Source organism: Muscardinus avellanarius, assembly GCF_963383645.1.
Source record: "Muscardinus avellanarius genome assembly, chromosome: 19".
In the NCBI taxonomy this organism is placed as follows: domain Eukaryota; kingdom Metazoa; phylum Chordata; class Mammalia; order Rodentia; family Gliridae; genus Muscardinus; species Muscardinus avellanarius.
Genome location: NC_137805.1, coordinates 30,852,693 through 30,913,640, shown reverse-complemented (window position 1 = coordinate 30,913,640; position 60,948 = coordinate 30,852,693). Strand labels below are relative to the sequence as shown.

Genomic DNA, 60,948 nt, shown 5'->3' with positions numbered 1-60,948 from the left:
GAGAAAAAGCCTCTTTCCAGGCCGCGCAGGAGGCTGGAAGCCCGGCCGCCGCTCCGCCGCGGGGGCACGTGCTGGCCCCGCCCCGTCTCGCCCCGCCCAGGGGCGTGGGCACCTCTCGGGCCCGCCCCGCCCTCGCGCGTGCGCGGACGCCGCCGGGCCCCGCCCCCTCGGGCTCTCCTTCCCGGCGGGCGCTGCGCGGCGCCGAGCGGCGCAAGATGGCGGCTCAGCAGCCCCCCTCTGAGGGCGTTACGCAGCCGGCCGGGCCCGCGGCGGAGGCCGACCCCCTGGGCCGCTTCACGTGTCCCGTGTGCCTAGAGGTGTACGAGAAGCCGGTGCAGGTGCCCTGCGGACACGTGTAAGCGGGGGCTCCGGGCCGGGGGCGGGCGGCGGGCGGCCTCCCCTCCCCTCCCCTCCCCCCGGCTCGCTCTGCTGCGGGGGCCGGGGGCGTCCGCGCTCGCCCCGAGAGCCAGGTGGCCTTGAGTAGCCCGCCCGTCGCCCGACAGTGTTGGACCTTCGCCTTCCCGAGTCCGGCGCTGCCCGGGCGTCCGCGCGCGCACGTCGGAAGAACGCTGAGCTGGGCAGAAAGGAGAGGGAAGTCTGCCCACCGCCCTGGCTGGACAGCAGCCCTCAGCGCTTCCCCCTGTATTGAGTTTGTTTTGTTTTTTTAATGTGTGGTGCTGGGGATTGATATTCTACCTCAGTTATGCTCCCAGCCCCATTTTATTTGTTTGTTTTGGGTACTGAGGATGGAACTCGGGCATTCTGCCCCCGAACTACACCCCCAGCCCTGTTTTTTTTTTTTTTTTAACTCTTTATTTTGAAACAGGGGCTCACTGAATTGCAGAGGGCCTCACTAAGCAGCTGAGGCTGTCGGCGAACCCGGATCCTTCTGTCTCGGCCTCCCAAATGCTGAGATTACAAGCGTGCATTACCATGCCTGGGCCATCTCATTTTATTTTTGAACTGTCTCTCTCGGTTGGTGAGTCTCGCTGCTTGATGACGCTGTCCTCGAACCTGCGCTACTCCTGTCTTAGCCTCCCAGATGCTGGGATCACTTACTGGTGTGCACCATCGGCGCCCATTCGGGTCCCCCCCCCCTTCGGTTCTGAGGATGGAACCCAGGCCCATTCTACCTCTGAGCTACGTCCCCAACCCTAGTTTTTATTCTTTATTTTGAAACAGGGCCTCACTGAATTGCAAAGGGCTTCAGTAGCTTAGGCTATCTGCGAATAGCAATTCTCCTTTCTCAGCCTCCCAAATGCAGGGATTACAAGCCTACCCACCACACTGGGCTTTGGTTTTAGTTAAGCTATCACAGCCTGAATACTGTTAGGATATAAACTGGTAATGATAGCTAAAGGGGATGGTGTGTGAAGATGTCCAGTGGGCTGTCCCGGGAGCTTTGAGGGTGAAGGGATTTGAATCAAAGCCTTTCCATCATATGTATAAGCACATCTAAGCTGAAAAAAATTATAGAGAAAACGTGGCCAGCTGCTGCTTTTCCATTTCCTCTGTGGCCTTTGATGCTTATGGTGGGCATCCCCTCGGCACTGGTCTTAGGGCATCAGCAGGCACCAGAGGCACCGGTGAGGACTCGGGCATTATTCCTACAGCTAGCCTTGCAGGGTGTGGGGAAGGGATAGTGGTAATCTTTTACAGTGAATAAATTTTGGAGACTGAGGCTCTCAGGTCACGTTCACCAGTGTGTAACTATCTTCACGTGCACTGCCGGTGTCTTTTGCTAACCCACAGAACACTTCTTGGCACCTGGCAAGGACTCCCTAGCTGCACTGGCTGCCGTTGCTGTTCCTCTTTGCAGTTCGGTTAAACTAGACCTCTTGATGTAGTCACATCTTCCCACCATTATCCCCAAGTCCTCCTCAGGCTTCAAGTCCCAGTTTAAATTACCTTCTCAACGTCTCTCCTGGGACTTCCTTTCTTTTTCCTTGCGAAAAGCAACACTTAAGGGATCCTGAGGTCAGGGACCAGATCTTTGCCCCCTCACTGTATGTGCCCAGTGCCCAGAAAAGGGCCTGAGCACCCATATTCCAAGCCTGCAGTCGGCTCACTGAAGTATTGGTGTGCCCTCTATTTGCCAGACCTGCAGGGGAGAGGAAGAATGTGATTTCTGCCTTTAGGATTTACCATTGAGCGAGTTGATTATAAATAAGTCACAGTGAATGTTCAAACTAGTGTGCAAAGAGGGGTTAAAGGAATCAAGCCTCTGTGTGGTTGGGTCTTTGTAACATTTGTAAAGTGTTTTAATTTGTTAATCAACTAAAAACAAACTACATTTGAGGTTTCCTTGGGCTGGCCAAACGTTTCCCAGGTAAGAGGCAAGGAGCACTCCTGGGACTCAAGCCCGCCCTTCTCACCAGCTCCGTGTGGTGCAATCTAGTGTTGATTGAAGACAGACGGATGCTCCTTGGCGAGGGCAGGAAGCCTTCCTCGCTCCGGCCAAGTGCTTTAACTTGTGCATGAAAACTTGGGCACCGTTGCAGCTATTGCATTGGATTTTTATAAACTTTTAAGCAGAATGACTACTTTTTAGTGAATTTACATATAAGAGAAGGGATTCCCCCCAAACCCCAGTAGCATTCAACCTTTGAGCTACACTCCCCAGCCCTATTTTTTGTTCTTTATCTTGAAACAGTTGCAGAGGGCCTCACTCAGTACGTGAGGCTGGCCACGAACCCAGATCCTCCTGTCTCAGCCTCTCAAATGCTGGGATTACAAGCATCCACCACCACACCCTGCAAAAAGGGAATTTTTACAAAGTATTGTGACAGAAAGGTTAGAGCATTTGGAAGGCTGAGCTAAAGGCCCATTAATAAGAAATAGAAACTGAAAGCTTGCCCAAGAGAGGCAGTTTAAAAGCAGGCTTGTTAGCCACGTGTGGTGGCGCACACTTGTAATTCTCCCACTTAAGAGGCTGAGACAGGAGTATCGCACAAGTTCGAGGCCAGCCTTAGCTACTTAGCCTCTCAGAAATTTAGTGAGACCCTGTTTCCAAATAAAATATAAAATAGGGCTGGGCATGGTGGCGCACGCTTGTAATCCCAGCGCTTGGGAGGCTGAGACAGGAGGATCGCACAGGTTCGAAGCCAGCCTCAGCTACTTAGTGAGGCTCTCAGCAACTTAGTGAGACCCTGTTTCCAAAAAATAAAAATAAAAAATACAATAAAATATAAAATATGTCTGGGAGTATAGCTTGGAGGTAGAAAGTCTCTTGAGTTTCACCCCCAGTACCACCAAAAAAAGGGGGGGCATGCTTGTTTGGGTATAACTTGGGCATAAACGGGCTTGGGACGTTTGATAAATGAGCTCTGCCTCTGTGTTTTAGGGTAGACTGAGCTGCTTCTACTTGCCAGGTTCTGCCACCCTCTGCCCACTTGGATTACCCTTGTGATCCGCCTTGAAGAGCCAGTGCAGTGAGGACCATGAAGTCCTCTTTCTCTCCTACCTCATTGCTTGTCTTTCTCTCTGTTCTAGCACATTACAGCCCCAAGGCCTGCTCTGCTCTTCTTCAGACACACCTTTGCACTTGGTGTCATCTCTGGGTGGAGCTCTGCATTCACACCCCTGAGTCTTCATTGTCAGGTCGGAGCACATATGTCGCCTCCTCTAAGAAGCCTATGATCACCCCAGCCTATTTCTTTGCCAGCCCTATTTTAATATTTATTTATTTATTTATTTATTTATTGTGGTACTGGGGATGGAACTCAGGGGCATTCTACCCCTGAGCTATACCCCCAGCCCTATTTTTTATTCTTTGAAACAGTCTCACTGAGTTGCAAAGGGCCTCACAAAGTAGTAGCTGAGGCTATCTTCGGACCATGATTCTTCTGTCTCAGCCTCCCAAATGCTGGGATTACAAGCGTGCACCACCATACCCAGCTTAATCCTGCTTTAAAATCTAGCAAATTGGTAAGCATAGTGATGAATACCTATAGTCCCACCTCTTTAGGAGGCTTAGACAGAGGAATCACTTATATTCTTCAGTCTGAGACCAGCCTGGGCTACATAGGAAGACTCCATGTCAAAAAAAAGTTTTGACCCTGGCGCAGTGGCACACACTTGTAATCCCAGCATTTGGGAGGCTGAGACAGGGTCCCTGTTCGAGGTCAGCCTCAGCTACTTAGATTGTTGCAACTCAGACTCTTTCAAAATAAAGAATAAAAAAGCCGGGCGTGGTGGCGCACACTTGTAATCCCCGCGCTTGGGAGTCAGAGACAGGAGGATCACGCAGGTTCAAAGCCAGCCTCACTGGCTTAAGAGGCCCTGTTTCCAAATAAAAATATAAAATAGGTCTGGGAGTGTAGCCTGGAGGTAGAAGGGTTTCCAGGAACCCCGGTACCACCACCAAAAAAGAAAAAGAAGAATACAAAGTATGGCTGTGGGTGTAGCTCAGAGGTAGAATGCCCTTGCGTTCCATCCCCAGTTCCGGGGGAGAAAAAAAAAGAAAATATTGAAGCTGGGCATGGTGGCCAACGCTTGTAATCCTAGTACTCGGAAAGCTGAGACAGGAGGCTCCCAGCTTTGCCGCCAGCCTCGCCTACTTAGGCCCTCTGCAACTTAGTGAGATCCTGTTTCAAAATAAGGGATAAAAAATAGGGCTGGAAGTGTAGCTCGGAGGTAGAATGCACCTGGGTTCAATCTCCATTACTGCAAGAAAGAGAGAGAGAGAGGGAGAGAAATATGTTGAAAATTTGTCAGAATGAGTGGCCCAGGGCATTTTCTGGCCTCGTTGCCCATTTCTGTTTATGGTATTTGACCATCACCGCCTGCCCAGGCTTCAGGGTAGAACTCTCCCATCTTTGACGACTTCTTCAGATGTTGTAGTAAGTTACCAGATCATGTCGCCTCTGCCTCTACCTCATATCCTGAACTCACACTCTGCAGTCAGGCCTCACAGCCCCTGGGCTTTAATCACCTATTAGATTTGTGCATTTGTGCTTTATCTCTTCTCATCTCACCTAAAAAAGTAAAGGCTCTATTTTCCATGGTGCACTACAATTAATTTTTCTGAAACTTTGGTCTCTGAGACGTTGCCTTAAACCTTCAGCTCCCTGCTTATGTAGAAGTCTGTTAGATTTTTATTTTCTCGAGTGAATAGTCTTCCCTTCCTCTGCCAGCTGAGCTCTCTTGTAGAGGCTGCCTCTGAAGTCTTCACGGTCCTGTTGGGCTGCAACTGGTCACTCTTGGCTTTATGCTCCTATAGTGCTTTGTCTTCACCTCCGATGGCAGCAGTTCCCATCAGTTGTGCATTTCTTATGTGCTTAAACACTATATTAAGGAAGTGCTGTACATATCCTCCCAACAGTCCTAGAGGCAGGTACCCTTCACAGGGGAGAAAAATGAGTTTAAGAAAACTCCACCAAAATTCCTCAGTGGAGCCAGGAGTGGTGATACGTGCCTGTCATCCCAGTACTTGGGAGGCTGAGATAGGAGGATTGAAGGTTTGAGACCAGCCTCAGCAACTAGGTGAGGCCCTTTGAAACTTAGCGAGACCCTGTTTAAAAATAAAATCAGGCTGAGGTTGTAGCTCAGAGGTAGAATGCCCCGGGTTCAATCCCCAGAAAAACACAGTACGCACACATACCCATCACCACCCTCTTCAGTGGGTGCTAAAAATTGAAGCCTCAACCATAATGCCTTTCTCCGTGTATCATGGTAGTTTGCGTCTGTTTCTGTTACTGGGCATGTGTGTTCTTCACGATATCCTCAACCACGCTTTTTTTCTTCTAGATAAACGTAATATTTGAAGTGAGAGTAAGGAAGAAGTTGTTTTTAGCCCATTATTCATTGATGTCTTAACACTTGTCCCTTGTCTCCACATGCATGACGGAGGTTCTCTGTGTGTCTTGTTCTAGCTTTTGCTCTGCATGCCTGCAGGAATGTCTGAAGCCGAAGAAACCTGTCTGTGGGGTGTGTCGCAGCACCCTGGCACCCGGCCTCCCAGCTGTGGAGCTCGAGCGGCAGATCGAGAGCACAGAGACTTCGTGCCATGGCTGCCGTAAGAATGTATGTGGAAGGAGCAGGAGTGCCAGTGTCTGTGTGGCGAGATGGTAAAGCCCGCGTGGAGCTATGGCCACGTGGTTTCTGAAGTCCGCATGCCCAGTGGCTAACAGCACGTGCATGGCAGCTGTGCTGAGGGCTGCGCGCTTGCGCTTTCCTAACCTGCTGGCTCTGTTTGCTCGTGAGTTGATTTGGTAATATGTATTTTAGCTTTAAAAGCCATGGCAATCATTTGCCCCAGCTTTTTCCTATGAGGCCCATTTTCCAAAGCCTTCTACATGATTTTAGTTGGAATATAATGAGATATTTTGTGATTATTCATTTATTTATTTTTGGGTACTGGGACTGGAACCCAATGACATTCTACCTCCCCGCTCTATTTTTTATTTTGAAACAGAGATTCACTAAATTGTGGAGGGCCTCACTAAGTAGCTGAGGGTGGCCTTGAACCTGCAATCTCTTGTCTCAGCCTCCCAAATATTGGGATTACAAGCATGCACCACCACAGCGTTCTACATCTGAGGTACACTCCATCCCTTTTATTATTTATTTATTTATTTATCGGTGGTACTGGGAGTAGAACCCAGGGCTACATTCCTAGGCCTATTTTATACTGTATTTGGAAACAGGGTCTCACTAAGTTGCTGAGAGCCTCACTAAGTAGCTGAGGCTGGCTTCAAACCTGTGCAATCCTCCTGTCTCCCAAGCGCTGGAATTACAAGCGCGTGCCACCACGCCCCCCCCCCACTATTCTTTATTTTTTTTATGTTTTTTTTTTTGTGTGTGTGTGGTACTGGGGATGGAACCCAGGGGCATTCTACCTCCGAACTACACCCCCAGCCCTATTTTTACTCTTTATTTTGAAACAGGGTCTCACTGAGTTGCAAAGGGCCTCACTAAGTAGATGAGATGGCCCATGAACTGTGATTCTCCTGTCTCAGCCTCCCAAATGCTGGGATTACAAGCATGGGCCGCCACGCCTGGCTTTTTTTCCTCGGGTCTGGGGGTGGAACCCAGGGGCATTCGACCTCCAAGCTACACCTCCTGCCCTATTTTTTATTCTTTATTTTGAAACAGGGTCTCACTGAGTTAAAGAGGGCCTCTCACTAAGTAGCTGAGGCTATGGCATACAGTCTCAGCCTCCTGAATGCTAGGATTACAAGCCTGCGCCACCACACCCGGCTTCACGCCCCACTTTTTATCTTTATTTTGAAACAGGTCTAAGTTGCAGAAGGTCTAAGCAGCTGAGGCTGTCCTTGAACCTATGGTCCTCCTGTCTCAGCCTCCCAAGTACTGGGATTACAAGTGTGCACAACCAACTTTTAAAAACTTTTTTAAAAAGTTCAAGCCAGGCATGCACGCTTGTAATCCCAGCATTTGGGAGGCTGAGACAGGAGGATCACGGTTCGTGGACAGCCTCAGCGACTTAGTGAGGCCCTCCGCAACTCAGACCCTGTTTCAAAATAAAGAATAAAAAATAGGGCAGGGGGTGTAGCTTGGAGGTCAAATACCCCAGGGTTCCATCCCCTGACCCTCCAAAAAAAACCCCAAAACTCAGCTATGAACTTTCTTAAAATACAAAATGAAAGCTGGGTGTGGTGGTGCATACCTGTAATCCCACTACCTGGGAGGCTTAGACAAGAGGATTGCAGGTTTGCAGCCAGCTTCAGCAATTTAGGCCCTCTGCAACTTAGACCCTGTTTCCAAATAAAAATAATGGTGCTGGGGGCGTAGCTCAGAGAAAGAATGCCCCTGGATTCAATCCCCAGCACCACAAAAATAAATAAAATTATTACAATTTTAGCCAGGCGTGGTGGTACACTCTTCAAATCTCAGTACTTGGGAGGCTGAAACAGGATTATCACAAGTTCAAGGCCAGTCTCAATTTAGCAAGACCTTTTAAAGTAAAAAGATTGTGCTGGGTGTGGTGGCACATGCCTGTAATCCCAGCATTTGGGAAGCTTGAAATAGGAGGGTCGCTGTTTGCAGACAGCTTCAGCTGCTACTTAGTGAGACTCTTTGAAACTCAGACACTGTTTCAAAATAAGAAATAAAAAATAGGGCTGGAGGTGGCCCTGGGTTTCATCCCCAGTACAGCAAAAAAGGCCGGGGGAGTGGTAGAACACTATTGGGTTCAACCCCCCTGGAACCGCCTTGAAAGTAAATAACTATAATTTTAATTTCTTTTTTTTTTTTTTTTTTTTTTTTTTTGCCGTACTGAGAGTGGGACCCAGGGGCTTTCTACCTCCGGGCTATACTCCCAGACCTATTTTGGTTTTTTTGTTTGTTTGCTTGTTTTGTGGGTCTGGGGATGGAACCCCGGGGGCATTCAACCTCTGAGCTACACCCCCTCCCCTAGTTTTTATTCTTTAATTTGAAACTGGGTCTCACTAAGTTGCGGAGGGCCTCACTAAGTAGCTGAGGCTGGCTGCAAACCGCGATCCTCTGGACTCAGCCTCCCGATTGCTGGGATTACAAGCCTGCGGCACCATGCCCGGCTCTATTTTGTGTTTTATTTGGAAACAGGGTCTCACTAAGTTGCTGAGAGCCTCACTAAGTAGCTGAGGCTGGCTTCGAACCTGCAAGATCCTCCTGGCCTCAGCCTCCCAAGTACTGGGATTACAAGTGTGTGCCACCATGCCCGGTTTATAATTTTAATTTCAAACAGTACAAAATTATAAAATCCTATAGGCTTATTCCTTAGCTCAGAGCTACCTTTTGAAAAGTGGTTCAATTTAGAAGGTTTTCTCTCTAACATTTTCTATCGTTTGGCAAACATGGGTATAGTATTTACTTGGCAGTACTGGGATTGGACCCAGGAGCATTTTACCCTGAGTTACTCCCAGCCCTTTTAATGTTTGTTTTGAAACAGGAGCTTTCTAGTTTGCTGAGGCTGGTCTTGAACCTACAATCTTTTTTTCTCAGCCTCCTAAGTATTGGGATTAGAGAAATGTGTCACCAAGCCCAAATTAATTTCATTTTTTTCCTTTTCTTTGTGTGTGTGTATTATTGTGGATGGAACTCAGGGGCTTTCTACCCCCGGGCTACCCTCCCAGACCTCTTTTCTATTTTATTTGGAAATGGTCTCACCAGGTTGCTGAGAGCCTCACTGAGTAACTGAGACTGTCTTCAAACCTGCGCAATCCTCCTGTCAGCCTCCCAAGAGCTGGGATTACAAGTGTGCACCACCACGCCCGGCTGGATGTAGTTTTATATAGACAACAGATGTAAGAATTTTATTCTACTAATGGAATCATATTAATTTTTTTTCACTTTTGGAAATTTGGTTTTGCTTATTTTTTTTGTGGGAATTGAACCCAGGGGCATTCTACTTTTGTTTTTTGGTGGTACTGGGGTTCCTGGAAGCCCTTCTACATCCAGGCTACACTCCCAGACCTATTTTATATTTTTATTTGGAAACAGGGTCTCTTAAGCCAGCACGGCTGGCTTCGAACCTGCGTGATCCTCCTGTCTCCGTCTCCCAAGCGCAGGGATTACAAGCGTGCGCCACCACGCCCGGCAGGGCATTCTACTTTTGAGCTACAATTCTAGCCTTTTTTTAAATTTTGAAATAGGATCTCATTGAAGCTGGACCTGGTGGCTCATGCCTATAATCCCAGTACTTGGGAGGCTCAGTACTTGGGAGGCTCAGACAGGAGGATCTCAATTTTGTTTTTCTGTTTTTTTTTTTTTTGTTGTTTGTTTGTTTTTTTTCTGGTACTGGAGATTGAACCCAGGGACAGTTTACCTCCAAGCTATACCCCTAGCCCTATTTTTTTATTTTGAAACAGGGTCTCACTGAGTTGCAGAGGGCCTAAGTAGCTGAGGCTGTCTGCAAACCACAATCCTCCTGTCTTAAGCCTCCCAAATGCTGGGATTACAAGCATGCACCACCATGCCCAGCAGGATTGCAGTTTTGAGGAAAGCCTCAGTAACTTAGTGAGACCCTGTTTCCAAATAAAAATAAAATGGGGTTAGGGGTCTAGCTCAGAGGTAGAATGACCCTGGTTTCAATTCCAGTACCAAACATATATATCTATGGTTTAATTAAGTTGCTAAGGCTGGCTGTGAACCTGCAATCCTCTCATCAGGATTGATGAGACAGGAGGATCACAGGTTCGTAGCCAGCCTCAGCTACTTAGTGAGGCCCTCAACAACTTAGACCTTGTTTCAAAATAAAAGAATAAGCCAGGTGTGATGGTGCATGCTTATAATCCCTGTATTTGGGAGGCTAAGACAGGAAGATCGCAGGTTTGAAGCCAGCTTCCGCTACTTAGGCCTTTTCCAACTTAGGCCCTGTTTCCAAATAAAGAATAAAAAATAAGGCTGGATGTGTAGCTTGGAGGTAGGATGCCCCTTAGTTCAATCCCCAGTACAAAAACAAAGAATGAAAAAATAGGGCTGGTGGTGTGGCTCAGAGGTAGAATGCCCCAGAGTTCCATCCCCACTTCCATCCCCACTACCACCCCCCCAATGTGGTTTTGGCAAAGTTGCCCGAGGTGGTACAGCCAGGCAGAGGTGTGGCAGTAGTTAGTACTGACCAGCAGCAGCAGCAGCTTCTTGGGCATAGCAGCTGAGACGATGCCAGTGCCTCTGGAGCGAGATGAGGCACATGAGCACAGAACCGCAGCGGCCTGTCCTTGTGAGAGACAGTGTGGCTTGTCGGTCTCGTTCCCAGTAGCCTCTCCTCCCTGGAACAATGGAGTGCGTGGCCAGGATGGTGGCCCCTCACATGGTAGTGGCTACCTCCATGGGGCATGTGACACCAGGGCACCGTGACATCATCCCCAGTAGACACATGCCTTGAGCCTGGCCAGCACAGGCCTACTTCTGTGAAGGCCTGAGCTTCAAAACCTTATTTCTGAGTGATGCTCCCAGGAAAGTCAGTAGACCCTGATGGGTGGGAGGAGAGCGAGATCTTTATGTCCTTGACCAGGTGACCCAGCTTGTGACAAGAATCCACTCCTGTCCTCAGCCTTCTCCTGCGACACTGCCACCCTGGAGGCCACTGCTGAAGCCTCCAGGAAAGCTGCTGCCGCCCCTCATGCTGGTGCCTGGGCGGCCTCCGGGCTCCCACAGCTCTGCATTGTCTGCCAGTTGGTGTTTTCCGAGAGAAGCAGCTTTTTTTTTTTTTTTTTTTTTTTTTTTTTTGGTACTGGGAGTTTAACTCGGGCATTATACCTCTGAGCTATACCCCCAGCCCTATTTTTATGTTTTATCTAAAAACAGGCTCACTAAATTGCAGAAGGCCTCACAAGGTTGCTGAGGCTAGTACTGGGATTACAAATGTGTGCCTGGCTTTAATTTTATTTATTTATATTTTTATTTTATTTGCCATACTGAGAATGGAACCCAAGGGCATTCTACCTCCAAGCTACACCCCCAGTCCAATTTTTTATTTTGTATTTTGAAACAGTGTCTCACAGAGTTGCAAAGGGTCTCATTAAGTAGCTGAGGCTATCTGTGAACTCTGATCCTCCTGTCTCAGCCTCCCAAATGCTGGGATTAAGAGCATGAGCCACCATGCCTGGCTGTAATTTTATTATTATTTTGGGGTACTGGGGATGGAACCTAGGGACATTCTGCCTACGAGCTACTACACCCCCAGCCCTAGTTTTTATTTATTTCGAAACTGGGTCTCACTGACTTGCAAAGGGCCTCATTAAGTAGTAGCTGAGGCTGTCCGCAAACCGCAATCTTCCGGTCTCAGCCTCCCAAACACTGGGATTACAGGCATGCGTCACCACGCCCGGCTTGAATTTTATTTTATTTTATTTTATTTTTATTTATTTTATTTATTTTTTTATTTTTTGGTGGTGGTGGTACTGGGGGTGGAACCAAGAGGCTTTCTACCTCCAGGCTATACTCCCAGACCTATTTTATATTTTATTTGGAAGCAGGGTCTCACTAAGTTGCTGAGAGCCTCACTAAGTAGCTGAGGCTGGCTTCGAACCCGCGCGATCCTCCTGTCTCAGCCTCCCAAGCACGGGGATTACAAGCTCGCGCCACCACGCCCGGCTTAATTTTATGACTTTTAACACCTAAGTTTGGGTGGTCAGAGTATGAACATAACCTAACCATCCACCTCCTTCCTTTCAGAGTAATCTAAAATTAGTGTCTGTATAGGGCTAGCTCCCGTTCCTTTTAGGTGGGAGCTCATTTAGAGCATCAGGTCCTTGAGCTGGAGGTAAAACAATCATCCTGGTTACCTGGAGCTCGGGTAATGGAACTTTTTTCCCCCTCATAGTTCCTTTAATAAACACAGCCGGGCGTGGTGGCGCACGCTTGTAATCTCAGCATTTGGGAGGCTGAGACTGGAGGATTGCAGTTTGTGGATATCCTCAGCTACTTAATGAGACCCTGTTTCAAAAACAGTAAATGCTTATAATCCCCACGCTTGGGAGGCTGAGACAGGAGGATCGCGCAGGTTCGAAGCCAGCCTCAGCTACTTAGTGAGGCTCTCGGCAACTTAGTGAGACCCTGTTTCCAAATTAAGTATAAAATAGGTCTGGGAGTATAGCCCAGAGGTAGAAAAGCCCCTGGGTTCCACCCCCAAGTACCACCAAAAAAGAAAGAAAAAAAGGTAGGAGGTGTAGGTCGGAGGTTGAATGCCCCTGGGTTCCATCCCCAGACCCACAAAAAAATAAATTCACGATACTGAAATAATGTTTCCCATTACCTTCGTCTTCATGTATGCATGTATTTTGTTTTTCCTTTTGTGATACTAGGAATTGAACCCCTTAGGGGCTTTCTTCCTCCGAACTATACCCCCAAACTTATTTTTTTTGTGTGTGTGTTACTGGAGATGGAACCCCAGGGGCATTTTACCTCCAAGCTACACCCCCAGCCCTATTTATTTTTTATTTATTTATTTATTTTTTGGTGGTACTGGCTTCGAACCACTAAAAAAAAAAAATAATAAGGAATATGATTTTTAAGATCAAATGATTTAGTAAACAGTTTCATTCCTTGGCACAAGTAGCACAATAAAAAATTAATAAAAAAATAAAAATAAAGAATAAAAAATAGGGCTGGGGGTGTAGATCAGAGGTAGAATGACCCTGGGTTCCATCTCCAGTACTCTAAATTAAAAAAAAAAAAAAAAATGAGACGAGTTAAAATATGAGTGTAGAAAACCTTAAACATTCCTGGGCTTGGAGCCCATCAGTAAACAGAGCATAGCGTGAGTTAAAGCCAACCTCTAGGATGGAGGCAGGTGTTATGATGTGGTCCAGGAACGTGTCAGCTGTGGTGCTGATGAAAACCTGCAGTCGCCAGGTTCCACCCCACTGCTTGCCTCGGTGATGGCGTTGGAGCTTTCATCCTGCCTTGGCTTGGGAACCATGTTTGCTGGTACCAGGTCCTCACTAACTCGTGGGTTCTGATTCTTTGTGTTCAAGTTCTTCCTGTCTAAGATTCGGGCCCACGTGGCTACCTGCTCCAAATATCAGAATTACATCATGGAAGGCGTGAAGGCCACCACGAGGGATGCTTCCCTGCAGCCAAGGTACGTGGCAGCCACCTTGAGCTGGAGCTCTGCGCACAGGTCCTGGCCCGTTCGTGCTCTGGGGTTTAAGTGAATGGATGGGGAAAGTGGAGGCCGTAATTGTGAGTGCTGCTTAAAATCAGTGCAAGGGTGTTTCGGGGAAGGCCTCTCTGATACTCACTTTGATATCAGCCATACTGCTGTTATTTTCAAAACACACAACCAGTTCTGAGCTAATAACCAGAATCGTGGCACACGGGGCCAGTCAACTTTGCTTCTTTTTGAAGGGCACAGTGGTGGAAGATGAGTGGAAAAGTATTTAGAGGTCTTTCTTTTACCTTTTATCTTGCAGGAATGTCCCAAATCGTTACACCTTTCCTTGTCCTTACTGCCCTGAGAAGAACTTTGATCAGGAAGGACTTGTGGAGCACTGCAAGTTGTCTCATAGCACAGACACCAAGTCTGTGGTAAGAGGAGCCTTTTTTCTCGATACTGTAGATTGAATCCAGGTCGTTCTCAGTTGATGAGAGTTTTGTTAAGTGGCTGAGGCTGGCCTTGAACCTGAGATCCTCCTGTCTCAGCCTTAGCCTCCAAAGTACTGGGATTAACAGACAGGTGTGCATCACCACACTGGCAAAATAGAGTTTTTTTTCTTCTTTTTTGGCAGTGCTGGCAGTTGAACCCAGGGCCCCTTGCATATGCCAGAAAAACATGATAGACAAGTGTACCTTGTACACCTTTTTTTTTGGTGTGTGTGGTATTGGGGGTTTAACCGTTTAACCCAGAGGACAGTCTACCTCCAAGCTACAGCCCCAGCCCTATTATTTATTCTTGTTTGTGTGGGTTTTTTTTTTGGGGGGGGTACTGAGGTTGGAACCTAGGGGCATTCTACCTTCTACATCTGGGCTACACCCCCAGCCCTATTTTTTATTCCTTATTGAAACATGGTCTCACTGAGTTGCAAAGAGCCTCACTAAGTAGCTGAGGCTGTCCGCGAACCGCAATCCTCCCGTCTCAGCCTCCTAAATGCTGGGATTACAAGGGCCCAGCTTAGAATTACCACGCCCAGCTTATTCTTGATTTTGAAACAGGGTCTCACTGAGTTGCAGAGGGCCTAAGTAGCTAAAGCTGGCCCCAAACCTGTGATCCTCCTGTCTCAGCCTCCTAAGTAATGAGATTACAAGCGTGCACTACCACACCCAGCTACATCTTTGTGTGTGTGTGTGTGTGTGTGTGTGGTACTAGGGATGGAACCCAGGGGGCATTCTACCTCTGAACAACACCTCCACCCCTATTTTTTAATCCTTTAGTTTTTGAAACAGGGTCTCACTAAGTTGCAGAGGGCCTCACTAAGTAGCTGAGGCTGTATGTGAACCGCGGTCCTCCTGTCTCAGTCTCCCAATTGCTGGGATTACAAGTGTGCGCCACCACATTCATCTTCCCAGCCCTATTTTTTATTCTTTATCTTGAAATAGGGTCTCACTAAGTTGTGGAAGACTTTACTAAGTAGCTGAGGCTGGTCTCAAACCTGCAATCCTCCTGTCTCAGCCTCCCAAGTATTGGGATTACGAGCATGCACTATCATCCCCAGCTCTTGTTTTTGGTTTTGGTTTTGGGGATTGAATGGAGCACTTTACCTCTGAGCTACACTTCCAGCCCTCTTTTATTTTTATTTTTATTTTTATTTTGAAACAAGGTCACATTAGGTGGATGAACGTCTCACTACTTAGGCTATCCTGGAACCTGTGATTCTCCTGTCTCAGCCTCCCAAGCACTGGGATGACAAGCGTGCACCACAATGCCCAGTCAAGGATGATTATTGAAACTTCCGTGTGCAGGTGCCAGTCTAACTTGGTCACTGTAGGCCAGGCATGGTGATGCACACTTGTAATCCGAGCATTTGAGAGGCTGAGACCGGAGGATCGCAGTTCAGGGACAGCCTCAGCTATTTAGTGAGGCCCTCTGCAACTTAGTGAGACCCCATTTCAAAAAATAAAGAATAAAAAAATAGGGTAGGGAGTGTAGCTCCAAGGTCAAATGCCCCCGGGTTCCATCCCCAGACCCGCAAAAAAATATATAAATAAATAAATTGGTCACTGCGTCTGCTCTTTTGCTTTTCTTATGATTGTGAAACAATTGTTTGGTCCATGTTTTCAGGCTGCACGAGGTAGGATAAAGAGAGTGTTCTGAGCGGGTGCAGTGGCCCTTGCTTCCACAGTCCCAGCCCTTCCCGTTGGGAGCCATCTTTTGGCCCGTCTCCGTGCTGACCTGCATTCTAGACACACAGCTGCCTTGCCTGCCGGGCTCCGCCAGACCCTTGTCAGCATCACTTGCCCTGCTTCAAGAAGCCCAGGCCTCTTCCTCTTCTCATGTTTTCTTTCCTCACAGCCAGGCTGTCTGCTGTGGTGCTGTCACCTCCCAGCCTGGTCTTTTTTTTTTTTTTGTACTGAGCTTCCTGGGAACCCTTCTACCTCCGGGCTACACTCCCAGACCCATCTTTATATTTTTATTTGAAAACAGGGTCTCTTAAGCCAGCACAGCTGGCTTCGAACCTGCGCGATCCTCCTGTCTCCTCCCAAGCGCAAGGATTACAAGCGTGCGCCACCGTGCCTGGCCCAGCCTGGTCTCTCGCTGCTCCGTCTTCTAACACTGTCTGCTCTGCCCCTCCATGTTCTCCCAGTCTTCAGAGCCCGGGTTGCCTTTGCATGAGCTTTTTCACCCAATCCCTGCCATCGAGCACTTGCCCTCTCAGACGCACATAAGGCTGTGCTATACTCCTTGGGCCGCCGCTCATCTGATGGCTGGTTCTTACATCTGGGATCATCGTGTGTGCTGGGTCTGGCCCTTGCAGGGCCAGCCCTCTCTGGTTGCAGTACAGGTTCAGGAAGAGTGATGTCATGACTTGGCCCTTGACACAGTCCCACGTGTCTTTTTTTTTTTTTTGGTGGTGGTACTGGGGGTGGAACTCAGAGGCTTTCTACCTCCGGGCTATACTCCCAGACCTTTTTTATATTTTATTTGGAAACAGGGTCTCACTAAGTTGCTGAGAGCCTCACTAAGTAGCTGAGGCTGGCTTTGAACCTGTGCGATCCTCCTGTCTCAGCCTCCCAAGTGCGGGGATTACAAGCGTGCGCCACCACGCCCGGCAGCCACGTGTCATCTTGACTTGTTTGCTGATATGCTCAGGAAGGAGTGACCAGGCCCGGGACTGGGCTGTCGGGAAGGCTGTCTTGGACGAAAGGGGGTCAGACTTGGGCCATGGAGGCCTGCAGTCCACCCGGAGTCCGGTGCCTGAGACCTTGCTTCTCTTTGAAAGGTTTGTCCAATATGTGCCTCGATGCCCTGGGGAGACCCCAGCTACCGCAGCGCCAACTTCATGGAGCACATCCAGCGCCGCCACCAGTTCTCCTACGATACGTTTGTGGTGAGTCTCGTCTTCCTGAGAGGACCTGGGCTTGTGTGGCTCAGCCGTCACTGATGTTGTGGGCTCCTCCTCCCTGGCTCGGAGGCCCCGCAGTGTCACACAGGGAGGCTTGCTCCTTCCTCTCTGCACCAGTTTTTCCTGCTTGCCTTTGGTATGTATGATTTCTGCCTCTCTAGACTGGGTTTGGGAACCTCCAGCTCAGATGCCCCTGAGGGCCAGGCAAGTGAGGGAAGTGGTCCTCTCTAAGGACTTGCCAGTGGACAGGGTGCAGCCCGTGCCCTGCTGTAATCGAATGGAAATGCAGGGACAGGGCTGGGTCTGTGGCTCAGTGGTAGATCAGGGCCCATCATGCATGAGGCCCACACACAAAATACAGGCACAGCATTGCTAAGCAACCCTACCCCGCCCCCAGTGGGAAGTACAGAACTTCAAATGAAGTACTACAGATTTTATTTTTATTTTATTTGTGTAGTACTGGAGATTAAACCCAGAGGTAGAATGCCTCTGGGTTATATCCTCAGCCCTACTTTATGTTTTAAATTTTGAAACAGGGTCTTAGTTATAGGAGGACTTCAGTAAGTAACTGAGGCCAGCTGATTTTTTTTTTTTTTTTTTTTTTTGGTACTGGGGGTGGAACCCAAGGATATTCTACCTCTGAGGGACACCCCCAGCTCTTATTTTTTTTTAATCCATTTTTGCTGGATTAGAGATTGAACCCAGGGGCATTCTACCTCTGAGATTATACCCCAGCCCTATTTTTTTTTTTTTTTTTTGGTGGTGCTGAGGTTCCTGGAAGCCCTTCTGCCTCCGGGCTACACTCCCAGACCTCTTTTTACATTTTATATTTGGAAACAGGGTCTCCTAAGCCAGCGCGCGCGGCTGGCTTCGAACCTGCGCGATCCTCCTGTCTCTGCCTCCCAAGCGCGGGGATTTCAAGCGTGCGCCACCATGCCCGGCTATTTTTTATTCTTTATTTTGAAACAGAGTCTAAGTTACAGAGGGCCTCACTAAGTAGCTGAGGCTGGCTGTGAACCTATACTTCTCTGGTCTCAGCCTCCCAAATGCTGGGATTACAAGTGTGTGACACCACCCCCGGCTTACCCAGCCCTATTTCTTATTTTGAAATAAGGTCTCACTAAGTTTGTAAGGGTCTCACTGAGCAGCTGAGGCTGGCCATGAAACCTTAATCCTCCTATCTCTCCCTCCCAAATACTGAGATTACAAACTTGCACAACCACACCCAGCTTTCCTGGTTGATTTTATTTTTTTTTGATACTGGGAATTTAACCCAGGGGCATTCTACCTCTGAGCTACACCCCCAGCCCTATTTTTTATTTTTTATTTTGAAACAGGATCTCACTGAGTTGCAAAGGGCCTCGCTAAGTAGCTGAGGCTGTCCCCAAACTGCAATCCTCCTGTCTCAGCCTCCCAAATGCTGGAATTACAAGCGTGCACCATCACACGTGGCTTTTATTTTATTTTATTTTTTATTTTTATTTTTTGGTACTGGGGGTGGAACCCAAAGGCTTTCTACCTCTGGGCTATACTCCCAGACCTATTTATATTTTTTTAATTTGGAAACAGGGTCTCACTAAGTTGCTGAGAGCCTCACTAAGTAGCTGCAGCTGGCTTCGAACCTGTGTGATCCTCCTGTCTCAGCCTCCCAAGCGCGGGGATTACAAATGTGTGCCACCATGCCCGGCTCTTTTATTTTTTGAAATAGGGTCTTTCTGAATTGTGGAGAGCCTCATTAAGTAGCTGAGGTTGAACCATGATCCTCCTGTCTGAGCCCCCTAAATGCTGGGATTTCAAGCATGCCCCACCACTCTCAGCTTCCCAACCCTATTTTTTATTCTTTATTTTGAAACAGAGTCTCATTAAGTTGCAGAGGGCCTCACTATGCAGCTGAGGCTGACTGTAAACCTGTGATCCTCATGTCTCAGCCTCCCAAGTATTGGGATTAAAAGGGCATGGTGGCACACACTTGTAATCCCACGCTTGGGAGGCGGAGACAGGAGAATCACGCAGATTCGAAGTCAGCCGCGCTGGCTTAAGAGACCGTGTTTCCAAATAAAAAGTATAAAGTAGGTCTGGGAGTGTAGCCGGGAGGTAAAAGGGCTTCTAGGAACCCCAGTACCACCAAAAAAAAAAAAAAGGGCCACCAGGGCCAGCTTTAACTTTTTTTTTTTTTTTTTTTTTTTTTTTAATTTTTTGCGGGTCTGGGGATGGAACCCAAGGGCATTCGACCTCTGAGCTATATACCCCCTGCCCTATTTTTTTTATTCTTTATTTTGAAACAGGGTCTCACTAAGTTGTCAAGGGCCTCACTAAGTAGTAGACCCAGCTGGAGTATTCTTAAAAATAATTAAGAGCTGGGCATGGTGGCGCACGTTTGTAATCCCAGCATTTGAGAGGCTGAGACTGGAGGATTGCGGTTCGCAGACAGCCTCAGCTACTTAGTGAGGCCCTTTGCAACTCAGTGAGACCCTGTTTCAAAATAGAAAATAGGGCAGGGGGTGTAGCTTGGAGGTAGAATGTCCCTGGGTTTCATCCCCAGTACTACAAAAAGAATACTTCAAATTAGTCATGGTGGTGCACATAATCCCAGTACTTGGGAGGCTGAGACAGTAGGATCTCGGGTTGTTTTATTTTTTTATTTTATTTTTAACTTTTTTGCGGGTCTTAAGTAGCTGAGGCTGGCTGTGAACCAAATCCTCTGGTCTCAGCCTCCTGAATGCTGGGATTACAAGCGTGCACCACCATGCTCGGCAGGATCTTTGAAATCAGCAGGATCTTTGAAATCGGCAGGTTTGAAATCAGCCTTCGCAACTTAGACCCTATTTCCAAATAAAAACAAAATAGTCCCAGAGATAGACTGCACCTGAGTTCAATCCCAAGTACCAAAAAAAAATTTGTGCTCGGTCTTACAATGTCTAAAACCTAGACTGACCTTTTCATTAGTGCTATAAAATGAATTCCTAAAAATCCCTAAGGAGATAAATTTGCCTCATTAAAGAAAGCTAGTTTCACCACATTTCTGCTGTACCGTGTGGCCCCAAAAACCCTGTTCTTTGCTGGGCATCGGAGCAATGCGCTGCGCACCAGGCCTGTGCCATCCTCCGGCAATGCTGGGCCTCGCAGGCAGTTTCCAGCCCCGGAGGAGGCAGTGTGGACAGCGGAAGCGATCTCCTCGGGTAGTCAGCTCCTTAGAGGATGAGCGGCTGGGGTTCCTGGCAGTCCTCTCCAGGTCCATTGTCCTACTGAAAGTGAGTCTTTGCACCTGCAGTTGCTGAGATCATGTCTCCCTTGTCCTCAGGATTATGATGTTGATGAAGAGGACATGATGAACCAGGTGTTGCAGCGCTCCATCATCGACCAGTGAGCAAGGTCCTCGCCGTCCTCCTCGTGCTCCGGAGCTTCCTCCACGTGTTAAACTGAAACCTTCCGCTCTCCACCTTAGCTTACAGCAGGCCCGCGAAGGAGCGTGGCATTGGCACCGGTCACTTTTGACAGGTCCCTAGGTCAGGGCCTCCTTTCCTTTGGGCTCTTCCAAAGCTGTCTTCCCCTTTAGTAACCTTGTCACACGGTTTAGTCTTATTGGTCCTCAGCTAATTCCTGGAGCGTCTGCCTCCTCTGAAGAGTCCAGCTTCTCCACCACGACACGTTCTTGTTTTACATCGCTCCCGTCCAGTGTTCACCCCTCAGGTCCTTGAGCCAGCCAGGACCTTCTGTGGTCACAAATAGCACAATGCATCTCTGTCCTCCCCCTGAGACGCTGTTGTCTGCGCAGGGCGGCTGGCCCGGCCGAGGCTCGTGTGCTGTCTGCGGGCTGTGGGCATCAGCGGGCAGCACCTCGAGAGCCCTCGGGTGGACCACCAGGTTTTTCATGATCTGATGCTGGAAGTTCTGTTAGCGATTCTTTGCTATGCCTCCTGTTCATCCTTAGAATTCACTGGTTCGGTCTTAAATGCCTGCATGGTGCCTTTTTAGGGTAAGGTATAACCACATATTTTTAGTGGAAGTGTTTCTAGGTTAGGAGAGCTAAAATATATTTGTCCGTAAGTGGGGGTCAGCGAGGAGCGGTGGGAGGGCCGTACCTTTTGGGTTGATTTTCAGGGTAGTAAAGCATGTGGGGTGGCAGGGTCACGTTCACCTTTCTCTTTGGGAGCCTGCTTCTTGTCCTGACCCGGTGTTGCGCGTTGCTCTTCCAGTGAGACACCGAGGGGCTTATGACGAGCTGTCTGCTAGGAACTGGCTGCTTCTCGTGTCATCTCTAGGAAGTGACTTCTGACCAACCTTCAGGCACCCTCTAGTCCGGGTGTGGCAGGTGTTCTCTGGCCGGTGACCGAGTAGTGCCTGGTGGCAGGCTCTGGGCCAGCGCTCTGCCGCGAGCCTCCCGCCGCCAGCAGAGCCAGCTGCAGGGGCCAGGCAGCAGCAGAGCCGAGGCCCATCGGGAGCAGAGCAGTCTTGATGTATTCGGGAGCAGAGCAGTCTTGATGTATTATTACTTGGGAGGACCCAAAAGTTAAGGTCAGCTTCTTTACTGTAGTTTCTGGGAAAAGTTTACTCAGACCTCACTGAATTGCGACCAGCTCAGTGGAAGTTTGGCGGGAAGTTGGTGAAACCTTGGTCTCTGGGAGCGAGGAGAGCGCGTCCATCGCGCTGGTGGAACAAGAGACCGTTCCTGCATTAAGTGCACTTCCTGCATTTCTAATAAGACTTTCCAGAGAGTGAAATTTGTTATGTTCTGGCTTTTAAAAGGTGATATATAAATAAATTTCATAATTTATCCAACTGGTGAGCTGTAGTGCCTGTTTTTATTAAACACCATTTTGAAGTCTGGGTTCTGCCTCAAAAGATTACAGTTCTCGGGAGAGGTCTTTTCTATCCCCTAGTCCAGCCTGACTTCTCGTCACAGCTGATTTGCCGGCCAGCTCTGAAACACACCCGGCTCCCACCTGTCCTCACGGTAGGAGGCCCGAGGCGGCCAGCAGTGGCCAGGACCCGCTGAAGGAGCAGCAGCAGCGTGGCCTGGGGTGGCAGGGATCGGGCTCCCGCCTGGCTCCGCAGGTCCACTTGTGCACGTCCAGCCGCAGCTCTTCCTGCCCACTTTTTATTTGTAACAATGGACCCTTTGTGGGTCTGGTGATGGAACCCAGGGACATTCAACCTCCCAGCTACACCCCCCTTCCCTATTTATTTATTTATTTATTTATCTTTTTTTTTTTGCGGGTCTGGGGATGGAACCCAGGGGCATTTGACCTCCGAGCTACACCCCTTGCCCTATTTTTTATTTTATTTTGAAACCGGGTCTCACTGAGTTGCAGAGGGCCTCACTAAGTAGCTGAGGCTGTCCGTGAACCGTGATCCTCCAGGTCTCAGCCTCCCGAATGCTGGGATTACAAGCGTGCGCCACCATGCCCGGCTCTTTATTTATTTAGAAACAACGTCTAAGTTGCAGAGGGCCTCACTAAGTAGCAGAAGCTGTCCACAAACCATGATCCTCCCGTTTCCACACCCAGCTTATTTTTCATTTTGAAACAGGATCTCACTGAGTTGCAGAGACCCTGAGTAGCTGAGGCTGGCCGAGAACTTGTGATCCTGTCTCAACCTACCAAGTACTGGGATTACAGGCATGCGCCACCATGCCCAGATGTCCAAGAAGTCCTTGTGGGACCAATGTGGGCATGGAGAAGCACAGAAGACAAGCACAGCAGCAAACACCACCGGGACTAGGGGACCATCTAAAGTTAGCACCACACCACAGTTCCATGTACACTGCCCCCTGAATCCTGACATCCTAAGCAGCAGCTGTAAGCCAGGCGTGGTGGCACACACCCATCTTGGTACGTGGGTGGCTGAGACAGGAGGATCCCATGTTCATGGCCAGCCTCAGCAACTCAAAGTGTTCTGCAACTCAGTGGGACCCTGTTTCAAAATAGGAAATAAAGCTGGGCATGGTGGCGCACACTTGTCATCCCAGCATTTGGGAGGCTGAGACCGGAGGATGTGTTTCGTGGATAGCCTCAGCTACTTAGGCCCTCCGCAACTCAGGCCCTGTTTCAAAATAAAGAATAAACGGGTGTGTGGGAGGGTGTAGCTCGGAAGTCAAATGCCTCTGGGTTCCATCCCCAGACCCACACACACACAAAAAAAGAACAGAGCAGACTTTTTTTTTTAATGGTGAAACTGGGGATGGAGCCCAGGGGCTTTCTACCTCTGGGGTACACTCCCAGACCTATTTGATATTTTATTTGGAAACAGTGTCTCTTAAACCAGAGAGGCTGGCTTCGAACCTGTGAGATCCTCTTGTCTCAGCCTCCCAACTCGGGGATTACAAGTGTGCGCCACCACGCCCGGCTTGGAACAGACTAAAAAAAATTTTTTTTCCAGTATTTGGGTTGTTTCCAGTTCGTCTGTTATAAACCACACTGGATCAAGCATCCCTACAAACACGGCACGTATTAACCAGTTTGTCTGATTTTATTTTGGACAGGGAATCAAACCCCAAGGTCCTCTACCATTGAATCACACGCCAGGCTCTTACTTACTAATTTGTCCTGGGGATTGAGTCCAGGGGCATTCTACTTCCAAGCTACACCCCCTAGCCCTATTTTTTATTTTGAAACAGGATCTCGCTAGGTTAATGGGAGAAGTTATTATTTGCACAAGCCAACCTTGAACCTTAATCCTAAACCTCCCAAAGTACTAACTAGGATTACAGTGAGAACTACCACACCACGCCCTCTTTATTTTTTGATTCCTAAACAGCTCTCGCTAAATGGCTAAGGCGTAGCCTCGAACCTGTGACCCTTCTGTATCACAAGTCCCAGCATTAGTGCTGCGCGTCGCCCGTGGTTGAGCAGTGTGTAGGCATGGTGGGACACAGCTGGGACCACAGCACTCACCAGGTAGAGATGGGTCCTCAGCAATTTAGCAAGACTTTCAATTTTTTTTTTTTTTTTTTTTTTTTTGCGGTCTGGGGATGGAACCCAGGGGCATTTGACCTCCGAGCTATACCTCCTGCCCTATTTTTTCTTTAATTTGAAACCGGGTCTCACTGAGTTGCAGAGGCCTCACTAAGTAGCTGAGGCTGTCCGCGAACCGCAATCCTCCAGGTCTCAGCCTCCCAAATGCTGGGATTACAAGCTTGCGCCACCACGCCCAGTTTAAGACTTTCAAATTTTTAAAAAATAAGCTTGGGGCCAGGCGTGGTAGCACACGCTTGTAATCCTAGCATTCAGGAGGCGAAGGATCACAGTTCGCGACACAGCCTCAGCTACTTAGGCCCTCTGCAACTCAGTAAGACCCGGTTTCAAAATAAAGAAAAAAAATAGGGCTCAAAGGTCAAATGCCCCTGGGCTCCATCCCCAAACCTGCAAAAACAAAACAAAAAAACAAACTTGGGGACCAAGATGGCGAAGGCAGCCAGTATTTGGGAGAGGCAGACTGATCCAATCCAATCCAACTTGAACTTTTGAAGAAATCTCCCCGAAAGTAGACTTCTGCCCCATACGCTCAGGAATTCTGAACAACATACTATATACGAAAAATGTTCAGGGCGTGTCAGAGTGAGCCCCGCGCGTGGCTGTGCCGTGCGTCCCCGGAGGCCTCGGTGCTCCTGGCGGCCGCGTTCCTCTGTGAAGCTCTGGGGACCGTGGTGCGTCTAGAGCAGCAGACCCTGCTCTTGGTGGTGAAGCTGTGGACCTCCGCCTACAGAGGGAGATAAAACTCATTGCTGCCAGGTATTCGGGCTCCCAGCTTTTGCAAAAGACACATGCTGTTTTCTCCTACTCTATTAAAAACAAAATGGAAGAGAAAATGGGACTCTGTCGACGCGCTGCCCGCAGTGACGGGATCCCGAGGCCAGGACTGGGCAGCTGGCGAGGCTTTACAACTGTGTGGTCAGGAAGCACTTGACACTGCTGCTTCCTCACCCCATTTCTCAGCAGATTTCCAGAAACAAGTGGCCTCTATTAAAAAATTGGGTATGAGGAGTGGGTCGTGGTGGCGCACGCTTGTGATCCCAGCATTTAGGAGGCCGAGACTGGAGGATTGCGGTTCCAGACAGCCTCAGCTACTTAGGCCCTCTGCAACTTAGACCCTGTTTAAAAATAAATAGAGCAGGGGATGTAGCTCGGAGGTCAAATGCCCCTGGGTTCCATCCCCAGACCCTCACAAGAAAAATGAAAGATAAATCATTGGGTATGAGTGGATCATCTTGTCAAAGTCACTCACCTGGCTGTCAGGATCTCAGCAAATGGGAATCAGTGTGGAAAGGAAAAGGGTTTCCAAAGAGCAGAGAAACTAATTGATCAGATGTGAAGTAGAAACTCTGATACAGCCAGGCATGGCAGCGCCTGGGAGGCCGAGACAGGACCGCACAGGTTCAAAGCCAGCCTCAGCTACGAAGTGAGGCTCTCAGCAACTTAGTGAGACCCTGTTTCCAAATAAAGTATAAAAAAATAGGTCTGGGAGTATAGCCCAGAGGTAGAAAAGTCCCTAGGTTCAATTCCAAGTACCACCAAAAAAAAAAAAAAAAAAAAAAAAAAACCTCTAATACATTATTAGGGGGATTGCAAATTAATGCAACCACTTGGAAAAACAGTATGGAAGATCCTCAGAAGAATGAAAATGAACTTACCATATGACCCAGCAACACCACCTCTGGGTATCTACCCAAAAGAATGAAAACCAAATACCAAACCAATGCACAAGTATATGCTCATAACTGTTCATCATCCCCAAACTATGGAGCCAGCCAAGATGTCCACCAACAGAGGAGTGGATTACAAAACTGGGATGTGTACACAATGGAATTGTACCCAGCCATAAAGGAGAACAAAAATATGGCATCTACAGGGAAATGTCACAAAAAATAAGAAATCGGACGCTTTCCCTATTATGTGAAAACTAGGGAGAAATGGGTAATAGGAAGAATTCTAGATGAAGGGGCCCTATAGAGGAGCAATTAAGGTGACTAATGAGGGGATGGGAGGGGGGAAGATGGAAACATTTTTTGATTCCATTATGATGTATGACTACAGCGCCAGGTGTGATGGCGCACGCTGGTAATCCCACGCTTGGGAGGCTGAGACAGGAGGATTGGCACAGGTTCAAAGCCAGCCTCACTGGCTTAAGAGACCCTGTTTCCAAATAAAAATAATATAAAATAGGTCTGGGAGTGTAGCCTGGAGGTAGCAGGGTTTCCAGGAACCCCAGTACCACACACACAAAAGATGTATGACTACAATGTACCAATAAAAATATATTTAAAAAACAAGCTCAGCCGGGCGTGGTGGCGCACGCTTATAATCCCCGCGCTTAGGAGGCTGAGACAGGAGGATCACACAGGTTCGAAGCCAGCCTCAGCTACTTAGGCTTTCAGTAACTTAGTGAGACCCTGTTTCCAAATAAAATATAAAATAGGTCTGGGAGTATAGCCCGGAGGTAGAAAAGCTCCTGGGTTCCACCCCCAGTACCACCAAAAAAAAAAAAAAAATACAGAATAAAAAGTGGGCTGGGGATGTAGCTCAAAGGTAGATGCCCCCAGATTCAATCCCTAGCAACACACACACACACACACACACACACACACACACACACACCAAAAAAAAAGGAATAAGATATGGCTGGGGTGTAGCTCAGAGGTAGGACCAAAATAAATAAGAAGGGCTGGGGGTGTAGCTTGGAAATAGAATGCCTCTGGGTTGAATCCCAGTACCACAAAATAAATGGGGGGGGGGAAAAGCTGAGGATGGTGGCGCACGCTTGTCATCCCAACATTCGGGAGGCTGAGACAGGAGGATCGTGGTTCTCCGCCAGCCTCAGCTACTTAGTGAGGCCCTTTGCAACTCAGTGAGACCCTGTTTCAAAATAAAGAACAAAAAATAGGGCTGGAGGTGTCGCTTGGAGGTAAAATGCCCCTGGGTTCCATCCCCAGTACCACAAAAGAAAAAAAGCCAAAGATCAGGAGGGAAGAGGCTGCTCCGAGGAACCGGAGGTAACCGTCTGGGGCCTGGGCCCCCAGTGTGGACACAGGAATCCAGCAGGCAAGTGGCTGAGCTGTTTGGGGACCGCACCCTGCAGATACAATTGTCCTGGAGCTGGGAGTCCTTGAGCCAGGCCGGCCCTGCAGTATTGTTATTGAAAGCAGGAGATGCAAAACCACCCAACTGCCCATCAGCTGGGGCTGGTTATTGATACTGCTGTCAATGCTGATAAGAACTAATTTCCAAGTTGGACCACCGGATCTAGAAAATAAAACTATATTTAGATTTGAATTTCAGATAAGTACTACCAGTCTTATGCTAAAGACTGTTGTTTTTCTGAAATTCAGATTTAATTGGCTGTATTTTATCTGGTGACCGTATCTCTAAGATAACTGAGCCAAGGGGTGGCTCCTCCTGAGGGTGTGTGTGTGCGGGCGCGCCTGCGCACCTGTGCACAGGTGTCTAGCAGCCTACGGCCCTTACCTGGTGAGTGTGGTTACCACTGAGGGGCTTCTCTGGGCTTCAGCCAGGCTTTGGGCTGTGCAGTAATTTCTGTATATATGTTTAAAGTGTTAATAAATTCAATTAAAACATGAAAAAAAATAAGCCGGGCGCGGTGGCGCACGCTTGTAATCCCCGGGCTTGGGAGGCTGAGACAAGAGGATCGCACAGGTTTGAAGCCAGCCTCAGCCACTTAGTGAGGCTCTCAGCAACTTAGAGAGACCCTGTTTCCAAATAAAATATAAAATAGGTCTGGGAATTTCCTAAACCTCATTAGAACCAACCTTCCTCCTTCTTCTCTCCTTTCCTTTTTCTCTTTTTTTTTTTTCTGGGGTGAGGGGATCCTGGGGATTGAACCCAGGGGTGTTCTACCTCTGAGATATTCCCCAGCTGTTTTCATCTACTTAGGTACAAGGGATTGAATCAAGGGGCATTTTATGTCCAAGATACACCCCCAGCCCTTTCTTTTTTTTTTTTTTTTTTTTTTTTTTGGTACTGGGAATGGAATGCAGGTGCATACTACCTTGGAGCTACACCCCCAGACCTATTTTTTATTCTTTATTTTGAAACCTGGTCTCACTGAGTTGTGGAGGGCCTCACTAAGTAGCTGAGGCTGTCCGCGAACCGTGATCCTCCAGGTCTCAGCCTCCCGAATGCTGGGGTTACAAGCGTGCGCCACCACGCCCGGCTCCCCTAGCCCTTTTTAATTTTTGCATTTGGAACAGGATCTTGCTAAATTGCTAGGTTTGAGGCTAGTCTCCAACCTGCGGTCTTAACCTCCCAAGTGCTGGGATGACAGATGTAGGCCATCACACCCACCTACTGCTTTTTGTATTTCTATACAGGGCCTTGCTGGCCCCGGTGCCTGGGCTCCAGTAAATTTCATAGTTTCTTCATTGTTGACTTTGTGCGTCTGTGTGAAGATGAACCCAGGGCCTCGTGGTGCTACGGGGCGCTCCACCCCGGGCTCCACCTCCAGGAGCCCTCAGAGGTGCTCAAAGATCTCCAGATGCCGTCGCTGGTTTTCTACGAAGGGGGCGGAGACCCAGGAGGCTGACTCAGCCTTTAGCCGGTTCAGAAGGCTGGAGATAGGACTCTACCGCCCAGGCGAGGGGCGAGGCTGCCGGCTGAGGGTAGGCGAGATGGTCCGAGAGGGAGTGTGGAAGTGTGAGGTCTCGCCACCAACCCAACACCAGGCAATTACCTGTCGGGGGTCCTCTCGGGCTTGGGCGGGGTGGTGGGTGCACCTCGTGTGTGCTGAGAGCCCTGGCTTCCTGCCTGCCTGGCCCACACAGGCCCTCCAGGTGTGGACAGCCTCCTCTTCCACCGGGAGGACCTCAGGCAGGTGTGCCCGGCTCTCTCCCAGAGCTCCTTGACGATCTTGGGTTGGAGGCAGCCCAGGGTTGGGGATGGACCAGGGCCTTGTGTGTGCTGGGCAGGTGGGCACTCGGCCTTGAGCCGCAGCCCTGTCCTAGTTATTTATTTGGCACCGGGGATTGAACCTAGGGGCATTCTACCGCTGAGATCTGCCAGCCCTTTTTATTTTCATTATTTGTGTGTGGGTGGTACTGGGGATTGAACTCAGGGGCATTCTACCTCTAAGCTACACTCCAAGCCTATTTTTTATTTTGAAACAGAGTCTCACTAAGTTAAGGAGGATGGCTGCAAACCTGGGATCCTCCTGTCTCAGCCTCCCAAGTATCAAAATTACAAGTGTGTACCACCATGCCCAGTCTATTTTTAATTTTTTGTTTTTGGAGTACTGGGGGACAGAACCCAAGGACATTCGACTTCTGAGCTACACCCCAGCCCTATTTCTAATTATTTGGAAACAGGGTCTCACTGAGTTGCAAAGGGCCTCACTAAGTAGCTGAGGCTGTCCACCAACCAAGATCCTCCTGTCTCAGCCTCCCAAATGCTGGGATGACAAGCGTGCGCCACCATGCCTGGCTCTATTTTTAATTTTGAAATGGCTTCACTAAGTTTATCTGAAGATCTGGCTAAATTGCTGAGACTGGCCCCAAAACAGTGATTCTCTTATCTCAGTCTCCCAAGCACTGGGATTACAGGTGTGAGCCGCCATACTCAGCTAGTAAAATCCGTTCTTAGCCGTTCTATTTTGGCAAAGGAGTAACTACATTAACAGAGGGAGCCTCCTACAGGGAGCCTGGCACGCAGCAGGTGCTCAGAAAATGGGAAGAAAAAGGCTTATCCGGTTTATCTCAGAGCCCCAGCTCCAGCTGCCCAGCAGCATCGGACACTAACCCGGAAACTTCTCTGGGAATGTGTTCATATCTGGGAGAGTGGCTGCCCGGGCAAAGCCCAAGACTGTATCGCTCTTTTCTGGCCAGCGTGAGACTATGGAAGAGGTTTTGTTCTCTGAATCCAGGGCAGAGGTGGGCACTGAGCCTTGATTTATTCAGTGGACTTTCCCTGGACAACAACTCTTCCTTCAGTTAAGACGACCCTCCTGCGCTCCACTGACTGAGCTTATGCTTTGATTGTTCAACAGAAGCCAGACCTCTCATTTCCCCGAGGAAGGAGGAGCTTGTCAACTTGGTGACCAAAAGGACCTGAAAAATAGTTGAGAAAGCAGGAAAACTGAAATGGCCGTGGGGTATATAAAAAATACTTCAGATAGATCAAGCCAAAAAATAAATAAATAAATAAACGCAGCCGGGCGTGTGGCGCATGCTTGAAATCTCAGTACTTGCTAGGCTGAGAAAGTAGGATTACAGATTCAAGAACAGCTTCATCGACCTAGCGAGACCCTATTTCAAAATCAAAATCAAAAGAAGCCAAGCGTGGTGGTGCACGCTTATAATCCCAGCATTCAGGAGACCGAGACCGGAGAATGGCGGTTCGCAGAAACCTCGGCTACTTAGTGGGGCCCTTTGCAACTTAGTGAGACCCTGTTTCCAAATAAAGAATAAAAATAGGGTTAGGGGGGTGTAGCTTAGAGGTCAAATGCCCCTGGGTTCCACCCCCAGGCCCACAAAATGAATAAATAAATAAAAATAAAAATCAATAAAAAATAGGGCTGAAGGTGTAGCTCAGAGGTAGTATGTCCCTGGCTCCCATCCTCAGTAACCAAGTCTCACTCATGTGAAATTCAAATTATTTATTTAGCCCGGTGTGGTGGCGCACGCTTGTGATCCCCGCACTTGGGAGGTGGAGACAGGAGGATCGCGCAGGTTTGAAGCCAGTCTCTCTGGCTGAAGAGACCCTGTTTCCAAATAAAAATATAAAAAATAGGTCTGGGGAGTGTATCCCGGAGGTAGAAGGGTTTCCAGGAACCCCAGTACCACCAAAATAAATAAATAAATACATAAATAAATAAACTAAAAATTAGGGATGGAGGTGTAGCTCAAACGTACAATGCCCCTAAATTCTATCCTCAGTACTGAAAAAAACAAAATGGAACAAAACAGAAGGTGGTGCATGTTAGTAGTCCCAGCATTTGAGAAGCTGAGACAGGAGGATCGCGGTTCGCGGACAGCCTCAGCTACTTAGTGAGGCCCTCCGCAACTCACTGAGACTCTGTTTCAAAATAAAGAATAAAAAATAGGGCAGAGGGTGTAGCTCGGAGGTCAAAGGCCCCTGGGTTCCATCCCCAGTACCACAAAATATAGGGCTGGGTGTATAGCTCCAAGGTAGAATGCCCCTAGGTTCCATCCCCAGGACAGGAAAAAAAAAAAAAAATAGGGCTAGGGGTGTAGCTCTGAGGTAGAATGCCCCCCGGGTTCAACTCCCAAGTCTGTAAAAAAGAAAAAAAATAGATTCCAATTTTCTTATCAGATAAGAAAGATAAAAATAATTGGACGTTAGGCTGTATGGGCCAAGTATTGAAAAGAAGCCCTCAGTTCTCTGCTGGTGGTACCATAAACTCTTAGGGGACATTAAGATAAATTTATCAACTTTCTTTTCAGAGCACCCAGGGTGCTCTGCCACTGAGCTGCATCCCTGCCCCTTTTCATTCTGGGTACATCTAAAGTGCCCAGGCTGGCCTTGGTTTGGCGTTCTTGCTCAGCCTCTGGGTTACTGATTACAGGTGTGCGCCATCGCACCTGGCCTTCTACATTTTCACAAAACATCGCATTTGCCCTGGAGTGCAAAGATGTGTTGTAGTATATCCATTCACTGAAATTGTCACATTAGCTGGGCGTGGAAGCGCACGCTTGTAATCCCCGCGCTTGGGAGGCTGAGACAGGAGGATCGCGCGGGTTCGAAGCCAGCCTCAGCTACTTAGTGAGGCTCTCAGCAACTTAGTGAGACCCTGTTTCCAAATAAGATATAAACTAGGTCTGGGAGTGTAGCCCGGAGGTAGAAAGCCTCTGGGTTCCATCCCCAGTACAATAAATAAATAAATAAATAAATAAGAAAAAAAAATAGGGCTGGGGGTGTGGTTCGGAGGTAGAATGCCCCTGGCTCAATCCCCAGTGTGCGCACACACACACACACACACACACACACACACTGAACCTTTATTGAATAAATTGTGTGATTATGGTACAATCCATACACTAAAGACTCAGCCCCAAAAGGGATTAAGGGTGTGGTGGTGCACGCCTGTAATCCCAGTATTTGGGAGGCTGAGACAGGACGTCACAGGTTGGAATACACCCTCAGCAAGTAGTGAAACTTTCAGCAACCTAATGAGACCCTGTTTCTTTTTCCTTTCTTTTCTTTCTTTATTTTTATTTCATTTTATTTTTTTGTGAGTCTGGGGATGGAACCCAGAGACATCATTTGACTTCCAAGCTATACCTCCTGCCCTGTTTTTCATTCTTTATTTTGAAACAGGGTCTCACTAAATTGCGGAGGGCCTCACTGAGTAGCTGAGGCTGTCTGCGAACCGCGAACCTCCAGTCTCAGCTTCCCGAATGCTGGGATTACAAGCGTGTGCCACCACGCCAGGCTTGAGACCCTGTTTCAAAACAAAAAAATAAAAATAAAAAGGGCTGGGGGTGTACCTCGTAAGTAGAATGCCTCTGGGTTAAATCCCTAGCGCCAAAAAAGGATTAAGGAGGGGCTTGGGGTTTGGCTACAGCACCTGCTAAGGAAGGCCCTGGATCCATCCCCATTATTGCAAACAAACAGATGTCCGAAGATTTAGGAAGTTTCTTGGAACCATAGGGCACAATTTTCAAGATGCTGAGTACTGTTAGAGCAAGGTGTTGGCTCTGTGGAAATTCCTAGGTTTGGTGCCAAAAGGGATGCACCCATTAACACACACCCAGAAATCTCCTTGTCTATAAGGTCACCTCTGGAAGGTCACACCAGCCATGGGAAATACTTGCCCAGGGTGGGAATGGAGGTCTGAAGGTGGGAGTTCCTCGGTTGGTTTTGTTTTGTAGCACTGGGCATTCTGCCCCTGAGTTACACCCCCAGCCTTATTTATTTATTTATTTATTTTATTTTTGGTGGGTCTGGGGATGGAACCCAGGGGTATTGGACCTCTGAGCTACACTCCCTGCCCTATTTTTTATTCTTTATTTGGAAATAGGGTCTCACTAAATTGCAGAGGGCCTCACTAAGTAGCTGAGGCTGGCCGCAAACCCAGATCCTCCTGTCTCGGCCTCCTGAATGCTGGGAGGACAAGCGTGCGCCTCCGCGCCCGGCTTTGCAGGTGGTTTTCAATGGACCTTCCTTCCAGAAGCAAGGTGGATCGCTTTAAGCCGCGGGCGTGGCCAGCGGGAGCCAGCAGAGGTCGCCGGAGGACCGCGCCCGAGCCTCACACCACCGCTTCAAAAGGATCCTCGGACCTCAGTGCGAGGTGCCCCGGCTTCACCTCCAAGGGCCACCCTCGCCCTCTCGCTCCGCCCCTGGCCTCCGCCCGGCCTCGGAAAGACAGAGGGTGCAGTGGGGGCGATTCAATCAGACCCGAGCTGGGTGGGATCCGAGGAAGGCCCGCTCTTCCTCCAGACCTCGCCCTCCCCATCCCCGTGTGGGTGCAGCCAGGAGAGGGAAGCCGGGCCCAGAGGGCGCAGGCGGTGGGCGCTGGGCGCTTTCCCCAGCCTGGCACCTCCAGGAGGTAGGAGCCACCCACCTCCACAGTTAAGAAGCTAGCGCTGGCCGGGTGTGTTGGCGCACACCTGTAATCCCAGTACTTGGGAGGCTGAGGCAGGAAGATCGCAGGTTTGCAGTCAGCTTCAGCAACTTGTGAGGCCCTCTGCACTTAGTGAGACTCTGTTTTGAAATAAGGAATAAAATAGGGTGTGGCTCAGAGGTAGACCGCCTCTGGGTTAAATCCCCAGTAACACACACACACACACACACACACACACACACACACACACACACACACACACACCAGGCTTGATAGCATACACTTGTAACCCACTACTGGGGAGGCTGAGGTAGGAGGATTGCAAATTAATCACCAGCCTCAGCTACTTAGGCCCTCTGCAACTTGGTGAGACCCTGTTCAAAATAAAGAATAAAAAATAGGGCTGGGGCCGGGCGTGGTGGCGCACGCTTGTAATCCCTGCGCTTGGGAGGCAGAGACAGGAGGATCACGCAGGTTCGAAGCCAGCCTCAGCTATAGTGAGGCTCTCAGCAACTTAGTGAGACCCTGTTTCCAAATAAAATATAAAATGGTTCTGGGAGTATAGCCCAGAGGTAGAAAGCCCCTGGGTTCCACCCCCAGTATTACAAAAAAAAAAAAATAGGGCTGGGGGTGTCACTTGGAGGTAGAATACCCCTGGGTTTCATCCTCAGTACAGCAATAAACACACAAACAAATAAATAAATAAAGCTGGGCATGGCGACACACACCTTTAATCCCAGTACTTGAGAGGCTGAAACAGAAGGATCACAGGTTGGAGGACAGCCTCAGCAAGTAGTGAGACTCTCATCAACTTAGTGAGACCCTGTTTAAAAATCAAAAATAAAGCTGGGCGTGGTGGCGCACGCTTGTAATCCCCGCTTGGAATCTCTGCTTGGAAGGCAGAGACAGGAGGATCACACATGTTCGAAGCCAGCCGCGCTGGCTTAAGAGACCCTGTTTCCAAATTCAAAGAAACATGTAAAATAGGTCTGGGAGTGTAGCCCGAAGGTAGAAGGGCTTCCAGGAACCCCAGTACCCCCCCCACACACACACAAAAAAAAATAATAATAATAAAAAATAAAACTGGGAATAAGCTCAGAAGTAGAAAGTCTCCTAGTTCAATTCCTGGTAACACATTTGGGTGATATCCAATTCTTTTCCCGTTTGTTTTGTTATTAGGAACTCGGGTGCAGCCCCTGGGTTCGGGGCTGGGCAGTACTTCCTAACTAACTCTGGCTGGCCTTTAGAAGCATCAGAGGAATTTTTGTAAAGGTGGCTGCCAGGAACCCCGCCCCAGGTAATGAAGTCCGGATGTGTGGCGGTGAGGGTGGGGCCCAGGCTCGGTGTTTTTTAAAGGCCGAGGACCCCTGGGAAGCGGAGCACCTGTTTCTAGCCGAAGCCCAACTTTTCTCAAGTGCCTGCACCCATTGACACCTCCCGGCCCTGACTTCCTCATCAACACTTGATATTAACCAAATTTCCTCTTTGTTTTCTCCTTTTGCTGGGCGGGAAATGGGATCTCCCTGTGGATTTCATTTGCATTTCTCTCATGACTAATGAGGCTGAGGGGTTGATGAAATTGCTGCCGAAACAAAGGAGGAGGAGAAGAAACTATCCAGCTGAAGACCTCGGGGTAGAGGGATCTAGGGAGAAGGGAGGGTGAGCGGCAGGTGCCAAGGTCCTGCGGTAGCACAGGCCTGGAGGTTAGGGGGCCAGCCAGCGGCTGGGGGAATCGTTCCGGGGAGGGAGAGAGCGCACTAGAGGCCAGCAGGGGCCGGGGAGCCAGCCGGGGTTGGGGGGACTCTGGCTCTTCCTCCGAGGAGCTGGGGAGAGCTGTGCGCAGAGGGAGGCATGGGTGGCTCCCTCTGGCTTCAAGCGGAGAATCTTGATTGAATTAAGTCGACGGGGGAGGGTGGTTTTGTTAACAGCCGCAATCCCGACACCTAGAGACAGAAACAGACCCTGGTCCGCACTCCTTGGAGAGAGGAGGGGACTCGGGAGCTTTTCTGGCCCTTCCTTCACAGGTGAGAATCCCCTGGAGGGCTGTGAGACCTCTTTCTGTGGCCACCGGGGCCATGGCGTGCCTCCTAGCGGGGCTGGACACGGCCCTCCCTCCCCACAGGCCCCCGCTGAGGCCTGCGGTCCCTCCTCAGGGAGGCAGGGGACCTGCTGCAGCCCCGCCAGGGTGCTGCTCTGTCCTGCTGTCAGAAGGACGCTCAAGAAACAGGTCCCTCTTCAGCTGAAAAATCCTTCCAGGGCTCCCCAGTGCCTCCGAGGCAAAGTCCAGCCGCAGCTCTGACCCCTCCCGACCTGCCCGCCCACCTCCACCCCGGCCCCGGGGCGGCGCTGCAGGCGCAGGTAGTTACGACCTCCCCTCCGGCCTTCCCCTCGGAGATTTCTTCATTTCCTCTGGGAAGTCGGCCCGACCCCCTATCAAGGGATCCGCCCCTTGGCTGTCACGGCGTCCGGCCCCCAACGCCCACCCAACGCCCATTATAATCGTGTTGACTTCGCCTGTCCCCCCCGCGGGACGGCTAGACCCTGAGTGTGCGTGCGTGCGTGTGTGTTTCCACTGGGGATTGAACCAGGGGTGTTCTACCTCTGAGTCACCCTACCCTAGCTAGCCCTGTTTTTATTTTTGTAATTTATTTTATTTTCCTTTTTAAAAAATTTTTTACTGGTGCGTTACATTCATACATCATATTGGGGTAAGAAAAAACTTGTGTATACGTACAAGTACACTCACTGATTTAACCCCTACCCACTCCCCACCCCGTTCCCTCCCCATCCCTCCCTCCCTTGCTGGGCTCAGCGGTTGACTTCGATATGTTTAAGTACATTGTGTGTCTTAGAGATTTTCCTTCTCCCCCCCTATTTTTTTTATTTAGAAACGGGGGGGGGTCTCACTAAGTTGCGAGGCTGTCCTCGAACCCGTGACCCTCCCAAGGGCTGGGATGCCCAGCGTGCGCCCCCACGCCCGCCGAGGCCCTGAGTTCGCTTCGGGGCGGTCTCCGCAGGTCGGGAGCCGCGGGGCCGGCGCGGGGCTGGGCCGTGCGGGGCCGCGGGCGGGCCGCTCCCTCCACCGGGCGGTGTGTATTGTCTGGTCCTCGCCACGCTCCCCGCGAGGCGCCAGCCGGCGGGGGCATCTCCGCCCTTCCCGAGCCCCCGGCGGAGGCGGGCTTCCGCGGGCCAGGTGCCGGGTCCGCGGCTGCAGGGCAGCCGGGCGCCCCGCGCCCCGCGCCCGCGCCCCGGCCTCCCGCCGCAGCGCGTCTCCCGCGGCCCCAGCAGCCCCCGCCGGCCCGGGCGCCACGCGGCTCGGCCCCGCCAGCCCGCGGCGCACCTGCTCGGGGCGTGGCCTCCGGCGGAGGCGCCCCTCCCATTGGCGCGGCCCTGACAAAAAGGCGTGGCGGGCGTGGCCACGCCCACCGCGGCCGGGGTACTTAAGGCAGCCGGCGAGCGTCCGCGCTCACTGCACCGCGGCGCGGCCTCGCGAGTCGAGCTCCCTGCGGCCCTGCGCGACCCGGCGACCCCCGCTGCTCGGCCACCATGCCGCGCTCTTTCCTCGTCAGGAAGCCCTCGGTGCCCCGCCGGAAGCCCAACTACAGTGAGCTGCAGGACTCCTCCCTGGGTGAGCGGGCTGCGGGGCCCGGGGAGGGGCTCGGGCGCGCGGGGGGAGCCGGGGCGGGGCGGGGGGGCCGGGGTCCCGCCTCGGCCCGAGGACGCTGGGTGGAGGGAGGCGAGGAGAGGGCTCCGCCGGCGCGGGCCCGGTGGACCTCGAGCCCGGCGGGGTGGAGGGCTGCGCAGGGGCAGTGTGGCGGGCGGAGGGGCTTTGTGGCGGGCGGAGGCGGAGAAGCTCCGCGAGTGTAGACAGGTGAGGAGGCCTGTGGCTGTGGAGAGTCCGGAGTCCAGAGCGCTGGGGGAGGGTCGGAGGAGAGGCGTACAGGGCCGCGGGTGGCCGGGGGCGCCCAGGAGGAGGGAGGCCGGGCAGCCGGCGGGGCTGGGAAGTTGAGGCCCCATAGGACCCGCGTCCAGAGGGGCTGCGCTAAGACGGAGCTGCCCCGTCCCCCCAACTGTGAGCACTCACCCCTCAGTGCTAGCCAGTGCTTATTGACTGACCGAGAGACCTCGCCGGTCCTAACGCTGCCCTTCTCTCTGTCTCCCCCCAGAGTTTACTTTCCCACAGCCCTACGACCAGGCCCACCTGCTGGCCGCCATCCCACCCCCTGAGGTGCTTAACCCCACCGCCTCCCTGCCCACGCTCATCTGGGACTCGCTCCTGGCCCCCCACGTGAAGCCCATCAGCTGGGCCTCCCTCCAGCCCCAGGAGAGCCCCAAGGTGGCGGAGCTGACCTCCCTGTCTGACGAGGACAGCGGGAAGGGCTCCGAGCCCCCCAGCCCACCCTCGCCAGCCCCTTCTTCCCTCTCCTCCACCTCGGCCTCTTCCCTGGAGGCTGAGGCCTATGCTGCCTTCCCAGGCTTGGGCCAACTGCCCAAGCAGCTGGCCCGGCTGTCCGTGGCCAAGGACCCCCAGTCCCGCAAAGCTTTCAACTGCAAGTACTGCAACAAGGAATACCTCAGCCTGGGCGCCCTCAAGATGCACATCCGGAGCCACACGCTGCCCTGCGTCTGCGGGACCTGCGGGAAGGCCTTCTCCAGGCCCTGGCTGCTGCAGGGCCACGTCCGGACCCACACAGGTGAGTGCCCCCAGGCCGCCCTCCCTGACCCTGGGCTGCCTGTATAGTTCATTCTGCAGTTTCCCAGCCAAATACTCTGGATCTGGGTACGGGAAAGTTACAGACACCTTGCATCATGGGCAGGTGTGAAGAGGCTGCCTAGCTCCCTTCCCGCAGCTCGGTCCCACCCAGCCTGGCAGAGCGCTGTCGGCCCGCCCCACCCTAAATCCTATTTTGAGAACCTTGGGAGAAAGTTAAGCCTCTTTGACCCTCAATTTCCCCATCTCTGAAATAGGCATAAATACTTTTACCTCATATTTAAAGTGTTTAAAGGGGGTTCTGGTCAGGTTAACTGAAAGAATGCAAAGTGCCTGACGTATGATAAGCAAGCACAGTAGTTGGTATTTGCTCCTATGCTGCGTGACCTTAGGCAGGCATTTAACCTCTCTGAGCCTGGGAGGGTTCGTTGGTAGCACATGCTTAGAGGGTGGCTGTGAGGACTGCTGATCACGTAATGATCACGCCATTCCCGTCTCAGCTCTGCCTTCCCACTCCCAGTCAGCTCTGCCACACAGCCCGGGGAAGAGCTTTGCCGGTCGGTGCACACCTGTAAGCCAAGTACTTGGGAGGCTGAGGCAGGAGCATCGCAGGTTCACAGCCAGCCTCAGCTACCTAGGGAGGCACCTCATGAGACCCTGCTTCAAAAGCAAAGAATAAAAAATAGGGCTGGGGGTGTAGTTCTGAGGTAGAATGCCCTTGGGTTCAATCCCCAGTACCACAAGAAAAAGAAAAAAAAATCCCATGATATGTGGGAAACTTTCTAGAAATGAGGAAAGGGCAGCCGCTCCGCCTTCAGATCTTGACGGGGAGTGGCGCGGAGGGTGACCTAGAGGGAGAAAGTCCAAGGGTCAGTGGGACCGGCTTTGGGGGGGCTTTGGGAGTCGAGCGGCCGGGTCAGAGACCGAGGGCTGCCATTTCCGGGGCTGGTGACTAAACTTTGAGCAGTGGAGGTCACTGGGATGATTGGGGGGAGGTCATGGCATTTTGTAGATCCTCTTGGCACAATTATTTGGCCAAGGCTACCCATTTCTCTCACTTTGCGCACAAATAGCTGCCATTTTAATATGCAAAAGTCCATCTGCCTGCTTCCTGCTGGTTTCCCCCAGCTAACGGGCCCTGTTTGGAGACATGGGTGCTCTGGGGGGGCAGCCTCTGCTTCCCATCCGGACATTATTTTAATGTAAAGGCACGGCTCGGGCACAGGCACACAGGCCCTGGTGGAGACGCAGTACCCAGGCCTCCTGGACCCCCATTGTGCACTTTAATGGGGGCCCAGTGGGTGGGGGCGGGGAGGGGCGGAGCAGGTGCTGGGGCAGCGGTGCCCAGCACCTGTTCCGGGGCCGCAGCTGCTGGTTCGTGGCGTGGCAGGCCCCTTTAATCCGGGGTATCGCATGTACAGTGCCCCCCTCGGCAGCCTTTGTCCCCGCCGGCCTGGTGCCGATTTCACACTTGCCAGGAACACCATAAAGGCGTCTGGGGGGGAGTTCTGTGGGGGCTACAGGACCCCCGCCCACACCCTGGAAGGTCCCCTCTTTGTTCAGGTTTGCATCTGATCCACTTTGAGCAGTAACTGGGAGGCCGCGCAGGGCTTCACTGAGCCCTGGGAGGGGGTGCTCATCACCCCACATTCCAGGGGCACCCGTCCCCTTAGGTCACCCAGGGGTGTGAATGCTATCAGCAGACCCTTCAGGCCTGGCACGCGGAGGGTGCTCCATAAGGGCAGAGCTGTGCGTCCAGGAACCCTGTCCCCAGTTCTGGGACTAGGGCCCTGCCCTGGGATACGGTGTGTTTCTTGTATCTGGGCCCTTGGGTGCTGAGTAGATGCCTGTTGAATGACGTGGTTCTACTGGAACCTGTCCTCGACCCCCCCCCCCCAGCAGCTCAGCGGGGAGACAGTGATGGGATCCCAGCCCTGGGGTCTCACGGGGGGGGGGGGGCAGGCCCGCAGGCATGTCAGGCAGGCCTGGAAGCATTGGGCTGGCCTTCAAAGGAGATTCGTTATTGTAGAATAGTGCCGGCACATCAGTATCAATAGATATTTAATAAGTTATTATTAGGAATTTTTATTTAGAAAATGCCTGTGGGGGGGCAGAGCAAGCCAGGCAGGGTGGCACACCTGAAATCCCTGTGCTTGGGGGCTGAGGCAGGAGGATCATAGCTTCGTGGACAGCCTCAGCAACCTCTTGAGGCCCTCCGCAACTTAGTGAGACCCTGTTTTAAAGAATAAAGTAGGCCAGGCATGGTGGCACACGCTTGTAATCCCCGCGCTTGGGAGGCTGAGACAGGAGGATCGCACGGGTTCGAAGCCAACCTCAGCTACTTAGTGAGGCTCTCGGCAACTTAGTGAGACCCTGTTTCCAAATAAAATATATAATAGGTCTAGGAGTTATAGCCCAGAGGTAGAAAGTCTCTGGGTTCTACCCCCAGTACCACCAAAAATAAATAAATAAATAAAATAAAATAAAGTAGAGCTGGGTATAGTTCAGAGGTAGAAGGCCCTTGGGTTCAATCCCCAGGAGACAACACACACACACACACACACACACACACACACACACACACACACCAGGAAAAAACACAATTTTGTCACCGTCACTGTTTGGGGAACTAGACCCTCTTGGCTGGGCCCAGGATTACAAACAGGTGTTATCTGCTGGTTGGTGGGTCAGTCTTCTCTGAGACCCCTTCTTCTTCTTTTTTTTTTTTTTTTTTTTTTTTTTTTGCAGGTCTGGGGATGGAACCCAGGGGCATTCTACCTCTGAGCTACAGCCCCTGCCCTATTTTTTATTCTTTATTTTGAAACAGGGTCTCACTGAGTTGCAGAGGGCCTCACTAAGTACTCCGGTCTCAGCCTCCTGAATGCTGGGATTACAAGCATGCACCACCACACCCGGCTGAGACCCCCCTCTTCTAAAAGCAGATTTACTTTATTGTATACTTAGTCCCACGTACAAAACTTCCTAAAACAGTGATGATAGGTAGACAGTGTATCAGGGACCCCGGTTCTGTAGCCTCTTTGGGGGCCTCAGGTCCTGGGAGGCCCCAGCCCTTAGGGCGCTCAGTCTGATACAGGGGACTTGGGATGTGTACAGAAGTCTAGAGACAGGGAAGCGGACAGGCCTCGCCCGCTCAGAGGAGGTGGACATGGGGGGGACTCTTAAGCTTTGTCCCCAGGGCGAATCAAGGAGCGAGCCCAGGAGCAGCGCTGAGGGACACCAGCCACAGCCCCGTGGCCAAGGGGCAGTGTATTAGTGGTCAAAATGGAGGGCGCAGGAGTCCTGCTGGGTGACCCAGAACTACTTAGCCTCTGGGCCTCAGTTTCACCGTCCCTAATATGAGAGGCCCTAGAAGGATCAAACGGCTGAAAGTTAATAAGAGTGTTCAGCCCCCTTTGTTCATTGTGACCGCGCTCTCCCTCCCCAGCCCCCAGCCCGTGGATAAGTACTTCACACCCATCCTTCTCCCAGTTGTCCACCATGGGAGCTCGGAGGGGCAGCCCCCTTTATAGATGAAGAAAGAAGGGGAGCTCAGCCAGAGGTGGCGTTGCACACCTGGAATCTCAGTCCTTGGGAGGCTGAGACAGGAGGAGGATCACAGGTTTGAGGCTAGCTTCAGCGATGTAGTGAGACTTTCAGCGACCTCGCAAGACCCTGTTTTAACTTTTTTTTATTATTATTTTTTGGTAGTAATGGGTTCCTGGAAACCCTTCTACCTCCGGGCTACACTCCCAGACCTATTTTTATTTATTTTTTTATTTGGAAACAGGGTCTCTTAAGCCAGCGCACGGGGCTGGCTTCGAACCTGTGTGATCCTCCTGTCTCGACCTCCCAAGCGCGGGGATTACAAGTGTGCGCCACCACGCCCAGCCCTACAAGACCCTGTTTTAAAACAAATAAAAAAGGGTTGTATTCATTTCGAGTCTCCCCCCCTGCCATTCTGGCATGGGGATGTATTTCTTTTTTTTTTTTTTTTTTGGTAGTACTGGGGTTCCTGGAAGCCCTTCTTCCTCCGGGCTACACTCCCAGACCTATTTTATATTTTTGAAACAGGGTCTCTTACGCCAGCGCGGCTGGCTTCGAACCTGCGCGATCCTCCTGTCTCCGCCTCCCAAGCGCGGGGATTACAAGCGTGCGCCACCACGCCCGGTTTGGGGGTGTATTTCTATTTTCTGTATTTCTAGTTAATAAACTTTAAATCTTAAAAAAAATAAAAATAAAAAAGGGCTGGGGGTATAACTCAGAGATAGAATGCCCCTGGGTTCAAGCCCAGTATCCCCCAAAAAAGGGCCCAGGAAAGGGGCTGTTGCTGGGGCCCAGGCAGAGCCTCAGGGCGAGGGGTGGCCTTGGGTAGCCGAGTCTCAGCCCTCTTGCTTTCTTTCTCCTCCCCAGGCGAGAAGCCCTTCTCCTGCCCGCACTGCAGCCGCGCCTTCGCCGACCGCTCCAACCTGCGGGCGCACCTCCAGACGCACTCGGACGTGAAGAAGTACCAGTGCCCGACCTGCTCGCGGACCTTCTCGCGCATGTCCCTGCTGCACAAACACCAAGAGTCCGGCTGCTCGGGGAGCCCCCGCTGACCGTCCCCCGCAGCCTCCCCTGCTCCAGGAAGAAGGGGCCCCGCATCCCCCGCCGCCACGGAGCTCCCCGTGGGTCTGCAGTGGAGACTGGTTTCTGGTTCCGTTCTCAATGCTCCGGGGGCCTCGGGCACCCCACGAGTGGCCTTTCTGCCGCCATCCTGTGCGCAGCAGATGGGAGGGCAGAGTTTGCTCTGGAGTCCCCTCCCGGCGGCCAGCGGGGCATTCCTGAGCTGGCCTTCTGTGTGGGTTTGTGTATCCAGAGCTATTTGGATACCGCTGCTCTGAGGTCCAGGGCAACAGCCAGCAGGCCGGCTGGGAAGCGGCCACCCCACTCAGGGGACCCCACTCCCCTACCTCCCCACCCTGCACGGGGCCCTCAGGCCTGCGGGGTGTACGACCGACTATGCAATTACCTCGCCCAGGTGCGCCGGGGGCGGTGGGGTGCCGCTGGGCGGAGACGGGCCTGGCCCTCGGTGCCCTGGCCCTGGGCAGCTATTTCAGCCTCCTGTTTGTTACGGTGACACCTGTTTCACGGGCAATTTAACAGCGTCTCAAAAGGGACCGTGAGTAATGTCCGTCACTTGTCAGGGGCCAAGTGGGGTGCTTCGGCCTGGCCAGTGTGTCTCCCAGAACTATTTTGGGGACCTGACAGGTGGGCCTGGAAGGAAGATGTTTACATTTTTAAAGGTACACTGGTATTTATATTTCGAACAACATTTTGTATTAAGGAAACGTTTTGTATATGTTAGATGTACAGTTTATTGATGTTCAATAAAGCGGTTAATTTATATATTAAAAAGCCTCAGTCTTGCAGGACGCGAGTCTTCAAAGGTCTTTGGGAAGGGGAGGGGGCAGGATTCCTGGAGCTTAGCTATTTCTGACACAGCCCTAAATCTTGTTCTCGGCTCCGGAGTCCTGGGGGTGACTGTTAGAAGTTTTGTGCGGTGAGACGCCTCGGCCGTGTCCAGCCTCTCGGCTCTCCCGCGCTGCGCAGCTGGCCTTTATTTATTCTAGCGCTGTTGCATTTTGAAGCTGACCAGGCCCAGAGGGTGCAAAGCCGCTTCTTGGGTCTTATCAGCTGCGGGCCAGTGCCGGGAGGGCCCACTGTGGCAGGCTTTGGGGCGGGTTTGGCCGTCCCTCCCAGAAGGAGAGGATGTCCTTCCTGCTTCAAGGGCTCCAGCCTGCTGGGCCTCCCCAGCGGGCAGGCCCACACCTCTGTCTGGCCGCTAGGTACCAAATGGTCTTTGATTTGAGGAAATTGGCTGGCTGGAGCCGGGAGGGTGAGAAGCCAGGCCAAAGGGTAGGGGTCATTCAGCTTCCTGCTCAGAATGGGAAGCCCCTCAGCTGGCAGCCTGGCCGTCGCTCCGGCTGCTGGGGTGGGGGTGACCTCACCGCTGGGGGCCTCCTGGGGCCAGGAGAAAATGTGTCCTATTGGAGCACAAAAGGCGCCAAGGTGCCAGCTTCCTGTGGGCAGCTGAGCAGGCGCCCCAGAGCCCCAGAGCTGAGCTCGCAGCCTGGAGTGGGAGCCCAGGCTCCAGGCGGGGAGGGGGAGGCTTCACGTTCCAAAGGAGAGATGATTCTTCTAAACAGGAAATGGTGACCCACAGCAGGCCGGGAGCAGCTCTTAATGACTAGCAGCTTTCCTCCCAAAAGGAAAAAAAAAGAAAAAGCTTCTCTAACAATCGCCAAATTGTGGCTGGCCTCCCTGAGGGGAAGTCGGGGAGGCAGGGAGGTGGGCGGGGGCTGGGCACCCGCTGGCTGAAGGCCTACTGTGTCCAGTCCCTGCAGGCGTGACGGTCCACCCGCAAAAGTCAGACTTCAGCCCTGAAGAATGGGGGGGTGGGCCTCTGGGACGGAGGGCTCAGCGCCTAGGGTCTACCAGAGGTCAGGATGCCCACCCGGAACTGGATCCTGCTGGGGGCCAGGCAGGCCCAGCCCCTGCAAGGAGCTCCCCTTGGCCGTGCCTATAATCCCAGTACTTGGGAGGCTGAGACGGGAAGGATCGTAGGTTTGAGGCCAGTCTCAGTAATCTAGCAAGAACCTGTTTCAAAATAAAAAAGGAAGCTGGGCGTGGTGGCGCACACTTGCAATCCCAGCATTTGGGAGGCTGAGACAGGAGGATCACAGTTCACAGACAGCCTCAGCTACTTAGACCATTTGCAACTCAGTGAGACCCTGTTTCAAAATAATAAGAAAAATAGGGCTTGGGGTGTAGCTCAGAGGTAGAATTTCCCTGGGTTCCATCCCCAGCACCACAAAAATTAAATTAAAAAAAAAAAAGAGCTGGGGAGATAGCTCAGAGGCAGAATGCCCCTGGGCTCAATCCCCAGCAAAACAAAATCAAACAAAAAAAGGGCACAGGCCCTGCTCTCCTGGGACTTGTGTTCTAGCTAGGGAGACCAAAGACAAGCGACTGCAATCGCTACAGAGCCGATTCCAGGTGGAATGGGAGGCCGGGCTGGAGGGTGGCTGGGAGCCCGTGGTGGGCACGGTGGGCACTGAGGCAGGGCCAGCCAGGGAGCGGGAGGGAAGCCAGCCTGTGGCCCCAGCACAGGCAGCCAGGGCCAGAGGCTGAGGAGCAGAGAGCGGCGGGGATCTGGACTCCTCCCAGGGGCTGAGTATTTTTTAAGGTATTGGAGATTGAACCCAGGGGCATTCTAGCTCTGAACTACACCCTCAGCCCTTTTTATTATTTTTATTTTATTTATTTTTTACTTTTCACTTTTTTATTTTTGGTACTCAGGATGCAACCCAGGGGCATTCTACCTCTGAGCGACACCCCCCACCCAGCCCTAATTTTTATTTTTATTTTGACACAGGCTCTCACTGAGTTGCAAAGGGCCTCACTAAGTAGCTGAGGCTGGCTTTGAACCTGCATAATCCTCCTGTCTCAGCTTCCCAAATGCTGAGATTGCAAGCGTGCACCACCATGCCGGAATGTTTATTTATTTATTTATTTTTTGTGGTACTGGGGGTGGAACCCAGGGGCTTTCCACCTCCGGGCTATATTCCCAGACCTATTTAATATTTTATTTGGGAACAGGGTCTCACTAAGTTGCTAAGAGCCTCACTAAGTAGCTGAGGTTGGCTTCGAACCTGTGTGATCCTCCTGTCTCAGCCTCCCAAGTGCAGGGATTGCAAGCGTGCGCCACCACGCCCGGCACCCGGATGTTCTTTATTTTGAAATAGCGTCTCACTAAGTAGCTGAGGCGGTCTTCGAACCGTGATCCTCCTGTCTCAGCCTCCCAAATGTGGGATTACAAACTACTGAAGAACTTTGGCTCCGTCTGGGCAGGGCTTGGAGCTGTGTCTGGGGAGAGACTGGCTGGGGGGCCACAGGACCTGGCCAGGCCATTCAAGCCTCCCCAGGGGGTTTCTTTAAATGAGTCCAGGAAATATACGGCTGTAAAGCCCATCTCTGTGTGAGTGACCAGGCAGGCAGGTCTGGGGCCAGGGCCACCTCTGGGCACATCTGGGCCCCATTAATGACCTGGCAGCTACTCATGGGTGTTCCCTGAGCAGAAATGGGTGTCCTGGTAGGCAGGGACCTGGGGCATTCGGCTCTTCCTTGCTTCCGAACTATCAATTGTGTAAGTGTTATAAAAATTTATTTCTTCACTTAAAGAAAATGAAAAGAGCTGGGCATTGTGGCGCACGCTTGTCATCCCAGCATTCGGGAGGCTGAGACTGGAGGATCACGGTTCGCGGACAGCCTCAGCTACTTAGTGAGGCCCTCTGCAACTCAGTGAGACCCTGTTTCAAAATAAAAGAATAAAAAAACAGGGCAGGAGGTGTAGCTTGGAGGTCTAATGCCCCTGGGTTCCATCCTCAGACCTGCAAAAAAAAAAAAAAAAAAAAAAAGCCGGGCGTGGTGGCGCACGCTTGTAATCCCCACGCTTGGGAGGCGGAGACAGGAGGATCGCGCAGGTTCGAAGCTAGCCGCGCTGCCTTAAGAGACCCTGTTTCCAAATAAAAATGTAAAAAAATAGGTGTCTGGGAGTATAGCCCGGAGATAGAAGGGTTTCTAGAAACCCCAGTACCACAAAAAGAAAGAAAGAAAGAAAGAAAGAAAGAGAGAAAGAGAGCCAAGCGTGGTGGCGGCACACACCGATTTATGATCCCAGTCCTTGAGAGGCTGAGACAGGAGATTGCGGATTGGAGGGCAGTCTCAGCAAGTAGTGAGACTCAGCAATCTAGGGAGACTGTTTCAAAATAAAAGTAGAATAGGGCTGGGCGTGTAGCTCAGAGGTAGAAGGTCCCGGGGTTTCATCCCCAGTAACACACACACACACACACACACACACACACACACACACACACACAGCAGTCGATTCTCCAAGTCTGGAGGCCGAAGCTTCAAATTGCAGTGTCCGCAGGGCGCTGTCCAGGAGGGAGGACCCTCCGCAGAGCCGCCCGGCCTCTGCCAGTGCCCTCCTCGCCTCTGGGGATACCAGCCCTTGGACGGTGGACCGTCCCTGATCCGCAATGGCCACATCTGAATTTGACCGCAGAAGCAAAGGCCTTGCTTCCAAATAAGGTTGCTGCACAAGACCTGGAGGGCCAAGTACACCATTCTCCTCTCTTTCCTTCCTTCCTTCTTTCTTTCTTTCTTTCTTTTTCTTTCTCTTTCTTCCTTTTCTTTCTTTCCTTTCTTTTTTTTTCTTTTTTCTTCTTTCTTCCCTTTCTTTCCTTTCTTTCTTCCCTTTCTTCTTTCCTTCCTTCCTTTCTTTCTTTCTTTTCTTTCTTTCTTTCTTCTTTCCTTCCTTCCTTCCTTTCTTTCTTTTCTTTCTTTCTTTCTTTCCTTTCTTTTTCTTTTCTTTTTTCTTCTTCCTTCCCTTTCTTTCCTCTTTCTTTCTTTCTTTCTTTCTTTCTTTCTTTCTTTCTTTCTTTCTTTCTTTCTTTCTTTCTTCTTTCTTTCTTTGCAGTACTGGGGATAGAACCAAGCAGCATTCTACCTCCAAGCTACACCCTCAGCCCTAATTTTTTAATTCTTTTTTTTTTGAAACAGGGTCTCACTGAGTTGCAAAGGGCCTTACTAAGTAGTAGCTGAGGATGTCAGCAAACCACGATCCTCCTGTCTCAGCCTCTTAAGTGCTGGTATTACAAGTGTGCGCCACCACGCCCAGCTGGGCCGGCCACCTTCTGTCTCGGCATCCTGAGAAGCTGGGATTACAGGTATGCACCACCACACAGGGTGTGAACATACATTTTTTGTGGAAGGATTGAACTCTCTTTTCTTTTTTCTTTTGTCTTGAAACAGGGCCTCACTAAGTGGCTGAGGCTGGCTCCAAATCCTTGACCCTCCTGTCTCAGCCTCCCAAGTACTGGGATTACAGGTGTGCGCTCCCACGCCCGGCTCTTCTTACGCCCACTTTATGGACATGGAATGAGACGTGCAGGGCGCCTTCCTGGAGGCTAACCAGCCCTGATGTTTCAGACTCCATGTCCCTTCCCGCAGTGTGGGGTCTGAGCTGGGCAGCGTACTCCCAGGGCCAGCGTCTCTGTCCTCTGAGACGGTGAGTGCCGGGGCTGAGCGGCCATTGTGCGTGGCGTCTCTCTGCGGTCTCTGGGTACAGGTACAAGCTGGAGGGCCAGGGTTAGGGCACCCAGGGCTCCCGAACTCACTTCTGTTAGCTGGTGCAGAGGCCTGAAGCAAAAGTGGGAGTGTAGTGTAGTGTGGGGCACGCCTGCAATCTCATTTGAGACCGGAGGAACAGGGTTGGAGGCTGGCCTCACCAGTTTAGGAGACCCTTAACAACTTAGCAAGACACTGTTTTTTGGGGTTTTTTTGGTGGTACTGGGGTTCCTGGAAGCCCTTCTACCTCCGAGCTACACCCCCAGCCCTATTTTTACATTTTTATTTGGAAACAGGGTCTCCTAAGCCAGCGTGCGCAGCTGGCTTCGAACCTGCGCGATCCTCCTGTCTCTGCCTCCCAAGCGCGGGGATTACAAGCGTGCGCCACCACGCCCGGCCTAAGACACCGTTTAAAAAATAATAATAATAAAATAAGCCGGGCGTGGTGGCGCACGCTTGTAATCCCAGCATTCAGGAGGCTGAGACAGGAGGATCGCGCTTTGCGGACAGCCTCAGCTACTTAGTGAAGCCCTTTGCAACTCAGTGAGACCCTGTTTCCAAATAAAGAATAAAAAATAGGGCAGGGGGTGTAGCTCAGAGGCAGAATGCCCCTGGGTTCCATCCCCAATACGGCAAAAAATAAATAAATCAAAATAAATTTAAAAAATTTTTAAAATAAAAAGGGCTGGGGATGTAGCTTGGAAGTAGAATACCCCTGGGTTCAATACCAGTACCATAATAAATAAATAAATAAATAATAAATAAATAAAGGGCCACGAATAGAAATGAAATCCGTGCCATTTGAGGGAGAGCTCAGTACCAGAATCTCCCAAGGAAACTCACCTTCATCCTCAGAAACAGCCCAGGCTTTCCCGGGTTTTCTTTGCTTCTCAAACCTTTCCTCAGCGGTGCCTGCAAGGCCTGACTGGTGACTCTGGTTGGGTCTCCATCTCGACAGCCTTTCTTCGCAGGTCGATAAAATGTGCTCAACTTCTGACCAGCAACAAAATAAAAAGCACACCAGCCCGTCTGCCAGCGCCCTTCGGAAGAGCCGGATGCCTCAGCAGCCTGATGCGCGGCCCGCGGGCCTGTATTCTGAGAACTCTGGGGCTCCTACGGGGGATGGCACGGCAGTCTTTTTTGCTTGCTTATTTTTGTGGCATTGGGTTTGAACCCAGGCACATTCTACATCTGAGCTACACCCCCGATTTTTATTTGGAAACAGGGTCTCACTAAGTAGCCGAGGCTGGCCATGAACCTGCGATCTTCCTGTCTCAGCCTCCCAAGCGCTGGGATTACAAGTGTGCGCCACCATGCCCGGCCCGGCCCAATGGACATACATCATCTGAGCAGAGAAAGAAAACTCCTGGTATACCACAGGCCCTCCAGATTCTCTCTCTCTTTTTGTGGTACTGGGATGAACTCAGGGGCATTCTACCTCCAAGCTATACCCCCAGCCCATTTTTATTTATTTTTGGAAACGGTCTCAGTTGCTGAGAGCCTCACCAAGTTGCTGAGGCTGGCTTTGAACCTGTGATCCTCTTGTTTCAGCCTCCCACAAAGACTGGGATTACAGGTGTGAGCCACCTGGCTAGACCTCTCTCTTTTTTGTTGAATCGGGATTAAACCTGGGGGCATTCTACCATTGACCTATATCTTGAGCCTTATTATTTATTATTTATTTATTTATTTATTTGGTACTGGGGATGGAAACCAGGAACCTTCTACCTCCAGGCTACACCTCCGACCTATTTTATACTTTATTTGGAAACAGGGTCTCACTAAGTTGCTGAGAGCCTCACTAAGCTGCTGAGGCTGGCTTCAAACCTGTGCGATCCTCCTGTCTCAGCCTCCCCAGTACCAGGATTACTTGTGTGCCACCACGCCTGGCTTTATCCTTTATTTCGAAACAGGGTCTCACTGAGGTGCAGAGGACTTCACTAAGGAGCTGAGGTTGGCTGTGAACCCGGAATCCTCCTGTGAACCCAGGCGCCTTGTACCTCCAAGCTGCGCCACCAGCCGTCTGTGACCACCCCTTGGAGGGAGGCAGAGCCTGAGCTCAGGAAGGACCAAAGACTTGTCCAGGGACAGAGTGCATTAGGTAAGTGGTGGCCACAGGATTTTGTTTGTTTTTGGTGCTGGGGATTGAACCCAGGGGCTTTCTGCCTCTGAGCTACACCCCCAGCCCTGTTTATTTCGAAACAGAGTCTCGCTAAATTGCCACACTCTGGCCTTGAACCTTCAAGCCTCCAGTCTCAGGCTCCCAAGTCCTGAGATCACAGGTGTGCGGCACCACACCCGGCTCTGGGATTTCCCCAGTGGCTTTCTGGAGGCCTCACATACCGTACGGTCCATCCCTGACAGGCTGCGAGCCACGCGCCTTGTGTGTATTGGCAGGGTTGGGCAACTCACCACTGTCTTTTCCAGAACATTCATCAGCCAAAAAAGAAACCTGAGGCCAGGCGTGGTGGCGCACGCTTGTCATCCCAGCATTCGGGAGGCCCAGACAGGAGGATCGCGGTGCGCAGACAGCCTCAGCTACTTAGTGAGGCCCTCCGCAACTCAGTGAGACCCTGTTTCAAAATAAAGAATAAAAAATAGGGCTGGGGGTGTAGCTCGGAGGTAGAATGCCCCTGGGTTCCATCCCCAGTACCAAAAAGAGGGGTGGGGGGACCTTAGGCCCATTAGCAGCGGCTCCCTTTCCTCCTCCCTCAGCTCCGTGACACTCCTCTCCTGCGGCTTCGCCTGTGTGGATCTTTCCCATCTGTGGCATCACGCGCATGGCACACGGGTCACCGCGGCTCTGCCCTCTTGTCTGCACCTGGCCTGTTTGTTTGTTGGGGGCATTTTTATTTAAAAACAGGCCTCACTAAATTGCTGATGCTGGCTACAAACCTAAGACCCTCCTCAGTCAGCCTCCCAAGTACTGGGATGATAAGCGTGTACCACCGTGCCTGAGTTGAATGTGTGTGTGTGTGTATGTGTGTGTGTGTGTGTGTGTGTGTGTGTGTGTGTGTGTGCGCGCGCGCGGTACTGGGGATGGAACTCAGGGCCATTCAACCTCTGAGCTATACCCCCTGCCCTTTTTTTATTCTTTATTTTGAAACAAGGTCTCTCTAAATTGCAAAGGGCCTCACTAAGTAGCTGAGGCTGTCCGCAAACCATGATCCTCAGGTCTCAGCCTCCGGAATGCTGGGATTACAAGTGGGTGCCACTATGCCTGGCAAAATTGTCTTAGTTTGAAAGAAGGTTTTGCTAAATTGCTGAGGTTGGCCTCTAACCTATAATCCTCCTGTGTCAGCCTCCCCAGTACTGGGATTATGGGATTACAGGTGTGTGCCAATACATTAGACTTTTTTTTTTTTTTTGCAGTGCTGGGCTGGCAGGTGCCTTGGACCTGAGCCACACCCCAGCCTGTTTAAGCCACCTTAGAGGGTAGGTGTGTATGTTTGTGTAACAGTTTTCTCCAGGTGTAATTGATGTATAACAATCTCTGGTGTTATAGATCTGATATCATTTCCCTTGGGAGATAAAGAAGTAGCCTTTCTGTGGATAGGGTGGTAGGTGGGCTTTGAACGGCCCCCCAGGGCCAGTGCTTCTGCTGTGGGGACCCTGTGCCCCGGGAGGGTGCGGCTGGAGCCAGCTCCTCTCAGCCCTGGGCGAGGACAGGTGTGCGGAAGGTCTAAGGCCCCGCTCCGAGCCCTCCCGCGTCCAGGCTGAGAGCAGGGAGCCGGGGGCCACAATGGCCAGGAAGTCTGCCCTGGATCTTGGCCCAGGCGGAGCACTGGTCCCAGAGCCCGGGAATGGAGGTTATTGGCACAGCCGGAGGAGAAGCATAGCGTGGCTATCACAGTTCCAGTGATGGGAGGATGCTAGAGTCCCAGGAGGGGAGGAGCTGGCCCCAGGGGCCTTCGGGGCGGGGGGGGGGGGTTGATTCTGAGGAGCATTTGAAGCCGTCTCAGGGAGGGAGCTCTGTGGCTTGACCGAGGCAGGGTGTCCTGGGAGAGCTGCAGGGCTGCTGGCTTAGTCCAGCGGCTTCAGGGAGCTTTCTGGAGAACTTCAGAAAAAGAGGAAGGTTAGCTGGGCGTGGTGTCCCACACTTGTAATCCCAGCATTTGGGAGGCTGAGACAGGAGGATTGGGGGTTCGTGGAAGCCTCAGCTACTTAATGAGGCCCTTTGTACCTCTGTGAGATCATGTTTCAAAATAAAGAACAGCCGGGCGTGGTGGCGCACGCTTGTCATCCCAGCATTCGGGAGGCTGAGACCTGGAGGATCGCGGTTTGCGGACAGCCTCAGCTACTTAGTGAGGCCCTCTGCAACTCAGTGAGACCCGGTTTCAAAATAAAGAATAAAAAATAGGGCAGGGGGTGTAGCTCGGAGGTCGAATGCCCCTGGGTTCCATCCCCAGACAAATAAATAAATAAATAAATAAATAAATAAATAAATAAAATAAAGAACAAAAAATAGGGCAGGGGTTTAGCTTGGAGGTAGAATGCCCCTGGGTTCCATCCTCAGTACCAAAAAAAGGGGGGGGGTGTAGGCAGATAGAATAGCAGGTGCAAAGGCCTTGAGGGGGCCGTGTGCTTGGAGCACTCTGGAACGGCAGGAGGTCAGTGTGCTGGAGAGGAGAGGAGGGAGATGGAGTGGGCAGGGCTGGCCCGAGGGGCTCTGAGGGGCTCTGCCAAGGGGCAGGTGCTCGGATTTTATTCTAAGCACGGGAGGCCGCCAGGGACTTGGAGGCACGGCGTGGCCTGACTTCCCTCTGACTGTGTGGGAAGTAGGCAGAGGGGCCCTAAAGGAAGAGGAGGCTCCTGCTGGGAGAGGCTTCCGCAGGTCAGGTTGTTCAGCAGAGGAGGAAGGGGCAGGAGGTCTTTGTGGCTGGGCCAGGGCTGGAGCCTGATTGCAGCAGACCCAGCAGAAGGAAAGCTGGGTGTGGCGGCACACTCCTGCAATCCCAGGCCTTGGGAGGCTGAGACAGGAGGATCGCAGGTTCAAGACCGGCCTCAAGAACTTAGGCTCTCTGCAATTTAGCGAGAACCTGTTTTAAAATAAAAGAATAAGCCGGGCGTGGTGGCGTAAGCCGGGCGTGGTGGCACACGCTTGTAATCCCCGCGCTTGGGAGGTGGAGACAGGAGGATCGCGCAGGTTCGAAGCCAGCCCCGCACTGGCTTAGGAGACCCTGTTTCCAACTAAAAAATGTAAAAATAGGTCTGGGAGTGTAGCCCGGAGGTAGCAGGGCTTCCAGGAACCCCAGTACCACCACCACCAAAAAAAAAAAAAAAAAAAAAAAATGCTCCTGGGTTCAATCCCCAGAACCAAAAATAAATAAATAAGTAAACAGAGGCTGGGCGTGGTGGCGCACGCTTGTCATCCCCGCACTTGGGAGGCTGAGACAGGAGACAGGAGGATTGCACAGGTTCGGATCCAGCCTCAGCTACTGAGTGAGGCTCTCAGCAATTTAGCAAGACCCTGTTTCCAAATAAAAGTATAAAATAGGTCTGGGAGTGTAGCCCGGAGGCAGAAGGGCTCCATCCCCAGTGCTCTCTAAGTTGTGGAGGATATCGCTAAGCACCTGAGATGGGTCACAAACCTGCGATCCTCCTGTCTCAGCTTCCCCTTTGGTACTATCCTTGCAGAATGTATTGGACAGTGTCTTTAGCATGTAAAGAACTGTTTGGGTTCTTCAAAAAAAGCACAAAAGCCGGGCGTGGTGGCGCACGCTGTAGTCCCAGCACTCGGGAAGCCGAGACAGGAGGATCGCAGTTTGCGGCCAGCCTGCTACTTAGGCCCTCTGCAACTCAGTGAGACCCTGTTTTAAAATAAAGAATAAAAAATATGGCTGGGGGTATAGCTGGGAAAAAGAATGCCTCTGGGTTCCATCCCCAGTACTGGAAAAAAAAAAAAAAAAGAGCACAAGAGGATTTTTTTTTTTTAGGGGGGGTTAGTTGTTTGTCTGTCTGTTTCTGGTGCTGGGGATTGAACCCAGAGGCATTTTACCTCTGAGCTTCATTGCAAGGATGAGTTTAATCTTTATTTTGAAACAAGGTCTCAGCCAGGCGTGGTGACTGACTCATGCTTGTAATCTTGTAATCTCAGTACTTGGGAGGCTGAGACAGGAGGATCGCAGGTTTGAGGACAGCCTCTACAATGTAGCAGGAGTCAGCCAACTAGTGAGACACAGTTTCAAACTAAAAAAACATAAAATAGGGCTGGGAGTGTGACTCATAGGCAGAACTCCCCTGAGTTCAATCCCTGGTACCAAAAAAAAAAAAAAAGTAAAATAAAATAAAAATAAAATGAACAGAAAGTCTCACGAAGTTGCAGAGAGGGCCTCACTCAGTAGCTGAGGCTGACCACAAACCTGCGATCCTCCTGTCTCGGCCTCCTAAGTGCTGGGATTACAAGTGTGGGCCACCACACCTGGATTATTTTTTTATTTCGAGACAGGGCCTAGCCACGTTGTTGAGAGCCTCCCTAAGTTGCCAAGGCTGACCTCGAACCTGGCCTGAGGTCCTCCTGTTTCCACCTCCCCATCCTGGGTCCTGGGATTGATTATAGGTGTACGTGGTTAACTTTTGTTTTTTGGTTGGTACTGGGGGGTGGAACCCAGAGGCTTTCTGCTAGGATAAGCAGCCACTTTCTACCTCCAGGCTGTACTCCCAGACCTATTTTATACTTTATTTAGAAACAGGCTCTCACTTCTCACTCAGTAGCTGAGGCTGGCTTCGAACCTGTGGGATCCTCCCGTCTCAGCCTCCCAAGCACGGGGATGGCAAGCGTGCGCCACCACGCCCGGCTTGTGCTTAACTTTTTTGTGTGTGTGTGGGTCTGGGGATGGAACCCAGGGGCATTTGACCTCCGAGCTACACCCCCTGCCCTATTTTGTATTCTTTATTTTGAAACAGGATCTCACTAAGTTGTGGAGGGCCTAAGTAGCTGAGGCTGTCCGCGAACTGAGATCCTCTTGTCTCAGGCTCCCAAATGCTGAGAATACAAGCGTGCGCCACCACGCCCGGCTTTTTTTTTTTTGTTTTTTGTTTTTCGTTTTGAAACAGGGTCTCACTACGTTGCAGAAGGCCTCACTAAGTAGCTGAGGCTGGCCATGAACCTGCAATCCTCTGGCCTCGGCCTCCCGATTGCTGGGATTACAGGTGTATGTCACCGCACTCCATGCCGCTTGGACAATTTCTTTCTTTCTTTCTTTCTTTCTTTCTTTCTTTCTTTCTTTCTTCCCTTCCCTTCCTCTTTCTTTCTTTCTTTCTTTCTTTCTTTCTTTCTCTCTTTCTTTCTTTCTTTCGTGATACTGGGGGTGGACTCCAGAGACTTTCTACCTCCGGGTTTTACTCCCAGGCCTATTCTATATTTTACTTGAAAACAGGGTCTCACTGAGTTGCTGGGATCCTAAGTAGCTGAGGCTGGCTTCGAACCTGGGCCATCCTCCTGTCTCAGCCTCCCGAGCGCTGGGATCACAGCTGCCCAGCACGCCTGCTGGACAATTTATTGCAACCGTCCAGCCCCCTCGGCTCCGGGCAGGCCGGGCCGGGGAGCGGCCCAGCCCCTGACGGGCCTTGGGGCTCGCAGGCGCTGGAGCTGCCCGGGCTGGAGGCCGCCCAGGCCCCGCCCGGCCGGCAGGACCGAGCCCAGGCCGCCTTCCTGGGGCCGCAGACAGCGCGCCGCCAGCCTAACCCTGCGTGGAAAATTCGGAGGTGGAAGGCGAGGCGCCGGCGGGGGCGCGAAACGTGAGCCCCGCATTCCCGGCCGGCCGCCGGCAGGTGGAGAGGCCTCGGCGTCCAGACACCCCGGCCGGGACCAAACCTCCCCCTCTCTCTGCTCCGCGGCCCCTCTCCTCGCTCCCCCCATGAACCCAGAGGCGGCTTACCTGTGGGCCGTCTTTTTTTTTTCTTTTCTTTTTTTGTAGTACTGCGGATGGAACCTAGGGGCATTCTGCCTACAAGCGACACCCCCAACCCTGGTTTTTATTCTTTATTTATTCTTTATTTTTTTCTTTTTGCAGGTCTGGGGATGGAACCCCACGGGCATTCGACCTCCGAGCTACACCCCTGCCCTATTTTGTATTCTTTATTTTGAAACAGGGTCTCACTGAGTTGCAGAGGGCCTCACTAAGTAGCTGAGGCTGTCCGCGAACTGTAATCCTCCTGTTTCAGCCTCCCCAATGCTGGGATTACAAGCGTGCGCCACCACGCCCAGCTTTTTTCTCTTTCCTCTTCTTCTTCTTCTTCTTCTTCTTCTTCTTCTTCTTCTTCTTCTTCTTCTTCTTCTTCTTCTTCTTCTTCTTCTTCTCTTCCTCCTCCTCCTCCTCTCCCTCTCCCTCCTCCTCCTCCTCCTCCTTCTCCTCCTCCTCCTTCTTCTTCTTCTTTTGATGGTACTGGGGTTCCTGGAAGCCCTTCTACCTCCGGGCTACACTCCCAGACCTATTTTTACATTTTTATTTGGAAACAGGGTCTCCTAAGCCAGCGCACACAGCTGGCTTCAAACCTGCGCGATCCTCCTGTCTCCGCCTCCCAAGCACAGGGATCACAAGCGTGCGCCACCACGCCCGGCTTTATTCATTTTGAAACAGGGTGTCACTGAGTCACAAAGGGCCTCGCTAAATAGCTGAGGCTGGCCGCGAACTGCGATCCTGTGTCAGCCTCCCAAATGCTGGGATCACAAGCGTGCGCCACCACGCCCGGCTCTCCAGCCTTATTTTATTTATTTTCAATTTGTTTTGGAACAGGGTCTCACTGAATTGCTGAATGCCTCCGGCTAAGTTGCTGAGGCTGTCCTTGGACTTGCGGTCCTCCTGTCTCAGCCACCCAAGTCCTGGGATTCCAGGCGTGCACCAGCCACCGTGCCCATCAACCCCTGCATCTCGGTCCACGGGGCCGCAAGAGCGCACTGAGGCTGGAGACGTGTCAACATCTAGCTGGGCAGCCTCCGGCCACGGCACCTGCATCTTCCCTGTGTCCTCCGATGGTGGAGGCAGGAAGGCCAGAGAGGACAGGAGGAGGCCCAGCTCACGCGCTGACCCGCTCCAGGAACCACAGGCCCCAGGCACAGCCCTCCTCAGCCAGCGCCTCAGACGCGGGGGCGTGGGCAGTCAGTTGTCAACAGTGGCCTTTGGGGGACTTCAGAACATAGCACCCTAAGGCCGGGCGCGGTGGCGCACGCCGGTCATCCCAGCATTCGGGAGGCTGAGACGGGAGGATCGCGGTTCGCGGCCAGCCTCAGCTACTTAGTGAGGCCCTCTGCAACCCAGGGAGACCCGGTTTCACTCCACCTGAGGGTGGAGCTTGGAGGTAGACTGCTCCTGCGTTCAATCCCCAGCACCATAAATAAATAAATAAATAAGTAAGTAAATAAATAAATTAAATTAAAAGGGTGTAGTTTGGAGGTGGCATCCCCCTGGATTTGATCCTTAGTAACACACACACACACACACACACACACACACACACACACACACACAGTTAGTTAGGAATTGAACCCAGGGATATTCTACCTCTGAGCTATAGCCCCAGCCCTATTGTACTTTATTTTTTTAATTTTATTTATTTACTTATTTTTGTGGGTCTGGGGATGGAACCCAGGGGCATTCTACCTCCGAGCTGCACCCCCAGCCCAATTTATTATTCTTTATTTTGAAACAGGGTCTCACTGAGTTGCAAAGGGCCTCACTAAGTAGCTGAGGCTGGCCGCGAACCGCGATCCTCCCGTCTCAGCCTCCAAGCACTGGGATTACCGGTGTGCCCTCACCGTGCCCGGCTTTATTTCTCTCCGTGAACTTAGATTCGTCTTGCTCACATGTTTCTGGTTCGCTCCCTTCACCTGCCGGAGAACTCAGCGAGGGTGCAGACTCTGCTGTCTGCCACCGCCTCTCCTCCCAAGCAGGTATACAGCAAGTACTCAATACATGGTGGAGGATCCAATAAATGAATTGACAAAACCTGGTAACAGACGATGAATAAGGCCTCTCTTTTCTTCCCGGTACTTGGTTCTGGCTCGCAGGGAACAGGTTTCCTGACCGGCGGAGGGAGGCTCAGATGAATGCAGCCCGGGTAGCGCCAGGGCCCCTCGCGGGGAGGCTCGTTTTCAACTCCGTGCAGACCCCCGGGCGGGCAGGGGCCTGGGAGCGGAGCTGCTCTGGCTGCCAGGCTCCCAGTGAGAATTCTCACACGTTGTAAATGGGCTCCGGCTCTGGCTCCCCTCCGACGGGGGCAGCCGGCTGGACTGTCCCTGGACTGGCCAGGAGGCTCCCAGCCCTCAGGCAGGGTGGTCTGTGTGGTGGGTCCTCCTGGACCTTGGGGTCCTCTTCCTGGGACAAGGCACGGGCATGGGGACCCCAGATGGGACATTCTACTTCCAAGCTACAGCCCCAGCACTAATTTTTTTTGTTTTTTTTTTTTTTTTTTTTTTTTTTTGTGTGTGTGTGTGGGTCTGGGGATGGAACCCAGGGGCATTCTACCTCCAAGCTACACCCTCTGCCCTATTTTGTATTCTTTATTTTGAAACAGGGTCTCACTGAGTTGTAAAAGGCCTCACTAAGTAGCTGAGGCTGTCCGCGAACCGCCATCCTCTGGTCTCAGCTTCCCGAATGCTGAGATTACAAGCAGGTACCACCATGCCCGGCTCTCTTTTCTTTCTTTAAAAAAAAAAATAATTTTTTTTTTTATGGTACTAGGGATTGAATCCAGAGACATTCTACCTTTTGGCTATACCCCCAGCCCAATTTTATTTATTTGGAAAGAGGGTCTTGCTAAGTTGATGTGAATCTCACTGCTTGCCGAGGCTGTCCATGAACCTGCGATCCTCCTGTCTCAGCCTCCCAAGTATAGGGATTGCAGGTGCGCATGTTGGAAGTACCCCCCCCCACGGCCTCGCCGACTGCCCTGCACCCCGACCTGGGGAGGGGGTGTACATCTGGGAAGGAGGTTCTGCTCTGGGAGTTGCTGGGCGCTGCAGGCCTTTGCGCTGGTGTGGACCCTTGTGCGCTGGGCAGGCTGTGTGTGTGTGTGTGTGTGTGTGTGTGTGTGTGTGTGCGCGCGCGCGTGCACCCGCGCCTGGCAGGGCTGGGGGTGTCCACTGTGCGTCTGTACACGTGTGTGGCCCTGTCACTAGCAGCCAGGCCGGGCCACATAAACTTCACACCCCTGCAGGCGGGCCCCGGCAGCCCCGCAGTGGCTGCGGCAATGGAAAGCAGATGGGCCAGGAGGAGGCCATATGGGGGGGCGGGGGCGCATTCCTCCCTCTCGCCAGGAAGCCCCTGCGGCCCCCTGTCGGGGTGGGAGCTGGAACTGACACTCTAAGGAATGTCCCGCAGCCAGCCTGGAGCCGGCAGAGGGAGGGAGGGGGAGGCCTCTGGCCTGCGTGTGTGTGCGTGTGTTAGACACACACACGCTGAGCCCAGGGCTGTGCAGCCCGGGGCCTCGCACACACCTACTCTGGGCCTTCAATTCCCCAGCAAAGTCAAGACTGGGAGGCCGTTCAGGATGGAATCCTGGGGAGTCTGGGTCCACCCTGTTTCCCCCCTAACTAAAGAGGGGCACAGAGCTGGGTGTGGTGCCACACGCATGTCGTCCCAGTATTTGGGAGGCTGAGACAGGAGGATGGCAGGATGAAGGTCAGCCTCAGCATGCAGTCACACTGTCATCAAACTAGGGAGACTCAGCTGGGCAGGATGGCACAAACTTGTCATCCCAGCATTTGGGAGGCTGAGACCGGAGGATCGCGGTTCGCGGACAGCCTCAGCTACTTAGTGAGGCCCTCTGCAACACAGTGAGACCCGGTTTCAAAATAAAAAATAAAACATAGGGCTGGGGGTGTAGTTCAGAGGTAGAATGCCCCTGGGTTCCATCCCCAGACCTGCAAAAAAAAAAAAAAAAAATTAGGGAGATCCTGTTTCAAAATTAAAATAAGATAGGGTGAGGGTGTATTCTGGAGTTCAATCCTCAGTATCAGAAAAATAAATAATAAGAGAGGTGAGGTGCCCACCACTGCAGCGGTGCCGGGGCAGCGGGGCAGCCCATTTCGCCGCCAGCTGAGCCCTGGGCCTGGTCAGGAGGTGGCCGGGGCCGGGGTGTAGCTCAGTGGTAACAGCACTTATCTAGAAAGAAAAGAAAAAGCCGGGCGTGGTAGCACATGCGAGGACACTCGGTACTTGGGAGGCTGAGACTGGAGGACCACAGGTTGGAGGCCAGCCTCAGCAACTCAGTGAGACCTTGCTTCACAACAGAGTAGGATGTCCCGGAAACACACACACACACACACACACACACACACACACACAAGGAAAGGTGGGCTCTGGAACCAGCCAGGCCCGAGCTGGAAAGGCCCCTCCATCACCTCTCTGTGCCTTGGTTTCCCCTCTGGGGAATGGAGGTGCTGGCCCCTCCCTACCTCCAGGAGGAGCTCACCTGGGGAATGTTCACGCCAGCGCATCCCGGAGCGGCTGGCCCGGGCACCCCAACAGCTGCAGCACAGCTGGCTGCCCCAGGAGGCACCGCGAGCCTCGTGGCGGGTGAGCCCGGAGGGGAGAGCCCCGGGCCTGGCTGCTGCTTCTCATCACGTCCAGACCAAGCGGCTGACCCGAGAGCGCC

The 60,948-nt window shown here is 51.7% G+C and overlaps 2 protein-coding genes across 2 annotated transcripts; both read left to right on the top strand.

Moving 5' to 3' along the window:
* Positions 1-215: 215 nt before the first annotated feature.
* On the top strand, positions 216-20,349 carry RNF114 (ring finger protein 114; the record flags this gene model as incomplete). The annotated part of the gene is made up of 6 exons (XM_080716674.1): positions 216-355; positions 5,874-6,024; positions 13,419-13,525; positions 13,857-13,971; positions 16,821-16,928; positions 20,245-20,349. The coding sequence occupies 6 exons, from the start codon at positions 216-218 to the stop codon at positions 20,308-20,310; spliced, it is 687 nt and encodes a 228-aa protein (XP_080572800.1). The 3' UTR covers positions 20,311-20,349.
* A 16,667-nt stretch (positions 20,350-37,016) lies between these two features.
* SNAI1 (snail family transcriptional repressor 1) lies at positions 37,017-42,776 on the top strand (the record flags this gene model as incomplete). The annotated part of the gene is made up of 3 exons (XM_080716760.1): positions 37,017-37,098; positions 37,637-38,164; positions 42,592-42,776. The coding sequence occupies 3 exons, from the start codon at positions 37,017-37,019 to the stop codon at positions 42,774-42,776; spliced, it is 795 nt and encodes a 264-aa protein (XP_080572886.1).
* Between the last annotated feature and the right edge of the window lie 18,172 nt (positions 42,777-60,948).